We start from the raw sequence: 60,948 nt of genomic DNA on the forward strand, positions 1-60,948 counted from the left end.
TATTTAGAATCATTTACTTCCCTTTCATTCTAGTTGTTTCAAAGCATATTCTCTTTGCCCAAGTGGATTTATCACCTACGCAGATGCTCAGTGAGGCTGGTCTCGTAACCCTGCCAGAGAGGATTAGTGTTCGAGCAACTGGGGCTCTGATTGCCTGTCTCTTGTGACCTGGTGAGTGTGACTTCTTCCTTCTCACTTATGCTGACCACATGCTGATTAAAAGAAAAGAAAAATTAGGAGGCTGGTCTTACAAAGCTGACAGCAGTCAACAGATCAAGGACTTGTCCTCCTTTGAGCTTCTGTAAGAAGCAGCCCTGCCCCAGCCTTTCTGTTGCTCACACTGGCCTCATCGTTTCCTCTGCCTCAGACTTGTCCCCAGCTGTGCTGCACTGCAGTTTGCTAACTCAGAATACATCACTGGGTCAGGGGAAAACCACTTCCCTTCTTTCATATTGATGACATTGAGACTTACTCTTGTTTTCTTGTTGCCCACAAAAAAACTGCAATTTTACTTTCTAGAAAAGTTGCAAAGAGAAACAAAAAAAATCTAACGTCTTGAAAGTGATAGAGATGCAGCCCCTCTGGCTTTCTTTACTTCCCTTTGTTGTTCTCACGTCATCATGAATTGCAGCCACAACAGGAACAATGAGACAAATCTTGTCCAATAAGTCAGTCAGTACAGTTCAGTTCAGTCGCCTAGTCGTGTCCAACTCTTTGCAGCCCCATGAACTGCAGCACGCCAGGCCTCCCTGTCCATCGCCAACTCCCAGCTGCTGCTAAGTCGCTTCAGTCGTGTCCGACTCTGTGTGACCCCATAGACAGCAGCCAGCCCACCAGGCTCCCCTGTCCCTAGGATTCTCCAGGCAAGAACACTGGAGTGTGTTGCCATTTCCTTCTCCAATGCATGAAAGTGAAATGTGAAAGTGAATTCACTCAGTCATGTCCGACCCTCAGCAACCCCATGGCCTGCAGCCTTCCAGGCTCCACCATCCATGGGATTTTCCAGACAAGAGTACTAGAGTGGGGTGCCATTGCCTTCTCCTGCCAACTCCCAGAGCCTACCCAAAAGAAGTCACTAAGTGAATATAAAAAGTTTAAATGAAAGATTACACTCAAGGAAAGAAGACTATTTCTCCTGATCTAGTAGGCAGGGTCTCACTGCCTTGCATTGTCAGAGGAACTGAGATGCCTGGTGGAATCAACTGCCTGAATGAACAACTGTAACTCACTAGATTCTGTGACATAAGCTTCCAGTAAGAGACAACACCAATACTGAATCTCCATCCTCCAGCTCAGAAAGTTTGAGCAGAACAAGTGTCAAACAGTTTAAGTAAAAGAGTTGAATAATAAAAACTATACTTAGCAGGGTAGATATTATTTATCTACTAAAAGCAGAATAATTGCAGTTGGAAATTCCTCCACCAACTTGCACAAATGCACTTTTGCTCTCAAGGACTGAGCTTTGCTGACACTTTGGACACCTGGGGAAACGGGTCAGAGAAGAGGAGGTCACCACTGAGAACTAGGGTCCTTCACACAAACACTGCAGGTGAGAGGTGATGGTTCAGGAAGATGATTTATTTTCACAAGTAAATGAGCCCTCCACAGAAAGGAGATTTTTGAGTCCTCAGGATGTGGTGAGGCTGCCCTGAGGGTGGGAGCCCAGCAGGTGAGCAAGGGGACTCTGTCAATCCAGAGGACAGGGGGTGGCTCCATGTGATCTCTCCCATGTGAGTGAGGTGCTGCTGGGGAAATACAATTATCCTGGAATTAGAGTCTCCCCACCCATATCATCTGAGAAGAACCAGAATTCTTGGTAGGGGTAATGGCCGGGCCAGCAATGGACAATAGGTCTCCAGTATGAAAATGGTGGAAAGAAAGCGTGATGTCTGTAATAGTCCTGACTTCGTGGTTCCCTGAAGCACAACCACACGGACCTGCAGGAACATGTTCTAGAAGGAAAAGAAACATGGGAGGAGTTCATGGACTCACAATAATCAGCCTCTTCTCTAAATCGAACACTAAAGAAAACCCATCCTTTGTTTCAAACAGTTTCTTTGCTAGAGTGACCTGGTAAATGCCTGATAAACACAGAGCCTGCCTTTCTAAGTTAAGTAAGAAACAGAAATTGAGCCTAGGATCAGGGCCAAAAATGTGTTCATGGAACAGAGAAGAGCCACATTTACACATGAAAGAGAAAGAGTGGTAATGTTTGTACTTAGAAACCTACATCATTTCTGATGTAAGACAAAAACCTTTCTCATTTGATTGATAAATATCCATTTGGATGGGTACATTTGAAGTTATTGGGAAATAGATAAAATTAATAGTTTAGACTGATGACAATTTCTTTGACCATATTCAGAATACATAAATGAAAATCAAAAAAGGAAGTAAGTGTATAGAAATGACTAGAAAATGAAAATTACCATGTTCCCTATTTAATGGCCTTGCTTAGAAAGCATGGCATCAGAGAACCTACCTCGAGGTTCCACCAGACGCTGCCTCAGCCAGCCCAGCGGCAGCCTCATCTTCCCCATGGCCTTCGTGCTCTCTCTATTGATGGCCCTGGTGCTGGTCAGCTACAGCCCGGGAGGATCCCTGGGCTGTGACCTGTCTCAGAACCACATGCTGGTTGGCAGGCAGAACCTCAGGCTCCTGGGCCAAATGAGGAGACTCTCCCCTCGCTTCTGTCTGCAGGACAGAAAAGACTTCGCTTTCCCCCAGGAGATGGTGGAGGGCGGCCAGCTCCAGGAGGCCCAGGCTTTCTCTGTGCTCCATGAGATGCTCCAGCAGACCTTCAACCTCTTCCACACAGAGCATTCCTCTGCTGCCTGGGACACCACCCACCTGGAGCAGCTCCGCACTGGACTCCATCAGCAGCTGGACGACCTGGACGCCTGCCTGGGGCAGGTGACGGGAGAGGAAAACTCTGCCCTGGGAAGGACGGGCCCCACACTGGCCGTGAAGAGGTACTTCCAGGGCATCCATGTCTACCTGAAAGAGAAGGAATACAGCGACTGTGCCTGGGAAATCGTCAGACTGGAAATCATGAGATCCTTGTCTTCCTCAACCAGCTTGCAAGAAAGGTTAAGAATGATGGATGGAGACCTGAACTCACCTTGACATGACTCTCACTGACTAAGATGCCCCATCATCTTTGCACACTCATCTTCGGCCGTTTCAGAAGACTGTGATTTCTGCTGTAGCCACAAAATTTATTGAATTACTTCAGCCAATACTTTGTCAGTAGTAAATGAATATATATAAATTTTTTTGGCTGCAGGTGCATCAGTCCCGAAGGGAAGACTGCCCTGATTGTATTGTTTGTTTGCTTATTTATTTTGTTATATTTATTCTTTTATCTCCTCATATTTATTTTTCCATATAAAATATTTTTGTTTACATTGTATTAAAATTTAACAAATACATTCACATTTTTATTTCATTATATTTGTAATTTGTTTTATTTATTAAATATTATCAAGGTGAACTTCTTGAATTTTTTACCATTTTATGTTTAGTTGCCAGGTAAAGTCCGACTCTTTTGTGACCCCATAGACTGTAGCCCACCAGGCTCCTCTGTCCATGGGATGATCCAGGCAAGACTACTGGAGTATGTTGCCATTTACAGGGGATCTTCCCAACCAAGGATGGAATCTGGAATCTGCATTTTAGGCAGATTCTTTACCATCTGAGCCACAAAGGAAGACCCTTGGTTGAAAGAAATGAGAGAAAAAGGGATTTTGTAAACTGAAATTAATAATTTACGATAGGTACTGGGTCATCAGTTCAGTTCAGTTCAGTCCCTCAGTCGTGTCCGACTCTTTGCGACCCCACGAACTGCAGCATGCCAGGCCTCCCTGTCCATCACCAACACCCAGAGTCCATTCAAACTAATGTCCATGGAGTCGGTGATGCCATCCAGCTATCTCATCCTCTGTCGTCTCCTTCTCCTCCTGCCCTCAATCTTTCCCAGCATCAGGGTCTTTTCAAATGAGTCAGCTTTTCCCATCAGGTAGCCAAATACTGGAGTTTCAGCTTTAGCATCAGTTCCTTCAATGAACACCCAGGACTGATCTCCTTTAGGATGGACTGGTTGGATCTCCCTGTAGTCCAAGGGACTCTCAAGAGTTTTCTCCAACACCACAATTCAAAAGCATCAACTCTTCGGTGCTCAGCTTTCTTTACAGTCTCACATCCATACATGACCACTGGAAAAATCATAGTCTTGTCTAGATGGACCTCATTTGACAAAGTAACGTCTCTACTTTTTAATATGCTGTCTAGGTTCGTCATAACTTTCCTTCAAAGGAGTATGCTTCTTTCAATTTCATGGCTGCAGTCACCATCTGCAGTGATTTTGGAGCCCAGAAAAATAAAGTCAGCCACTGTTTCCACTGTTTCCCCATCTATTTGCCATGAAGTGATGGGAACAGATGCCATGATCTTCGTTTTCTGAATGTTGAGCTTTAAGCCAACTTTTTCACTCTCCACTTTCACTTTCATCAAGAGGCTCTTTAGTTCTTCTTCACTTTCTGCCATAAGGCTGGTGTCAACTGCATATCTGAGGGCATTGATATTTCTCCCCACAATCTTGATTCCAACTTGTGCTTCCTCCAGCCCAGTGTTTCTCATGATGTACTCTGCATATAAGTTAAATAAACAGGGTGACAATATACAGCCTTGACATACTCCTTTTCCTTTTTGGAACCATTCTGTTGTTCCATGTCCAGTTGTAACTGTTGCTTCCTGACCTGCATACAGATTTCTCAAAGGCAGGTAGGTGGTCTGGTATTCCCATCTCTTTCAGAATTTTCCAGTTTATTGTGATCCACACAGTCAAAGGCTTTGGTATAGTCAATAAAGCAGAAATAGATGTTTTTCTGGAACTCTCTTCTTTTTCGATGATCTAGCAGATGTTGGCAATTTGATCTCTGGTTCCTCTGCCTTTTCTAAAACCAGCTTGAACATCTGGAAGTTCACAGTTCACGTATTGCTGAAGCATGTTTTGGACAATTTTGAGCATTACTTTACTAGCCTGTGAGGTGAGTGCAATTGTGAGGTAGTTTTAGCATCCTTTGGCTTGTTAGTCAAATACGGCATTCATGCAATGAAGTGAGATAAACTGGGAAGCAATTTTGCAAACATTACTGATGTCTTGTTTCCACTGAAGCCAAGAACTTAAAATTTTGTTTGGTCTTAGAGAAAATATCTTAACTTGATATTTAGGACTTATAAGGTTTAAGTTATTTATATTTACTATGCCAAAGCCTTTGACTGTGTGGATCACAATTAACTGTGGAAAATTCTGAAAGAGATGGGAATACCAGACCACCTGATCTGCCTCTTGAGAAATTTGTATGCAGGTCAGGAAGCAACAGTTACAACTGGACATGGAACAACAGACTGGTTCCAAATAGGAAAAGGAGTTCGTCAAGGCTGTATATTGTCACCCTGTTTATTTAACTTATATGCAGAGTACACCATGAGAAACGCTGGACTGGAAGAAACACAAACTGGAATCAAGATTGCCGGGAGAAATATCAATAACCTCAGATATGCAGATGACACCACCCTTATGGCAGAAAGTAAAGAGGAACTAAAAAGCCTCTTGATGAAAGTGAAAGTGGAGAGTGAAAAAGTTGGCTTAAAGCTCAACATGCAGAAAAAGAAGATCATGGCATCTGGTCCCATCACTTCATGGGAAATAGATGGACAAACAGTGGAAAAAGTGTCAGACTTTATTTTTCTGGGCTCCAAAATCACTACAGATGGTGATTGCAGCCATGAAATTAAAAGACGCTTACTCCTTGGAAGGAAAGTTATGACCAACCTAGATAGCATATTCAAAAGCAGAGACATTACTTTGCCAACAAAGGTCCATCTAGTCAAGGCTATGGTTTTTCCAGTGGTCATGTATGGATGTGAGAGTTGGACTGTGAAGAAGGCTGAGCACCGAAGAATTGATGCTTTTTTTTTTTTTTTTTAGAATTGATGCTTTTGAACTGTGGTGTTGGAGAAGACTCTTGAGAGTCCCTTGGACTGCAACCAGTCCATTCTGAAGGACATCAGCCCTGGGATTTCTTTGGAAGGAATGATGCTAAAGCTAAAACTCCAGTACTTTGGCCACCTCATGCGAAGAGTTGACTCATTGGAAAAGACTCTGATGCTGGGAGGGATTGGGGGCAGGAGGAGAAGGGGACGACAGAGGATGAGATGGCTGGATGGCATTGCTGACTCGATGGACGTGAGTCTCAGTGAACTCTGGGAATTGGTGATGGACAGGGAGGCCTGGCCTGCTTCGATTCATGGGATTGCAAAGAGTCGGACACGACTGAGCGACTGATATGATTTGATCTGATAAATTATAAGAATCCGCCTGCAATGCAGGGGTCCACGGGACGATGACTGGGTCAGGAAGACTCCTTTGGAGAAGGAATAGGCTACCCACTCCAATATTCTTGGGCTTCCCAAATGGCTCATCTGGTAAAGAATCTGCCTGCAATGTGGGAGACCTGGGTTCGATCCCTGGGTTGAGAAGTTCCCCTGGAGAAGGGAATGTCTACCCACTCTAGTATTGTGGCCTGGAGAATTCCATGGACTGTATAATCCATGGGGTGACAAAGAGACATGACTGATTGAATTTCACTATAAATTTTGAAATATTTTTTAACCAGTTAACATTGCACGAGAAATTAACCATTTATATTAATATTAAATGAAATAATTTTCAGTCTCAGTCTTGTCCCCAAGTCTTCCCACTGGAGGGTCCAAGTATCTCGTAGATACCTGTCCAGACTTCAGGTGCCTTTCCCTTTGCCCTGAAACCCTGAAAGAATTAGTCTTTCTCCCCAGAAACAATCCTGAATTTGAAAATACTTCACAACTTGCTCTGATTTCCAGCCATCAATCGCAGCATAAATGGCCAGGTGTAAACCGCTCTGGCCGAAATCTCCTCCTAGGAAGGGAAGGGAGGACATGGGGGCAGGTGCAGAAATCTAAGGATCTGAGCAAAGTAGCATTAAAGCTCCCCTGGGCAGTGGGACCCAAGAGGAAGTTTCCTCACTGCTCCCTCAGCCCTTCGGGCTCCCTGGGCTGTGGCGGCGCCTCGAAGGGATTAAGGCTCTAGTCCACGGGGACTCCTCGGTTCTCCCCTGGATCCTGGGGGGGAGTTCGTGGCACTGGACCTCGAGGCGTGTCCTGTCCATTACTGAGAGTTCAGGTGTACAACCCGGCCGCTGGGGCACAGTGAAGGGAGCTTGGAGGACTTAGCTTAGTGCAGGACCTGAGCTGTTTCACTGAGACCTAGATGAAGTGCCGAATTTCTGAAACTCTGGTCTCCCTGCTGATGGCAACGGGGATGCTCTGCTCCATCCCTAACATTTCACCTGTTAGCATATGTCGTCTTCTATTCTTCCAGTCCTTTCCCATATTCATGTAATTTGGTAGCATTAAGTATTTCTAACCTAAATCCACAAGAGCCCTGTCAGCTTGGTGTTTTCTACAGTTCTCATTGTTTAGTAGCTAAGTCTTATTCAACTCTTTGTGACCCCATGGACTGTAGCCTCCCAGGGTTCTCTGTATGGGATTTCCCATACAATACTGGAGTATGTTGCCATTTCCTCCTCCAGAGGACCTTCCCAATCCAGGATCTAACACCCCTCTCCTGCATGGAAACGTGGATTCTTTAATCCACTGAAAGATTCTTTCCCACCAGGGAAGCCTGTTTCTTACAGAGACTCACTGAAATGTTTGTAATCCAATCTCTTGCAATGGCGATAATTCTCAAGGGTCTTATCTATCATGCATCTCAGGTTTATGGTGACGGTTAATTGAGCAATCTATATGAATCATCTTGGACAGTTAAATATGATATTTTATAATTATTAGAATCATTAATTTTGTCAATCACATTTAGACTCTCAGAAAGAATTAACAGTTGATAATTTCATTTTGCTTATTACATAAAATAATCAGGATACTTTGTCAATTGCTCAATTCATCTAGAAATTTGTGGTAGATGATAAACTAATGAAAATATAGAGTAGTGTAACAGCAAGGTATGGAAAACAAAGGCACAATGTGTGTTAGTGAAATAGGAAAATAAACAATGGTTCAATAAGTACAATTTGCACAGTGTTTATGGTATGGATAGGGAGGTGGAGTTTGGAATTTGACATAATAGGTTTTGAAACCTGGACTTGCCATTTTCTTATTAGATTGTTTTATTCAAATAAAGTCTTAGCAGGTGGCTCCTGGAAATGAGAATATTTACAACTCAGGTTCCACTATATTGGAAGGATTAAGTGTCCCTTTTAAGAGTTAAGGAATTTATAGTTGCTGTTAACATCATTTTTTAAGATTGAAAGTCTGTGGAATTTGTTTGGCAAGTTCTTGGTAATCATGTTCACAGTAGCATTGTAACATTTAATAAGTAATATATTCAGGATGAATGAGCCATAATAAAGGATGACAGGATCAAGGAATGTTTTCAGTTCAGTTCAGTCACGCAGTCGTGTCGACTTTTTGTGAGCCCATGAATCGCAGCACGCCAGGCCTCCCTGTCCATCACCAACTCCCAGAGTTCACCCAAACTCATGTGCATCAAGTTAGTGATGCCATTCAGCCATCTCATCCTCTGTCATCCCCTTCTTCTCCTGCCCCTAATCCCTCCCAGCATCAGGGTCTTTTCCAACGAGTCAACTCTTCGCATGAGGTGGCCAAAGTATTGGAGTTTCAGCCTCAGCATCAGTCCTTCCAATGAACACCCAGGACTGATCTCCTTTAGAATGGACTGGTTGGATCTCCTTGCAGTCCAAGGGACTCTCAAGAGTCTTCCAACACCACAGTTCAAAAGCACCAATTCTTCGGTGCTCAGCCTTCTCCACAGTCCAACTCTCACATCCATACATGACCACAGGAAAAACCATAGCCTTGACTAGACGAACCTTTGTTGGCAAAGTAATGTCTCTGCTTTTGATTACGCTATCTAGGTTGGTCATAACTTTCCTTCCAAGGAGTAAGCATCTTTTAATTGCATGGCTGCAGTCACCATCTGCAGTGATTTTGGACCCCAGAAAAATAAAGTCTGACACTGTTTCCACTGTTTCCCCATCTATTTGCCATGAAGTGATGGGACCGGATGCCATGATCTTCGTTTTCTGAATGTTGAGCTTTAAGCCAACCATTTCACTCTCCTCTTTCACTTTCATCAAGAGGCTTTTTAGTTCCTCTTCATTTTCTGCCATAAGGGTGGTGTCATCTGCATATCTGAGGTTATTCATATTTCTCCCAACAACCTTGATTCCAGCTTGTGCTTCTTCCAGCCCAGCGTTTCTCATGATGTACTCTGCATAGAAGTTAAATAAACAGGGTGACAATATACAGCCTTGACGAACTCCTTTTCCTATTTGGAACCAGTCGTTGTTCCATGTCCAGTTGTAACTGTTGCTTCCTGACCTGCATACAAATTTCTCAAGAGGCAGATCAGGTGGTCTGGTATTCCCATCTCTTTCAGAATTTTCCACAGTTGATTGTGATCCTCACAGTCAAAGGCTTTGGCATAGTCAATAAAGCAGAAACAGATGCTTTTCTGGAACTCTCTTCTTTTTCGATGATCCAGTGGATGTTGACAATTTGATCTCTGGTTCCTCTGCCTTTTCTAAAACTAACTTGAACATCAGGAAGTTCACGGTTCACATATTGCTGAAGCCTGGCTTGGAGAATTTTGAGCATTACTTTACTAGCGTGGGAGATGAGTGAAATTGTGCAGTAGTTTGAGCATTCTTTGGCATTGCCTTTCTTTGGGATTGGAATGAAAACTGAGCTTTTCCAGTCCTGTGGCCACTGCTGAGTTTTCCAAATTTGCTGGCATATTGAGTGCAGCACTTTCACAGCATCATCTTTCAGGATTTGGAATAGCTCAACTAGAATTCCATCACCTCCACTAGCTTTGTTCATAGTGATGCTTTCTAAGGCCCACTTGACTTCACATTCCAGGATGTCTGGCTCTAGGTCAGTGATCATACCATCGTGATTATCTGGGTCGTGAAGATCTTTTTTGTACAGTTCTTCTGTGTATTCTTGCCATCTCTTCTTAATATCTTCTGCTTCTGTTAAGTCCATACCATTTCTGTCCTTTATCGAGCCCATCTTTGCATGAAATGTTCCTTTGGTATCTCTGATTTTCTTGAAGAGATCTCTAGTCCTTCCCATTCTGTTGTTTTCCTCTATTTCTTTGCATTGCTCACTGAAGAAGGCTTTCTTATCTTTTCTTGCTATTCTTTGGAACTCTGCGTTCAGATGCTTATATCTTTCCTTTTCTCCTTTGCTTTTCACTTCTCTTCTTTTCACAGCTATTTGTAAGGCCTCCCCAGACAGCCATTTTGCTTTTTTGCATTTCTTTTCCATGGGGATGGTCTTGATCCCTGTCTCCTGTACAATGTCACGAACCTCATTCCATAGTTCATCAGGCACTCTATCTATCAGATCTGGGCCATTAAATCTATTTCTCACTTCCACTGTATAATCATAAGGGATTTGATTTAGGTCATACCTGAATGGTCTAGTGGTTTTCCTTACTTTCTTCAATTTAAGTCTCAATTTGGCAATAAGGAGTTCATGGTCTGAGCCACAGTCAGCTCCTGGTCTTGTTTTTGCTGACTGTATAGAGCTTCTCCATCTTTGGCTGCAAAGAATATAATCAATCTGATTTCGGTGTTGACCATCTGGTGATGTCCATGTATAGAGTCTTCTCTTGTGTTGTTAGAAGAGGGTGTTTGTTATGACCAGTGCATTTTCTTGGCAAAACCCTGTTAGTCTTTGCCCTGCTTCATTCCGTATTCCAAGGCCAAATTTGCTTGTTACTCCAGGTGTTTCTTGACTTCCTACTTTTGCATTCCAGTCCTCTATAATGAAAAGGACATCTTTTTTGGGTGTTAGTTCTAAAAGGTCTTGTAGGTCTTCATAGAACCATTCAACTTCAGCTTCTTCAGTGTTACTGGTTGGGGCATAGACTTGGATTACTGTGATATTGAATGGTTTGCCTTGGAAACGAACAGAATGTGGTCCACTGGAGAAGGGAATGGCAAACCACTTCAGGATTCTTGCCTTGAGAACCCCATGAACAGTATGAAAAGGCAAAATGATAGGATACTGAAAGAGAAACTCCCCAGGTCAGTAGGTACCCAATATGCTACTGGAGATCAGTGGAGAAATAACTCCAGAAAGAATGAAGGGATGGAGCCAAAGTAAAAACAATACCCAGCTGTGGATGTGACTGGTGATACAAGGTCCGATGCTGTAAAGAGCAATATTGCATAGGAACCTGGAATGTCAGGTCCATGAATCAAGGCAAATTGGAAGTGGTCAAACAAGAGATGGCAAGAGTGAATGTCGACATTCTAAGAATCAACGAACTCAAATGGACTGGAATGGGTGAATTTAACTCAGATGACCGTTATATCTACTACTGTGGGCAGGAATACCTCAGAAGAAATGGAGTGGCCATCATGGTCAACAAAAGAGTATGAAATGCAGTACTTGGATGCAATCTCAAAAATGACAGAATGATCTCTGTTCGTTTCCAAGGAAACACCATAGCTTTGACTATACAGACGTTTGATGTCAAAGTGATGTTTATACTTCTTAACATGCTGTCTAGTTCTGTCATAGCTTTTCTCCCAAGGAGCAAGTGTCTTTTAATTTTGTAGCTGCATTCAACATCCACAGTGACTTTGGAGACCAAGAAAAGAAAATTTGTCAGTTTCCACTCTTTCCCCATCTATTTGCCATAGATGTCAGGAGCTTAGGTTTTTAAATGTTGAGTGTTATGCCAGCTTTTTCAGTCTCCTCTTTCACCCTCATCAAGAGACTCTTTAGTTCCTCTTTGCTTTCCTCCGTTGGGTTGGTATCATGGTATTTTATTATTTATTCCTATCAAAGTTGTTAAGAACATCCAAAAGTATGTGAAGAGCTAAACAGAAAGAAATGTTGATAAAATTGAGATGAATATTCAGCAGACAGAGAATTAAAAATTGGTTTCTGATATGAAACAAAGTTAAAAGTGCCTCAAAATAAATATGAGGAAAATAATGTAAGATTTTCAATGATTTTTAGTTTTGAAAATTTTTTAAGTCTATCTATACTGTGGTATTATTATATATTTTTATATGAATTTCATATGAATATTCAATTTGGTACATTACTATTTATATAAGTAAGTATCCTCCATCAAAAGTCATTCTTCAAATTCATTCATAAAGTTAAATAAAACTCAACAGCTTTTACATTTAATGTACACCTTTCATTTTATGGCACTGTTAACCCTAGGGTGAATACAACAAGGAAGCTTTGCACTTTCTTTTTCTATGTATAAAGATATGCATGGAGTACAAAGATGGATCCACAGCATAAACGTGTTGTCACAATTTCACGGTGGGGGTAATTAGTAAAAAAAAAAATTTCAGAAGACTCTGTCAATAGGGGAAGGGGGGTCAATAATGAAAACAACGTTTGCAAAATGCTGTCCTAAACCCATTTGGAGAGTGCAAACTGAAAAACAAAAACAAAAGTAGAAAGCAAGAGGGAACTTTCAGAAAATGGAAACCATGGGCTCCTATTTAAGACACAGGCCTGAAGGAAGGTCTTCAGAGAACCTAGAAAGCAGGTTCACAGAGTCGCCCACCTCCCCAGGCCACAAGCATCTTCAAGGTCCCCAATGGCCCCAGCCTGGTCCTTCCTCCTGGCCCTGCTGCTGCTCAGCTGCAACGCCGTCTGCTCTCCGGGCTGCCACCTGCCTCACACCCACAGCCTGGCCAACAGGAGGGTCCTGATGCTCCTGCGACAACTGAGGAGGGTCTCCCCTTCCTCCTGCCTGCAGGACAGAAATGACTTCGCATTCCCCCAGGAGGCGCTGGATGGCAGCCAGTTGCAGAAGGCTCAAGCCATCTCTGTGCTCCACGAGGTGACCCAGCACACCTTCCAGCTCTTCAGCACAGAGGGCTCGGCCACCACGTGGGACAAGAGCCTCCTGGACAAGCTTCGCACTGCACTAGATCAGCAGCTCACTGACCTGCAAGCCTGTCTGAGGCAGGAGGAGGGGCTGCCAGGGGCTCCCCTGCTCAAGGAGGACTCCAGCCTGGCTGTAAGGAAATACTTCCACAGACTCACTCTCTATCTGCAAGAGAAGAGACACAGCCCTTGTGCCTGGGAGGTTGTCAGAGCACAAGTCATGAGAGCCTTCTCTTCCTCAACAAACTTGCAGGAGAGTTTCAGGAGAAAGGACTGACACACACCTGGGTCAACATGGAAATGATTCTCATGGACCAACAGACAACACTTCCTCCTGCGCTGCCGTGTGGAAGACTCATTTCTGCTGTCATCAGGCACTGAACTGAATCAATTTGTTAAATGATTTCAGGTATATTAAGCGACATCATGATCTACTCTACAGGCACTACTCTGTCCCAGATACTCAAGCTAATCCATCTACTTATTTATCTATTTGGATATTTATTTATCTAATTTAATATTTATTTATCTATATATAAAGAATTAAATTATTTTGTTCATATAATTATGTATGTATACTTAAGGGAAAAATATATTTTGTATTTAGTCAATTTATGAGTTTTCTTCATTCATTAAACCTTACTATAAAAATCTTCCTTTGTTTTTCTTTAAAAAAGAAACATGAAGACTGAATACGCAACTTGATTAAAGAATGCATTTTACAATTCCTTCACCCATGTTTGTGATTTGCACATTACAAGTGTTGGGGATTTTCTCCTCGGGACTTGGAAGCGATGAACCTGAAAGAAGGACGGACAGTCTCTTGCAAGGACTGACAAGTTTATTTCTGCAGTCAAGCCTTTTTATAGAAGTAGGAACAAAGAGCGTAGAGTATACAGCCAGCAGAGCGCGTACGGGGTTAACACCTAATCAGTAAAAATATTCCAAGGACAGCGTGCTCTAAGTGACCCATGAGCTTATCCCATAACCCGTTTTCTCAAGCAACATCCTTAATATTTATTATTAAATCTTGGCGCCAGGCATAACCAAAGGCAGGAGATGTTTTTCTGCCCGGGCACATCAAGCCGGGGTATTTCTGGCCCTTCGCCATTTTCCCAAGGACATCCTCCAACCGGCTATTTTGTCCTGGGCTTCCCAACAACAAGTAAAAATATACTTTCTCTAGCCAGGTGGTGTGTTGCTCTCAGGACCTAGACATGAACATCATTAATCCAATCATTTTTGTAACGTTGATTTTTTTTAATGGAAAGTAACCTAAAAACAATAATGAGTTAATTTATAATAAAATTTTAACTATTTTTAAAATAGTATAATTAATAGTAGAAATGACTATCAATTAGCTTGAATGCTACAATGAGAGGGAGAAAAGTGGGATTCCCCCAGTAGAAGGTGGATCAAGCTGTGAGAGGATGTGAAAATAAAAGTTAACTACTTTTCATTTCAGTGCAAATTTCGTTTCAGTGCAAATGTTCAGTGGATATTGGAGATGGCAATTTACAAGCAATTTCATAAAGCATAAGGTGTAACAGAAGTACTGACCAAATAGGAGGAGAGTGTAGAATGAGAAAAGGAGTTAAAACTGAGTCCCATGACCTCAGTCTTAAAAGGGAGGGAATGCCACAAAGGAAGCAGAGATGGAATGGCCATGTGTTAACTGCACAAGAGAGAATGGTGAGAAGACAGAGATGCAAAGGCGGCAACCACTTAAGACTCAATGCATTCCTGAACATGTAGATGGAAAGTGCTTCCTACTTGGAAAAGAGATGGCATGGGCCACCTTAATGAGAGCTTGCTTGGTAGAATTAATCAACAGACACCATAGTGGACAAAGTGGAAGGATGGAGAAGAGAAGGTAATAGTAATATGTATAGAAAATGGTTTTGAGATATTTGCTGTCTCATTTGAGGAGAGAATAGGGTGGGACTTAGAGTCGAAGGTGGGTTTTTTTGTTTTTTTCCTGCTCTACAGTGTTTTCCCTTTTTGGAATATTTTGCTTATGAAGAGATTTCATGCATTTGATGCATTGAAAACACATATCACTGTTAAAGATCTGATTTACTTTAAATCATGAGATTTAGTGACACAGTGATAAAGTATCATTCTTTTGATTGCGTTACAGAGTGTTGAATGTCAGGAAGCTGCTCTGTGGTTGAAAGCATTCACTGCACAGGAAACAGACGGAACTGACCTTAGTAAGAGCTGATCGGGTGGAATTAACCACCAGGAACTATACTGGGTTACGTGGCATTTAATAAGAAACAAAGTCCCAATGTCACTGTTTCCTCTGGGGATTCTCTTTAGTTCTTTCACTCTCACCAGAGTTAGAATAGCATTTGTTTTCCTTTTGCCTCAATGCTTCCAACACAGTGACAGCTTTCCAAGAAAGCTGAATGGAGAAGAAAATCAATGATGAATTGAACATTATGGAAAATCATGGTACAGGCCCTTTTATGTTTCCATTTTTACTTTCTTATTAAGCTACAACCTCAAAATGATACAGAAAGTAATTCAGAAGTAGCAAGACAACCCCTGCCCAAAAAAATACTAAATGAAATAGAACATATAAAATTACAAAGACTCTGAAATCAGGAAAGCATGAGGGCTGATTACCTAGCATCACAGACCCTACAGCTCCACTGTGAGATGAAAATGATGATCCAAGAGGCTCAGTAGAAATGTACTCAGTCAGCTAATGATGCCTATTAGCTACTTCTCTTAAGAAGGCCAATAAGTGAAGTCAATAGAAGATTCTGATGGGAGGTCTGATGGAAACTCTAAGAATACTTTTTGTGAATTCAGTGTAATTATTATGAACTCTGTGCTCATGACAGAATGGTGAACAAGACATACACATTTCTCCTGTGGTGGTTACTTGTCAAACACGTCTAATAAATCTGTTTTCAAGAAGACCAATCCAGTACCATAAGCCAGTGTAGTTGATGTACAAAATCAAGAGGGCAGAAACAAAGGCAGAACTAGAAGCAGACACAGCCCAACTCCTCCCAAAATGAATGCTAATGATCACTGTCAAGGCCAATTTACCTCCGTTCCTTTTCTCCAGTCCATCATCATCAACTTTTAACAGACATTTACCGTACTAAAAGCTGAAGAACGCAGTTTGAGGACACAGCAAGTATCCCAACTAGTCTCAGATACACTAGAGGTTTAGGAATGATCAGATCAAGAGTCAAAATAACAGCGATTAGAGTGCAAAGGGCTCTAATCCCTGTACTTTACCTCAGTCATACCATGTATGGTATTTAGAATAGTTTTGTTTATATAATATCATGTTCAAATTTATAATGTATTCAAATAGAAGAAAAGATACTTACCTTTATTGTTTTTCAAATTATTTTCTCCTTTAATTTACGAAACTCTTCCCCAGAAGACAGCTTGGAATTGTTACTCTTATAAAAAGAAATAGCTTAAATTCACAATGCATACTGAAACATGGATGAAGAATTCTACTCATTACTCACTTCTTTCAGCAGGTTATAACTTAAAACTGCATATTTCTATATCAGATATCTGATTTAAAATTGTTTATTTCTATATCAGATATATTTTCAGTTCTGAAAACACAGAGGTGGAAAAACCAAATGTGAAACCTCTTCTTTTGGAGGGTTTCGTTTGGAAGAGAAAGGTATAAAAGCAATAATCATGCTTAATTATTTAAGTTTCCTGTTACAATGAGAGCTAGACAAAAGGGGATTCTCCCACCAGAATCTGGTTGAGGCCTCTCGGGAAGGGGAGAGAGCTGATTAGTCTATAGAGTGCCCAAGAAACACCTAAAGACAGATTTCCCATTTCCCATTGGTAGAAGCTTGTGTGGATGTCGTGCTTTAGGATTAGCGTGTAGAATGAGAAGATGACCTAAAGCTCACGAGGACCTGCCGCTCTGAAGGTTGAGAAAGTGAAGGAGGGTCTGCAAAGGGCCCAGAGGTGGAGCATCCAGTGCACTTGGGAGCCAACCTGGAGAAATGATCTCCGCAAAGCACTGGAGAAGAAAACAAAGGGCTGAGAATCAAACGGGCTGAAAGTTAAAAAATGATTTCTATGTGATATGAGATCCTGCATCAAGTCTAGACTCTGTCAGGACATACGGGTAATCAAGGAAATCACTAAACTTCCCTGAGCCTCAGTCTCCTCAAATATAAAGTGAGTGAAAATGTTCCTAGTGTTTGGAGTGTCAGAAAAAGCAGAATATTTAAGAGCACTTAGCCAAGTATCACCCACTGAGTGAGGGCTAAACAGGTAGAGCATGTTTTCTTTTCTTTGATATAAATCTAAATGGAAATAGTGAATTCTCCTACCCTCCCTCTTTCACTGACTGCAAAACAATAATAACCCAAATAAAAGTATTGAGGGAAAGTGTTTCATTGATTGTATGTAATTATATACATGATAAAATAATAATATATACATGTGTGAAAACGAAGTAATAAAGCATACTACATATATAACATACCATGCACCTATCTGCTGATTCTGATACATGGCACCACTCTGCTCCATCTCTGCTCCCCTGGGTCTCATTCGTACACTCAAATATCACAATCATTCACCGCTCCCAGTGTAGAAATCCCCAGCGTGCTCTCCTCATTCACTCTGCATGAAGGTGTCCTCTCCACTCATACAGCTGTGTCCTTCTCTATTACACTTGCTGCTGCTGCTGCTAAGTCGCTTCAGTCGTGTCCAACTCTGTGCAACCCCATAGACAGTAGCCAGCCTACCAGGCTCCCCCGTCCCTGGGATTCTCCAGGCAAGAACACTGGAGTGGGGTGCCATTTCCTTCTCCAATGCATGAAAGTGAAAAGTGAAAGTGAAGTCGCTCTGTCGTGTCCGACTCCTAGCAACCCCATGGACTGCAGCCTACCAGATTCCTCCATCCATGGGATTTTCCAGGCAAGAGTACTGGAGTGGGGTGCCTTTGCCTCCTCCACTCTATTACGCTTTCTGGTTGTGAATTTACCCTTAAGACAGCAAAGCCACCAACCAAAAAGCAGAACCTGAGTTAATGTTCTAGGTCTGTCAGACACTCTCTTATGACTTCACCCACTCTGCCTGAAAAGCACTGCAGGTCCAGACTGTCCAGCCTCCCAAAGAAACACAGTAAATAAAGGGAACTGCACCACAGTGAACAATGGTGGAGACACCAGGGGCTCCTCTGTGCCTCTATCTGGGCACTTTCATGTGCTGATTATACTAGGAGGAGCTTGCCTGGGTTAGGAGTCTCATTTGCTCAAAAAGCCCAAAGCGCAGGAAACATGGAGCTGAAAGTCAGCAGCAGCTTGAGAACTTGGAAGGACAACAGAGAAGTTTAAAGTGTTTGTGGAGCAGCGGCAGGGCCTCAGGATATGGAACAACACAGATGAGCTGCACTGAGGCAAGTGCTTCTCCACAACATTCCTTTTCAGAGACTGAGAAGACTGGGCGGATGCTGAGAGCACAGAGACAGAGCACGAATGCCTGGCCACCAGCTGTGTTCCCAGCATGGATGACGTTCATACCACAGCAGCCTGCAGAGTCCTGGAAGGGGCGACGGTCACTCCCATCACAACTGCAGACTTGTTTCTTCCTTAGGACCCAGCAAGTTATCACACAGCAGGACAAGAGGTACCTGGGGACAATGCAATCCAAGGAAGCTCTTAAATTCCATCATGGTGTCTTTGCCTTTTTGAGAGACAAACAAGATCAAACAAGCTTGCGTAGAAGGGACACAGGCAGGGCTTTAATACATTTAGCAACAGTGGGACAGAGCCTTCCCTGCAGGACATATGACAGTAATGTGCACACTGGAAGATCACGTTTTCTAAAAGTAACAACGATTTTTGTGGAAATTCATGTATTTAATGTGGGCAGTTGGGAAAGAAGACATTGATGGATTGATCCTCTCTCTTCTCTCCAGTTGGTACATATAGCACTGAGTAGATACTTTTAAAGATAGAGGACATTTAAAGTACATTTTAGGTTTGGAACCCTTCCAGAGGATTAGGGCCCTAACACAAGCAAAAACCATTCCTATATTACTGCTAAAAATATCATTTTGTTAACAAATGATTTCCTAAGTAATATTTTTATTTCAACCCTATAGTATTATTTTTGATGTTTAAAAGATCGAGGCTAGAAATTTAAACAAACACAACCATGTAAGATCATAAGGCTGACTCTGGAGTTCATTCCAGACCCTCCCTGATAAGGAGCCCCTCAAAACCTGTGCTGCTGTGCTCACTTCGGCAGCACATACACTAAACCTGCGCTGCTTCTGTCCAGGAAGCCTGTGTGCTCTTCCTTCTTGGTCACACATGAGGTCTCTTCAGTGTCCATGACTAGTGGCTGGAAAAATAAAGAGCAGAGGGTCTTCACTGGACTCAGTGGACCACAGGATGAGCCATCTGGACTGGAGGTGGGAAATGAAAGAGAATGAGAGCGAGAGCAACAGGCTGACCTGAGGAGGTCTCCTGGGAGAGGTCCTTGTCGACTGAAAAATATCCAGCAGTGTCAGAGCCAGGAGTTCAGTTTTGCGGGAAGACTTCCTGAGGACTACAGGCTGGAAGACAGCCTCTCCTCAGCTCTGAGGATCTGCTCAAGGCCTTAGCGGGAGGTCAGTGTACACGTGTCTGTAGTAAAGGGGTTACATGGCATCAAGCTCACATCTTGGTAGAAGGAGGCTGAAGGTCAGGAGGAACAGATGTCTCTATAAACGATGTCCATGCTTTTCTAAGTATGAGAAGTTGCAAAAACTGGGTTCAAAAATTTTCTCTGGGAATTATCTAACTCTCTGCTGGCCTGTTGTGTCAGTTTTCCCAGCCTCATTCCTGATCTCCACCCTTAACTCCTATCAGGGAGTGTTGGAGGTCAGGGACTGCAGTGGGTATAGTGACTTCATTCGTGTAGAACAAGATGGCAAATGACATTTTAATTGTCATCCTGAAGGAGAAACATCAGAGCTAAAATGGGTAGGTGCTTTTTCTTTGTTCTTAAAACTCACTGGAAAAGTCAAGAGTTAAAACGACAAAGATTTCAGGAGTCAGTCAGCTCCTGTAGGTTTAATAACATTTCACTAACTTTCATTGATGAAATAACTCATAAAATCTTAAGAGTTCTTGCTGTGTGGCTTGTGGGATCTCAGTTCCCCAGTCAGGGATTGAACCCGGCCTGTAGCAGTGAAAGTATAGGATCCTGATGACTAGACCTCTAGGAAACTCTAGGAAATGCTTTCTTTTTCTTCTTCATTTGGCAGAAATATCTAGTCTACTCTAACTACACAATAGTGATTTTGCGTTTTTGATTAGAACTTAGTTCTGTTCACTCAGACCACACCTGAATCACCCCACAAAACCATAGACTAGTACCCTTTGGCATTTGAGGTGGATTAGGGCCCTCTGTCGGAGAAGGCAATGGCACCCCACTCCAGTACTCTTGCCTAGAAAATCCCGTGGACGGAGGAGCCTGGAAGGCTGCGGTCCATGGAGTCCTTGAGGGTCGGACATGACTGAGCGACTTCACTTTCACTTTTCACTTTCATGCCTTGGAGAAGGAAATGGCAACCCACCCCAGCGTTCTTGCCTGGAGAATCCCAGGGACGGCAGAGCCTGGTGGGCTGCCATCTCTGGGGTCACACAAAGTCGGACACGACTGAAGCAACTTAGTAGCAGCAGCAGCAGAAGGGTCCTCTGTTGTCTCACTCTCCTGGATCTACTTATTTCGTTCATTCCTAAATATCATCTTCAATTGAACTCTTGACTTTTTTGATGGGTTCTTTAAGAAAAATCATTGTAGAGCCACCAAGGTGTTCCCTTGTATCTTTGGTACATTAGGAATAGTTCAGTTGTCAAGATTTATGTTTCTCTCTAGTTGCATGACTGACTATAACCTAATAGTGTTAATGAGAGGACTGAGTTAAAATTTGAAAGAACTTAGAAAAGTGGTTAGTCCATTAGTAGCAAGCAATAAAATTCAGTTATTATTTTTTAATATCACAATTACTATTATCTAGAATAAGATCAGAATCTTTAAAATCATCTAATTCCTTCCTTTTAATTCCAGCTTTCCCAAACATCTTCTCAGTGCCCAGGTGTATTTATCACCTACACAAATGCTCAGCAAAGCTAGATTCCATGATCTTGCCAGAGAGGGTTATTGTTCTAACAACTGGGTTCTGCTTGTCAGTCTCTTGTGAGCTGGTGGGTGTGTCTTATTCCTTCTTTCCTTATTACTGATCACATGTGGATTATATGAAGGAAACATCAAATGACTATTATACAAAGCTGAAAGCAGTCAATGGAGCCAGGGCTTGGCCTTTATTGAGCTTCTGTCAGAAGCAGCTGTGTCCCAGCCTTTCCTTGTTCACACTGGCCTCATCCTCCCCTCTGCCACAGCCCTGTCCCCAGCTGTGCTGCACTGAAGTTTGCTAGCTCAGAATACGTCACTGTGTCAAGGGAAAACCACTTCCCTTCTTCCACATTCATGACATTGAAGACTTACACTTGCTTTTTGTCCACAAAACACATCTCCAACTGCACTTTCTAGGCAACTTGCAAAGAGAAACAAAATCTAAAGTCTTGAAAGTGATAGAGATGCAGCCCCTATGCCTTTCTTTACTTTCCTTTATCTCATCATGAATTAGAACTAGATCAGGAGCACTGAGACAAATCTTGTCCAGTAAGTCACTAAGGGAATATAGGGTATTAAAAACTAAATGAAATATTACACTCAAGTAAAGGGGAAAAGGGTATTTCTCCTGACCTACTAGCCTGGTCCTCACTGCCCTGAATTCTCAGAGGAACAGAAATGCCCATGGAATTCAGCTGGCTTAATTCAGTTAGAACTGGACATGGATCAACAGACTGGTTTCAAATCGGGAAAGGAGTACGTCAAAGCTGTATACTGTCACTCTGCTTATTTAACTTATATACAGAGTACATCATGAGAAATTCTGGGAGGATGAAGCATAAGCTGGAATCAAGATTGCCAGGAGAACTATCAATAACCTCGATATACAGGTGACACCACCCTTATGGCAGAAAGTGAAGAAGAAGAACTAAAGAGTCTCTTGATGAAAGTGGAAGAGGAGAGTGAAAAAGTTGGCTTAAAGCTCAACATTCAGAAAACGAAGATCATGGCATCTGGTCCCACAACTTAATGGCACATAGATGGGGAAACAATGGAAACAGTGGCAGACTTTATTTTGGGGGGTTCCAAAATTGCTGCAGATGGTGAGTGCAGCCATGAAATAAAAAGACACTTGCTCCTTGGAAGAAAAGTTATGACCAACCTAGACAGCATATTAAAAAGCAGAGACATTACTTTACCAACAAAGGTCCATCTAGTCAAACAAAGCTATGGTTTTTCCAGTAGTCATGTATGGATGTGAGAGTTGGACTATAAAGAAAGCTGAGCACCAAAGAATTGATGCTCTTGAACTGTGGTGTTGGAGAAGACTCTTGAGAGTCTCTTGGACAGCAAGGAGATCGAACCAGTTCATCCTAAAGGAAATCAGTTCTGAATATTCATCGGAAGGACTGATGCTGAAGCTGAAACTCCAATACTTTGGCCACCTGATATGAAGAACTGACTTATTGGAAAAGACCCTGATGCTGGGAAAGATTGAAGGCAGGAGGAGAGGGGGATGACAGAGGATGAGATGGTTGGATGGCATCACTGACTCAATGGACATGAGTTTGAATAAGCTCCGGGAGTTGGTGATGGACAGGGAAGCCTGGTGTGCTGCAGTCCATGGGGTTGCAAAGATTCAGACACAACTAAGTGACTGAACTGAACTGAATGAACAAATGAAGCTCAACCCTTGGTTCTGTGAAATAGCTTCTAATCAGAAACAACATCATCATTGAATCTCCTACCTCAAGCTCAGAAAATTTCAGTAGAACAAGTGCTCAATAGTAAAAGGGTTGAATAATTAAATCTATACTTGGTCAAATAAAAATTATTTGTCTACTAAGGCTAGGACTTCCCTGGTAGCTCAGATGGCCAAGACTTGTTCTGTGAGGCAGGACACCCGGGTTCGATACCTGGGTCCTTTTTATTTTTATTAAGGTTAAGGGAGTGCAGTTGGATTAATTCCTCCACTTACTTGCACGAATACACATTTGCTCTTAGCGTCTGAGGGCTGCTGACACTATGGACACCTGAGGACACGGACCAGGAGAAGAGGAAGTCACCACAGAGTAACAGGGTCCTTCACACAAAGGGGAGGTCCTTCACTGCAGGGGAGAGGGAAGGGTTCTGGAAGATGAGTTTTTTCCCAACAAGTAAACAGGCCCTCCACAGAAAGGAGATTTTCAAGCCCTCAGGATTCTGAGGATTGAGCCTGCTCTCAGGGAGGGTATCCAGCAGGTTTGCAAGCAGACTCTGTCATTCTAGAGGACAGGATGAGGCTCCATGTCATCTCTCCCTTACGAGGTGCTGCTGGGAAAATACCATTGTCCTGGATTTAGAGTCTCCTCATCCATGTTCCCTGAGAAGAACCAGGATTCTGGTGGAATTATTGGCTCAGTATTGGAGGATGACAGGTCTCCAGCAAGAAAATGGTGGAAAGAAAACGTAATGTCTGTAACAGTCCTGACCTCATGGTCCCCTGAAGCACAACCACAGGGACCTGCAGGAAATTGTTCTAGAAAGAACAGAAAGATGGAAAAAGATCTTGGACTCGTAATAATCAGCCTCTTCTGTAAATCAAACACTGAAGAAAACCCATCATTTGTTTTAAAGAGCTTAAATGCCAGAGTGATCTGGGAAATTCCTAATAAATACAGAAACCACAGAGCTGAGAGACACTAGATTCCCATGTAAAGTAAAAGGGGAAAATGGAGCCTAAGATAAGGGCTACAAATGTGTTCCTGGATAAGAGGAGAGCAACATTTATGCATTAGAGACAGTGAGCAATAATGTGTGTAATTACAAAAGTACATCTGACTTAAGACAAAGACTCTTCTTATTTCATTGATACATATTCATTTGGCTGAGAACATTTGAAGTTATTGGGAAATAGATAAAATTAATAGTTTAGATTCTTTTATTTGATCATATTGTGAATACTACTACTACTAAGTCACTTCAGTCCTGTCTGACTCTGTGCGACCACAGAGACGGCAGCCCACCAGGCTCCCCCGTCCCTGGGATTCTCCAGGCAAGAACACTGGAGTGGGTTGCCATTTCCTTCTCCAGTGCATGAAAGTGAAAAGTGAAAAGTGAAAGTGAAGTTGCTCAGTTGTGTCCAACCCTCAACGACCCCATGGACTGCAGCCTTCCAGGCTCCTCCGTCCATGGGATTTTCCAGACAAGAGTACTGGAGTGGGGTGCCATTGCCTGTGAATATATACATGTAAATCAAAAAAAGGAAGTAAAAGTATATAGAAATGATTAGAAAATGAAAACTACCATGTTCCCTATTTAATGGCCTTGCTTAGAAAGAGTGGCATCAGAGAACCTACCTCAAGGTTCCACCAGACCCCGTCTCAGCCAGCCCAGCAGCAACCTCATCTTCTCCATGGCCTTCGTGCTCTCTCTACTGATGGCCCTGGTGCTGGTCAGCTACGGCCCGGGAGGATCCCTGGGCTGTGACCTGTCTCAGAACCACGTGCTGGTTGGCAGGGAGAACCTCAGGTTCCTGGGCCAAATGAGGAGACTCTCCCCTCGCTTCTGTCTGCAGGACAGAAAAGACTTCGCTTTCCCCCAGGAGATGGTGGAAGGTGGCCAGCTCCAGGAGGCCCAGGCCTTCTCTGTGCTCCACGAGATGCTGCAGCAGACCTTCAACCTTTTCAACACAGAGCGCTCCTCTGCTGCCTGGGACACCACCCTCCTGGAGCAGCTCCGCACTGGACTCCATCAGCAGCTGGACGACCTGTACGCCTGCCTGGGCACAGTGACGGGAGAGGAAGACTCTGCCCTAGGAAGGACGGGCCCCACACTGGCCGTGAAGAGGTACTTCCAGGGCATCCATGTCTACCTGAAAGAGAAGGAATACAGCGACTGTGCCTGGGAAATTGTCAGAGTGGAAATCATGAGATCCTTGTCTTCATCAACCAACTTGCAAGAAAGGTTAAGAGTGATGGATGGAGACCTGAACTCACCTTGAGATGACTCTCACTGACTAAGATGCCACATCACCCTTGTATACTCACCTGGGGTCATTTCAGAGGACTCTGAATTCTGCTTTAGCCTCCAAATTTATTGAATTAACTCAGCCAATACATGTCAGTAGTAATAAGCAAGATATATTACTTTTATATCCATAAAAGTAATCAAGTACAGGGATATCAATCCATAAGCGATGATGGCCCTGATGTTATTTATTTATTCTTTATTTAGTTAATGTAATATTTTATCTCATCATATTTATATTTTCATATAAATATGTGTATGTTTACATTGTAGTAACATTTAGAAAATATATTTCCCTATTTCATTAAAATTGTTGTTTTACTTATTAAATAGTTATCAAGATAAATTTTTTGAGTTTTTATTTTGAAAACCTAAATCCTTATTTTGTCTACATATACCTATCACAAAATAGTATTTGTTCACTTTATACTGTGGAACATTTCTATTATTTTCTGGGAAATGTTTGTCAAAAGGTGAAATTCTGAGAATTTTCTGTGGGTGCCATTGTTAGGATCCTGAGTTTTTCCTCAGGGAGCCTTGGGTAAGGAATTAAGATCCTCTAAGCTGTGGAGGGTGCCAAAAAAAGAGTTAGAAAGGAAATTATGAAATTGTAGAAAAAGGTTAGTCTTGCTGTCATAGGCATAACTAATCTATACCCACTCATTACAGAATGGTTGATAGACATATCTGAGGGAAGCAGTCACCTCCTGCAGGAAAGCTGATGCCATACGGTGTGGACTGGCTGCTCCTGACTCCATTACTCTGCCTCCCACCTTCTCCTCAGCACTGCCTTACTGAGCAATTCACTCCCTTCCACAATACCTTCACTGCCTCCACACAGGAGCTCTGTTCTGTGCTGGTTTCTTCTAGCTGCATGGTGTATTAAGGGTGGGAGCCACAGGAAGAGAGCCCAAGTGAAAGGAGAGTTCTAGAAATTCCAAAACCTCTGAATCCCAGCTCTGCTATTCACCAAGAGTGTGACCCTGAAAAATCTCACAAACACAACAGGTCAGTTTCCTCATCTTTCATTTGAGGACAATAAGAGTAGTTTTCACAGGCTTACAGTTTGGATTCAATGAGTCCATATCACACAAGAGGCATCAAGCACTCCTGGCAGAAATCATCAGGACCGTGAGAATCACGGAGTGGCTGCCCTCAGGGAGGAGACAGGACAGCCGCCCTGAGACAGCGACTGGAGGGCAGCATGGAAAGGTGCTGGCCCTTTGGCAAAGGTATTTTCTTTTCCACTTGGGTGCTAGTTTCACAGTGCTCTCAGTGTGAGAATATTCCTTTGCTGTATGCTGAAGAGCATTCCAGTTTCTGGGTTTCATACTTTTAAAAGCATTCCTAAGAGTTCATAAAAAACTCTTTGAGAATGATGAATTAGTAGAAAATACTTGATCTAACATAAATACGATACTGGGCAAAGAATAGAGATCGCATATCAGTGCAGATAATCAAACATAGGCAGAGGAAGGAAGGAAAGAGCAGGGGCTGTGAAGTGTGTGGTTCTGCTCTCCAGTTCTGGGCTGTCCCAGGTTGGATCCTAGTTCTCCTTTCCATAAAATCCCTTGTCCATACTTGCTGGCAATGTCACCTCCTGGAGCCTCTGTTTTACTACTGAAAGAACAAAACCCAACAAATGGTTCAGAAGCCAGTTTTACCTCTTCTCATACTAAAGAAGTGAGAAACATGATTAATGAATGAGGTGCTTGATTTTCGGCAACCTCCAAGGAGACTCACACCAAGGGCCACCTTCCAGGATTGCTGCTGCTAGTCCCCTTGTCCCCAGGGCAAGCCACTGCTGACCCACACTTCCCTAGGAGACTCCAACCTTAGGAGGGGGGTCTGGTTCAGTCTCCTGTGGGGTCACTGCTCCCTTCCCCTGGGTCTTGGTGCATGCAAGATTATGTTTGTCCCCTGCAAGAAGAGTCTCTCCCACAGTCCTGTGGAAGTCCTATAATCAAATCCCATTGGCCTTCAGAGTCAGATTGCCTGGGGATTCCCAGTGCCTTTGCAGGCTTGCAAGCATGGCATGAGGCTCAGAACCTTCACACCAGTGGGAGAACTTTTCTGGTATTATTGTTTTCCGGTTTGTTGGTTTCCAATCTGGCAGGTATGGGATTTATTTTTATTGTGCTTGAGTGCATCCTGGATCTCGTTGTAGTTTCTTCTTTGTGTTTGGACGTGGGGCATCCTTTTTCGGCAGGTCCAGAATCCTCCTCTGGATGGTTGTTCAACAGCTAGTTGCGATTTCGTTGCTCTTGCGTGAGGAGAGAAGTGTATGTCCTTCTACTCTGCCATCTTGAACCAGAAGCTAAGCCAAAACTTTGATATTTGACCAGTTGAAATACGCTAAACTATCTCATTCACACCCACCATATATTTATTCACCACCATGGATGTATGTGTGGCTGAGATTTGAACAGGGTGTTAATTACTGGAAATAGGTATGTTGTCTGTCTTCAAATAGTATGATTTTCTAAGAAAGATTTTAAAAATCAGTATGTCAATCTGCTGCACAGAAAATATTGTTATTGAGGTATATCCAAGTTCCTGCAGTAACAAGCCAGGGTTCATTTATAAAAATTGATCAACAAAGATCCCACCAATTTACACATTTCATTCACCATATTTCAACCTTTATTATTTTAAGAATTTCCTATAATCTGTACTTTTCAAGATCAAAGTCTTTCTTTTCATTTTAAACTCCCCTCCCCCACACACATCCTCCATCAGGACCTTCTAACTGAGAGTCCCTTAAATGGGGAGGAATTGACTCCCCAGAGCAGGAGCAAGTCTCCATTTCCTATTCCCACCCAGCATCGTGCACAATGGTAGGATACTACTGGTCCTCAGGGCTGTCAATAAAAGTGTAAGTGTAATAATGATAATAATAATAATGATAAGCTTAAAAGAATTTTACCAGTTAAACTGTTTGAAAATGACAATCTTGCTGCATTTTTTTGTTTTTATTTTTTGTGGGTTACTCTTGTCTTCTCAGGTGACCAGTATCTTTGTTATCTGGGCATCTCTTTAGTTTTCCCTCAAGTTTAGTCCAGTCAATTTTTCTGTCCTATGCTACTGTTTTCTCAGCTTTAAAATAAGGATATGGGAGTGGATATATGTGTCTTATAGCTGGTTTACATTGTTGTACAGCAGAAACCAGCACAACATTGTAAAGCAATTATTCTCCAATTAAAAACAAAATAAGGATAATGAGAATATTATACTCCATTCAATATACCATCTCATGTTATGTACTCTATATGATGTTAATATAACAACTTACAGAATTATCTTAAATGAGTAGATTATATAAAGCATCAGGGCCACATTAAACATGTGAGAGTTGTTACTGTGACAACAGTGTATATAAAGGTGTATACAAAGTTTTCGCCATTATTTCATGTCTACCCTAAAGATGATTATGCCTTATCTGTGCCTTGCTCAACTCTAATTTTTAAAGCAAAAGCTCTACCTCTGCAAATTAGAATAAGTTAATCTTTTCTGCTGCTGCTGCTAAGTCGCTTCAGTCGTGTCCAATTCTGTGCAACCCCATAGACGGCAGCCCACTAGGCTCCTCTGTCCCTGGGATTCTCCAGGCAAGAACACTGGAGTGGGTTGCCATTTCCTTCTCCAATGCATGAAGGTAAAAAGTGAAAGTGAAGTTGCTCAGTTTTGCCTGACTCTTAGTATTGTACAAAACATATCTACACATATTGAAATTTTACTAGCAAATAAAATAATCACATGACTGTACCAAGCACACCATGATATTTAGTGGGCATCAAATGAATATGCAATCAGTGCATTTGGCATATAAGATGCTTATTAGGTAGGAAATGGTATATTAAGTGTAAACCTACATTATGCTGACATAAAAACATCTTGATTATGAATTTTAAAGCACTTATCTGTATGAAATGACATTTTTAAAAAGTTAATAAAACTCTCCAATGCAAAATTATGTATAGATTTGAAGCTTAACATAAATCCTTAGTTAAATGAAATGAGAAGAAAAAAAGATATTGCAAGTTGAGATGAATTATTTACGGTAGCTACTGGGTCATAAGTTTCTCAAATATGGCTTTCCCTCAATTGAACTGAGATGAACAAAGAAGTAATTTTTAAAACATTATAGATGATTTTGCTTCCACTGAATCCAGGAACTTAAAGTTTTGTTTTAGCATAAGGAATATTTAGACTTGGTGTAAGTTTTAGACCTCTTTATACATTTTAAATATTTTCAACTCTTGAACGTTGCAGGAGAAATTAACCATTTATATTAAGTAAAATCATTTCCCTTTCCCCAGGGCCGCCTGTAAGTCTCAGTCTTGTCCTCAAGTCTTTCCACTGGATGGTCCCAATATCTAGATTACTGTCCAGAATGTAGATGCCTTTCCCCTTTCCCCAAATTAGTTTTTTTTTTTTTTCCCGAGAAACAACCTGGAATCTGAAAATGTGCCACAACATGCTGAGATTTCCAGCCATCAGTCAAGGCATAAATGGGCACCCGTGTAAACTGCTCTGGCTAAAATCTCCCCCCAGGAAGGGGAGGATGGACTCAGGGGCAGGTGCAGAAATCAAGTTCTAAGCCAAACCCCTGCAAAGCTCCCCTGGGCCACCTGGCCCAAAAAGGAAGTTTCCTCACTGCTTCCGAGGCCCCAGGCTCTCCCTGGGGCCCAGAAGCACCTAGCTCAGATGCAGGCTCCTACCTAAACGGACTCCCCGGTTCTCCCAGTGGATGTGGAGTTGGAGTTCGAGGCACTGGACCTGGAGACAGGTCTACTGAGCGAGAAAGTCCAGTTGCTCTGTTACAGGGAGTTCTGTGGTGCCCTCTCGGTCGCTGCTGCTAAGTTGCTTCAGTCGTGTCGGACTCTGTGCGACTCCATAGACGGCAGCCCACAAGGCTCCCCTGTCCCTGAGATTCTCCAGGCAAGAACACTGGAGTGGGTTGCCATTGCCTCCGGTCACTGGGGCACAGGAAAGGCAGATTTGAGCATCTTGTTGAGCTGGAGCCGTGGGACTGAATTTCACTGAAGTGCTGATTTTGGGGGATTCCTGGTCTCTCAGAAGGAAGCAGTGGTGATGATCACCATTCTCCAGGGCTGGAGAACATCACCCTCCGTGCCATCAGGGAAGGGGTTGGCATCTGGTGAGCTTGGTGATGCTGCAGGTGTTGGGCTGTGCCAGCCTTTATCAAGCTGTTCCCAGCCCCTTCCCACAAATAAGATCTTTAAATAGGTCAGAATTGTCACTTTCTGCACTTTTCTCAATTTTGTCTCCACTGAAAAACTTTTCCCTTCTATTCTGGGCATCAGAGAATGTCACAGCTTCGATGCTTCCTTTGTGTTATTACACTGGAAATGAAATATACTCATGGAAATGTCTCAATCCAAAAGGAAATATTTATCTATATGAGTCAACTCAGCTTGAAAGAAAAACCTGAGCCTCAATCTCTCTTCTTTAGTCTAAAAGAAAATTTAGAGGTGTGATTCCATACTCTATTGTGAAATTTTTTAAATTGCACCAATTTTTAAATTGCCATATCTCTCTGCATTTCCTTTTGAAGTGTCTAATACATAAGGTTTGAATTCTTCAGTTATTTACAGGGCTATAGCTCCTGTTTTCTGGTGGTCTAGAGATAATAGTGGCATAAAAATGAACATGAGTTAATTCATAGAGTTCTCTTCATTCTCTCACCAAAGTGTGCTGACCACACACACACATATGACAATGTGCTTGTCGATGTGGATTCCAGGAGGGGATGATGACTGCTCTCCTGGGAGCAGGGGAGAAGACTTTGGAGGCAGGACGAGGAGGAAGGAGGCAGCACGTGCGCTGAGGGCCGGTACTCACAGCTGATGAAGAGGAGGGACTGGGAGCAGCAGGAAGCTCTACTCTCACACAATCTGGGGCTCCTGAGTGTAGCCCACACCGGAGGTTCATTTCGTCTTCTAAAACATCCAGACGACTTTAGTAGCAGTCACAGAGGACAGTCCTTTATTTATAATACAAAGTTTGCAAATTAGCCTGAGAATGTGGAACTTAGGCAATGATAGCAATCTTTCATATCAATATAAGCAATAGTAACCTCTTTACTCCGCCCTCAGTCCAAGCAAGAGCAGCTTTGACTGCAAGTTCCTTAACACAGTCAAGGGTCTGCATGTTGAATCCCTAAGTGTTCATTCTAGGAGAGGGAAAGCCCGCAGGACTGTGAAGAGCCCAGGAGCCCAACTTCCCTCCCTTTTGAGCAGGGCCTTGTACATAGTGGAGAGAAATCCTACAGCACTTGAAGTTCTTTGCTGAGGAAGAGATTCTAGAAAAGTTTTCCACTCTCCTAGAATACTGACGTCTTGTTCCTGGTCAGGGAACTAGAGCCTACAGTCTACAACCAAGACTTCCCATGCCACAAGTAAAGATCCTATCTGACGCAAGGAATATGGTAGATCCAGCATGCCGCAACTAAGACCTGGCACAGCCTAATAAATACATAAAATAAATGCATTTAAAATTCTTAAAAAACCCAAAGAAACCCAACCCATCAATGTGATCATAACACAAGGTGAGATATTAGGGAGATTAGGGTTACAATCAATAAAATTGTTATCATTTTTAATATCATAATTATTGTTACCTAGATTAAGATCAGGATCTTTTGGAATCATTTCATTCCCTTTCATTCTAGTTTTTTCAAAGCAACTTCTCATTGCCCAGGTGGATTTGTCATAGATGCACAGCAAGGCTGGTCTCCTTGACCCTGTGAGAGAGGGTTAGTGTTCTAGCAATGGGAGTTCTGATTGCTGTCTCCCATAATCTAGTGTGTGTGACTTCTTCCTTCTCCCCTTATACACACCACATACGGATTAAAGGAAAGAACAATCAGGTGGCTGGTCTTACAAAGCTGAGGGCAGTCCAGGGACTCAGGACTTGGCCTTCGTTGAGCTTCTCTTAGAGGCAGCCATGTCTCAGCCTTCCTGTTGTTCATATTGACCTGATCCTTCCCCTCTGCCTCAGCCTAGGCCCCAGCTATGCGGGACTGAAGTTTGCTAATCCAGAATACATCACTGTGTCAGGGAAGCCACTTCCTTTCTTTCATATTCATGACATTGAGACTTACGCTTGTTTCCTAGTTGCCCACAAAACAACTGTGGAATTTTACTTTCTAGTAAAATTGCAAAGAGAAACAAAAAAATCTAACCTCTTGAAAGTGATGCAGCTCCTCGGGCTTTCTTTAGTTCCCTTTCTTGTTCTCACCTCATCCTGAATTACAACCAGAGAAGGAGCAGTGAGATGAATCTTGTCCAATAAGTCACTAAGTGAATATAAAAAGTTTAAATTAAAAATTACACTCAAGGAAAGAAGGCTATTTCTCCTGATCTAATATATTGGGTCTCAATGCCTGAATTCTCAGAGGAGACAGAGAGAGAGGAACAGAGATGCCGGGTAGAATCAACTGCCTGAACAAACAACTGTAACTCACTAGATTCTGTGACATAAGCTTCCACAAGAGACAACACCAGCACTGAACCTCCTTCCTCCAGCTCAGAAACTCTGAGCAGAACAAGTGTTGAACATTTTAATTAAAAGAGTTGAATAATAGAAACTATACTTGGCATAGTAGATATTATTTATCTGGGAAAAGCAAAATGACTGTGGTTGGAAATTCCTTCACCAGCTTACACAAACACACTTTTGCCCTCAGCATCTGAGCACTGCTGATATTTTGGACATTGGGGGAAACGGGTCAGAAGAGGAAGTCAACACCGAGAACTTGGCTCCTTCAAAGAAACACTCCAGGGGAGAGATGGGTTCAGGAAGAGATTTATTTTCCCAACAAATAAACAAGCCCTCCACAGAAGGAGATTTTGAGGCCACAGGATGTGGTGAGCCTGTGCGCAGGGAGGGAGTCCAGCAGGTGAGAAAGGGACTCTGTCACTCCAGAGGACAGGGGGTGGCTCCATGTGATCTCTCCCTTGGGAGTGAGGTGCTGCTGGAAAATACAATTATCCTGGATGTAGAGACTCCTCACCCATGTTCCCTGAGTAGAACCAGGATTCTGGTGGGGGTGTTGGCCCAGTCTGTGGAGGACGACAGGTCTCCAGCAAGAAAATGGTGGAAAGAAAGGGTGATGTCTGTAATGGCCCTGATTTGTGGTTCCCTAAAACAGAACCACATGGACCTGCAGGAACGTGTTCTAGAAGGAAGAAAACCTCATGGACTGATAATAATCAGCCTCTTCTCAAACACTAAGGAAAACCCATCATTTGTTTCAAAGAGATCAAAAGCCACAGTGATCTGGTAAACCCCTAAATAAATACAGAAACCATAGGGCTGAGGGAGCCTGGCTTCCTAGGTAAAGTGAGAGGGGAAAATGGAGCCTAAGATGAGGGCTACAAATGTGTTCCTGGACAAGAGGAGAGGAACATTTATGCATGAGAGACAGGGAGCAATATGTGTGTAATTACAAATGTACTTCAATTCTAACATAAGACGAAGACCTTCTCATTTGATGATAAATATTCATTTGGATAAGCATGTCTGAAGTTACTGGGAAAAGGTAAAATTAATAGTTTAAATTGATGACAATTTCTTTGACCATATTCAGAATACATAACAGAAAACCAAAATAGGAAGTAAAAGTGTATAGAAATGATTAGAAAATGAAAATTACTGTGTTCCCTATTTAATGGCCTTGCTTAAAAGAGTGGCATCAGAGAACCTACCTCAAGGTTCCACCAGACCCCGTCTCAGCCAGCCCAGCAGCAGCCTCATCTTCTCCATGGCCTTCGTGCTCTCTCTACTGATGGCCCTGGTGCTGGTCAGCTACGGCCCGGGAGGATCCCTGGGCTGTGACCTGTCTCAGAACCACGTGCTGGTTGGCAGGGAGAACCTCAGGCTCCTGGGCCAAATGAGGAGACTCTCCCCTCGCTTCTGTCTGCAGGACAGAAAAGACTTCGCTTTCCCACACGAGATGGTGGAGGGTGGCCAGCTCCAGGAGGCCCAGGCCTTTTCTGTGCTCCACGAGATGCTGCAGCAGACCTTCAACCTTTTCAACACAGAGCGCTCCTCTGCTGCCTGGGATACCACCCTCCTGGAGCAGCTCCGCACTGGACTCCATCAGCAGCTGGATGACCTGGACGCCTGCCTGGGGCAGGTGATGGGAGAGGAAGACTCTGCCCTGGGAAGGATGGGCCCCATACTGGCCATGAAGAGGTACTTCCAGGGCATCCATGTCTACCTGCAAGAGAAGGAATACAGCGACTGCGCCTGGGAAATCGTCAGACTAGAAATCATGAGATCCTTGTCTTCATCAACCAGCTTGCAAGAAAGGTTAAGAATGATGGATGGAGACCTGAACTCACCTTGACTGATTCTCACTGACTAATCCACATCACCCTTGCACACTCTGGTGTTGTCATTTCAGAAGACTCTGGTTTCTTCTTTAGCCACCAGATTTATTGAATTAGTTCAGCCAATACATAATAATACTGTATTAGTAAGCAAGTAGATAGATATAAAAGGGGTAGCAGTCCATAAGCAATGACTTTTTGATGTTATTTATTTATATTTTATTTATTTAATGTATTCCTTTATCTCAATATTTTATATTTTCATATAAAATATATATATATGCTTACATTGTATTAAAATTTGGAAAATATATTCCCCTTTCTATTTCATTAAAATTGTAATTTGTTTTATTTATTAAATACTTATCAAGGTAAACTTCTTGAGTTTTTTTTATTTTGAAAATCTAAATCCTTATTTTGTCTATATATACCTATCACAAAACGGTGTTTGTTCCCTTTATACTGTGGAACAGTTCTATCACTTTCAACAAATGTCCGTCAAAAGGTGGAGTTCTTCAAGTTTTCTGGTGGTACAGTTTTTAGGACTCTGAGTTTTCCCTCCAGGGAGCCTTGGTGGGGAATTAAGTTCCTACAAGCTGTCGAGGGTGCCAAAGAGAAAACAGGTAGAAAGGAGATTATGAAATTGTAGAAAATGGTTAGTCTTGATGTCATAGGCGTAACTAATTTATACCCACTCATTAAAGAATGGCTGATAGACATATCTGAGGGAAGCAGTCACCTCCTGCAGGAAAGCTGATGCCATACGGTGTGGACTGGCTGCTCCTGACTCCTATTCCTCTGCCTCCCACCTTCTCCTCAGCACTGCCTTACTGAGCAATTCACTCCCTTCCACAATACCTTCACTGCCTCCACACAGGAGCTCTGTTCTGTGCTGGTTTCTTCTAGCTGCATGGTGTAGTCAGAGTGGAAGCCCAAGTGAAAGGAGAGTCCTAGAAATTCCAAAACCTCTGAATCCCAGCTCTGCTATTTACCAACAGTGTGACCCTGAAAAATCTCACAAACACAACAGGTCAGTTTCCTCATCTTTCATTTGAGGACAATAAGAGTAGTTTTCACAGACTTACGGTTTGGATTCAATGAGTCCATATCACACAAGATGCATCAAGCGCTCCTGGCAGAAATCATCAGGACAGTGAGAATCACGGAGTGGCTGCCCTCAGCGGGGAGACAGGACAGCCGCCCTGAGACAGCGACTGGAGGGCAGCATGGAAAGGTGCTGGCCCTTTGGCAAAGGTATTTTCTTTCAACTTTGGTGGTTTCATAGTGTTTTCAGTGTGAGAACTTTCCTTGCTGTATGCTGAAGAGAATTCCAATTTCTGGGTTTCATATCTCCAAAAGCACTCCTATGAGTTCATAAAAAGCTCTTTGAGAAAGATGAATTAGCAGAAAATGCTTTGATGTACTACAAAGACGAATAATAGGGAAAGAACAGAGATCTCATATCAATCCAGAAAATCAAACACATGCAGAGGCAGGAAGGAAAGAGCAGGCGCTCTGAAATGTATTTCTGCCCTCCAGTCCTCCGCTGTAAGGGTTGGATCCTAGGTCTCTTTTCTATAAAGTCCCTTGTCCATACTTGCTGGCAATGTCACCTCCAAAAGCCTCTGCATTGCTGCTGCTGCTAAGTCTCTTCAGTCATGTCCAACTCTGTGCAAACCCATAGATGGCAGCCCATTAGGCTCCTCTGTCCCTGGGACTCTCCAGGCAAGAACACTGGAGTGAGTTGCCATTTCCTTCTCCAATGCATGAAAGTAAAAAGTGAAAGTGAAGTCACTGGGTCGTGCCTGACTCTTAGCGACCCCATGGAACGTAGCCCACAGGCTTTTCCGTCCATGGGATTTTCCAGGCAAGAGTACTGGTGTGGGGTGCCATTGCATTCTCCGCATTGCTACTGAAAGGCAAAACCCAACAAAGAGTTCAGAAACCAATTGTTACCCTTCTCATACTAAAGAAGTGGGAAACATTATTAATGACTGAAGTGTGATTTTCTGAAACCCCCAGGGACTCATGCCAGGTGGCACCTTCCAGGATTGCTGCAGCTAGTGCCCTTGCCCCCAGGGCAAGCCCCTGCTGACCCACCTCCACAGGAGACTCCACCTTTAGCAGGTAGGTCTGGTTCAGTCTCCTTCGGGGTCACTGCTGCTCAGTTCCCCTGGGTCTTGGTGCTCGCAAGATTTTGTTTGTCCCCTTTGAGAATGGAGTCTCTCTTCCACACAGTCCTGTGGAAGACTTGTAATCATATATTGCTGACCTTTAAAGTCAGATTTCCTGGGGATTTCTAGGCCCTTTGCTGGATTCGCAGACCTGGAAGCCTGACGTGAGTCTTAGATCCTTCACAACAGTGAGAGAACTTTTTTGGTTGTATTGTTTTCCAGTTTGTTGGTTTCCCAACTGGCAGGTATGCAGTTTATTTTTATTGTGCTTGAGTGCCTCCTACCATCTCATTATAATTCCTTTTTTGTCTTTGGACATGGGGTATCTTTTCTGGGTGGGCTCCAGAGTCCTCCTGTGGATGGTTTTTAACAGCTCCTTGAGAATTCAGTGCTCTTGCAGGAGATGAGTGCATGTCCTTCTACTCTGCCATCTTGAACCAGAAGCTAAGCCAAAACTTTGATATTTGACCATCTGAAATATGTTGAAGCATCTCATGCACACCCACCATATCTTTTATTCAGCACCATGGACCTACGTTTGGCTGAGATTTGAACAGGAGGTTAATTACTGGAAATAGGTATGTTCTTTATCTTCAAACAGTAAGATTTTCTAAGAAGGAGTTTAATAATCAATATGTCAACATGCTGAACAGAAAATATTATTATTGAGGTATACCCAAGTACCTGCAGTAACAAGCTAGGGTTCATTTATAAAATTGATAAACAAAGATCCCAGCAATTTATACATTTCATTCACCATATTTCAACTTTTATTATTTTAAGAATTTCTTATAGTCTGTAGTTTCCAAGATCAAAGTCTTTCTTTTCATTTTAAACACCTGTCCCCTACACACATCCTCCATCAGGACCTTCTAACTGAGAGTTCCTTAAATGGGGAGGAATTGACTCCACAGATCAGGAGCAAGTCTCCATTTCTTATGCCCACCCAGCATCCTGCACAATGGTAGGATACTACTGGTCCTCAGGGTTGTCAATAAAAGTGTAAGTGTAATAATGATAACAATAATGATGATAAGCTTAAAAGAGTTTTACCAATTAAACTGTTTGAAAACGACAATCTTGCTACATTTTTTGTCTTTATTTTTTGTGGGTTACTCTTGTCTTCTCAGGTGACCAGTATATTTGTTATCTGGGCATCTCTTTAGTTCTCCCTCAATTTTCTCCATCATTTCGTCCAGTCGATTTTTCTGTCCTATGCTACAGTTTTCTCAGCTTTAAAATAGGGAAATGGGAGTGGATACATATGTGCTTGGAGAAGGCAATGGCACCCCACTCCAGTACTCTTGCCTGGAAAATCCCATGGATGGAGGAGCCTGGTGGGCTGCAGTCCATGGGGTCGCTAGGAGTCGGACACGACTGAGCGACTTCACTTTCATGCATTGGAGAAGGAACTGCAACCCACTCCAGTGTTCCTGCCTGGAGAACCCCAGGGGCGGGGGAGCCTGTGGGCCGCCGTCTGTGGGGTCACAGAGTCGGACGCGACTGACGCGACTCGGCAGCAGCACATATGTACTTATAGTTGGTTTACATTGTTGTGCAGCAGAAACCAACACAACAGTGTAAAGCAATTATTCTCCAACTAAAAGCAAAATAGGGATAATGAGAATACTGTACTCCATTCAATATAGCATCTCATGTTATTTACTCTATATGATGATGATATAACAACTTACAAAATTATCATATATGAGTAGATTATATAAAGCATCCGGGACACATTAAACATAGCTGTGAGAGTTCTTACAGTGACAGGTGTATACGAAGCTTTCACCATTATTTCATATCTACCTTAAATAGGATTATGCCATATCTGTGTTTGTTCAACTCTAATTTTTAATGCAAAACTTCTACCTCTGTAAGTTAGAATAGGTTAACCTTTTCTAGTATTGTACAAAGAATATCTATACATTTTTAAATTTTACTAGCAAATGAAATGATCTCATAGCTGTAGCAAGCACACTGAGATATTTACTGGGCATCAAGTCAACATGCAATCAGAACATTTGGCATATAAGGTGCCTATTAAGTAGCTAATGGTATATTAAGTGGAAACCTACATTATGCTTAATACAAAACCATCTTGATTATGAATTTTAAAGCAGCTTATGTGTATGAAATGACAGTTTTAAAAAGTGAATAAAACTCTCCAATGCAAAGCTATGTATAAATTTGAAAGTTTAACATAAGATCCTAGGCTAAAAGAGACGAGAAGAAAGAAAGATTTTGAAAATTGAGATGAATTATTTATGGTAGTTACTGGGTCATAAGTTTGTCAACTACAGCTTTCGCTCAATTGAACTGAGATGAACAAAGAAGTCATTTTGAAAACACTTGCAGATGATCTTGTTTGGCATAAGGAAAATATTTAAATGTGCTGTGAATTTCAGACTTATTTATACATTTAAAAATATTTTTCAACTAGTTGAACACTGAAGGAGAAAGTAACCATTTATATTAAATGAAATCATTTTCCCTTTCCCAGGGGCTCCTGTCTCATTCTTGTCCTCATGTCTTCCCACAGAAGGGCCCCAACATCTAGAAGATGCCAGTCCAGACTGTATGTGCCTTTCCCCTTTCCCTGAATCAGTCCTTTCCCCAAAACAGCCCTGAATCTGAAAACACACCACAACATGCTCTGATTTCCAACCATCAATCGTTGCATAAAGGGGCACTGGTGTAAAGCGCTCTGGCTAAAATCTCCCAGGAAGGGGAGAATGGAAGCAGAGGCAGGGGCAGAAACCATAGGCTCCAGGCAAAGTGGCTGCCAAGCTCCCCTGGGCCGTTGGGCAGGAAAAGGAAGTTTCCTCACTGCTCCCGAGGTTCCACGAGATCCCTGGGCCCCAGCAGCGCCTTGCCCGAGCCCGGGGCTCCTGCCGACTGGGACTCCTCGGTTTTCCTTGGTGGATCCCACACTAGAGCTCAAGGCGCTTTACCTGGAGTTGGTGCCCACTGGGCGGGCAGGGCCATTGGTCTGTTACAGGGAGATCTGCGGTGCCCATCCCAGCCACAGAGGTGTCAGGAAGGCGGCCTTGAGCTCCTTGTAGAGCTGTAGCCCTGGGACTCAGTTTTGCTGAAGTGCTGAGTTTGGCGATTCCTGGTCTCTAGGAGGATGGCAATGGTGATGATCATGATTCTTCCGGGCTGGAGAACATCACCCTCCGTGTCATCAGGGAAGGGGCTGGCATCTGGTGAGCTTGGTGATGCTGCAGTTATTGGGCTGTGCCAGCCTTTATCCAGCTGTTCCCAACACCTTCCCCCAAATAAGGTCTTTAAATAGGTCAGAATTGTCACTTTCTACACTTTTATCAGTTTTGTTTTCATGGAGAAACTTTTCCCTTCTATCCTGGGCATCAGAGAATGTCACAGCTTCGAAGCTTCTTTTGTGTTATTACACTGGAAATGAAATATACTCATGGAAAAGTCTCAATCCAAAAGCAGATACTCATCTATATGAGTCAACTCAGCTTAAAATAAAACCCGAAGCTCAATCTAACTCTCTTCTTTAGTCTAAAAGAGAACTCAGAGGTGTGACTACATAGTCTATTCTGACAGTTTAAATTGCAGCAAAATAAATCTAGCCACAACTCTGCATTTCCTTTTTAAGGTCTAATACATAAGGTTTGAATTCTTCCACAATGATTTACAGGCCCATAGTTCTCATTTTCTGATGGTCTACAGATAACAGTGGCATAATACTGAACATGGGTTAATTCACAGTTTCTTTATTCTGTCACCAAAGTGTGCTGACAGCACACACATGTGACAATATGCTTGATGATGTGCATTCCAGAACAGTCAGGCACGAATGGTGACTGCCCTCCTGGGAGCAGGGCAGAGGACACCGAGTCAGGATGAGGAGGAAGGAGGCAACAAGTGCTCAGAGCAGCTGAGGGCCAGTACTCACAGTTGATGAAGAGGAGGGACTGGGAGCAGCAGGAAGCTCTACTCTCACACAATCTGGGGCTCCTGAGTGTAGCCGTTCCAGACTTTTACTTCCTCCTCTAAAAGATGAAGACAACTTTAGTAGCAGCCATAGAGGACATTCTTTACTTCAAATAATACAAGTTTGCAAATTAGGCTGAGAATGTGAAACTTAGTGAATGATAACAGTCTTTCATATCAATATAACCAATTCAGTTCAGTTCAGTTCAGTCGCTCTGTCATATCCGACCCTTTGTGACGCCATGAACTCCAGCACGGCAGGCCTCCCTGTCCATCACCAACTCCCAGAGTCCACACAAACCCATGTCCATTGTGTCAGTGATGCCATCCAACCATCTCATCCTCTGTTGTCCCCTACTCCTCCTGCCCTCAATCTTTCCCAGCATCAGGGTCTTTTCCAATGAGTCAGCTCTCGGCATCAGGTGGCCAAAGTGTTAGAGTTTCAGCTTCAACGTCAGTCCCTCCAATGAACACCCAGGACTGATCTCCTTTAGGATGGACTGGTTGGAGCTCCTGGTACTCCAAGGGACTCTCAAGAGTCTTCTCCAACACCAGAGTTCAAAAGCATCAATTCTTCCGCACTCAGCTTTCTTTATAGTCCAACTCTCACATCCATACATGACCACAGGAAAAACCATAGCCTTGACTAGACAGACCTTTGTTGGTAAAGTAATGTCTCTGCTTTTTAATATGCTGTCTAGGTTGGTCATAACTTTCCTTCAAGGAGCAAGTGTCTTTTAATTTCATGGCTGCAATCACCATCTGCAGTGATTTTGGAGCCCAGAAAAATAAAGTCAGCCACTGTTTCCACTGTTTCCCCATCTATTTGCCATGAAGGGATGGGAACGGATGCCATGATCTTCGTTTTCTGAATGTTGAGCTTTAAGCCAACTTTTTCACTCTCCTCTTTCACTTTCATGAAGAGGCTCTTTAGTTCTTCTTCACTTTCTACCATAAGGGTGGTGTCAACTGCATATCTGAGGTTATTGATTTTTCTCCCCACAATCTTGATTCCAGCTTGTGCTTCTTCCAGCCCAGCATTTCTCATGATGTACTTTGCATATAACCAATAGTAACCTCTTTACTCCACCCTCAGTCCAACCAAGAGAAGTTTTGCCTGCAAGTCTGTTAACACTGTCAAAGGTCTGCATGTTGAGGCCCTAGGAGAGGGACTAGATTCTAGGAGAGGGACTGCCTGCACAACTCTGAAGGAGCCCAGGAACCCACGTTTCCTCCCTTTTGATCAGTGCCTGGTACATTATGGAGAGAAATACCCAGTAGTTTAAGTTCTTTGCAGAGAAACAGATTCTAGGAAAGTTGTCTAATAAAACACACTTGCTCTGCTAATAAATGAGATAATAAGCAGTCCCTTTCCTCAACCTCAGTAAGTTTTAGACCACCTCTGATGCTACTTTTTAAGCTACAGATTATGTTATACTTCAAAATCACACTGAGAGAAAAAGAAATCAGATTTCTGGTTAGGAAATTTTTTAAAGGATATTTTTTGTAAAGGAAATTTTTGTTCTAAAAGAACAAAATGACAGTTTTTTTAAAAAAAGATGTGGAGAGAAGGAAAATGGCTAAAATGCTGTGTTTTGAGGCCCACCAAAACCAAAGTCTGTGAGAGGGGGTTGCCCAAAGGATTGTGAAGGAGCAGATCCCAAGATTCCGTGCTTACAGCAGTCCTAGAACATTATGAAAAGATATCTTACAGCACTTGAATCCTTTTGCTTGGGACCAGCATCTTGAAAAATTGTCTTATAAAATAATAGCTGCTCTGTGAAGAGTATAAATGAGGTAAACAGTCCCTAACATCATCCTCAGTTAGTCTCAGACCACCTCTGGTGATATTATTTTAAGACAGAGATTTTTTTAATGGTTATGAGACCAGGAAATCAGTTATAAAATGTGACAGAGGAGAGGATGACAAGAAATGGGACATCCCTACACTTTCCCTGCCACCAGAGAAGATGGCAACAGTACTTCTAAAGCTATTTCTTGGGTTAGTATTTGGCGTGAAGTAAGAAAGGACTTCTCTTGAGTATGAAATGTTAAAAGGCACCAAGTCTAAGCCATCAAGATAAATAACACTGTAACTCAATATTAAAAAATGAAAATACCAAAATACATGCGCTGAACAAAACATCAAAATTCTCAAGAAAGACAGGAAATGCCCTTTTATTTTCAAGACCATATGTGTCTTACAAAGAAAGGCTTCACATTGCCAATGAAATCTGGGCAATTTTCATTTCACCTATAAAATTCTTCCCAAAGAAAATGAAAAGATCAGACGTGGTAAATGCCCTCAATGCTTTGTACAGCACACTGCCTCTTCTTCCTCTGGTTCCTCTCTCCTTCTCTCTCTTCCATCTTCTTCCTTTCTTTTTGACTGCACAGCACAGCTTGTGGGATCTTAATTCCCAGACCAGGCATCAAATTCGCACCTCCTGCACTGAAAGCACAGTCTTACTCATTGAACCAGGGACATCTGCACTAATCCTTTTTTCTACACTACACTCAAGGTGGGGTGCTGGCAGTGGTGTTTCAGAAACTCAGCTTAAATAAAAATTACTTAAGACTGTCACAGAGTCACAAGAAATTGTCAAACAAATATAGAAGTGAGCTTGAATATATTAATGAGTTGGCTTCCATTTTAATGGAAGTAAAGTAAAATCATATTAAATTCTTGTTTCAGTATAAATAAAACATAGCTTTAAAAGAATTTAATAAAATACTAATAAATATTAAATTATTTTAATACTCATATTTTAATATATTATCTAACATTTAAATATTTTCATAAAATGAATATTTCAATACTCACATATTTAATATCATATATTTAATATTTAAAGAATATTTCAAAATAAAAATTTAAATATTTAATGATACATATATAATTAAATATAAATTTAAATGCATAAAAATACAGCGCTGTGAGTTTGAATATTCTTACTTTCAGCTGTTCAATACTGTTTAATATTGAACAGTATTCAATATTGAACAGCTGAACTGTTCAACTGTTCAGCTGTTTAATACTTCCCTACTTCAAGGCCAGTTCCTTGAACGACACCCTGAGAGTCCCAGGGCATCTCCAGGGGCGCACAGCACCCCTGTCCTCGGGTGGCCGCGCTCCGACTCACCCGCAGGGCGTCCCCAACACCGTCCAGTCGTCCCATGGCCGCCGCCAAGTTCCCCTTTCCGTGAGCTGTCCTTTCATCGGGCCAGAAAGGAGCCCGAATCTGTAAAATCGGCCCCAACTCGCTCTGATTCTCCGCTTCAAACGCCTCCCAAAACGCCTTTTCTTTGTAGAAGTGGCCTCGCTCAAGTTTCTGTGCGAAAAGAAAGCACAACACTCAGGGGAAAGCAGAAAACGCAAGGTTCCAGGCTTGCTACCACACAAAATGTCTCTGGCTAGGGCTCAGATTGAAGATTTCTTAGTGCACTACTCAAGGAGCACCAACTTAGTCTCTGAGCAGCGACGCCTTTCCTGCTGAAACGGCTGCCACACCCGCTGAAACGGTCTCAGAACTCGCAAACTCACTAATAAAACCGATAAGAAGACATCATCCGCCCTGTTGTGAACGCCCAGAGAAGAGCACTGTGCCAGGACCAGGGGAAGAAACGTTTCGCTCATTGATTAGCGGTGTCCGCGCGCCGCCTGTTGGCCTTTCAGTGAATCGCGGAAACTATAGCCAACATCTATTTGCTAGTGGCAGGAGTGGTGCTCTGCTCCATCTCTGTTTGTTCTCTTGACAACAAATTCTTCATACATTTGAAACAGATGAAAACGATCCCCTCTCAGTCATGCCTAGAGCACAAACACCACTTCAAGTTTCCTTGGAGAAGAGAGAATATCACCCCAATCCAGATGACTCAAGGCACCTGTTATCACCAACGGATGCTCCAGCAGATCTCAGCCTCTTCACCACGGAGAGCAGCTGTGCTGCTTGGAACAGCGCCCTCCTCAACAAACTACTCCAGCCTGAATGAGAGCCTGGAACAGCTGGAAGAAGTGGCTCTGGATTGTCCCCATTTGGGAATTGCTGTCCGGAAGTATTTCCAAGGAATCCATCTCTACCTGAAGGGAAAGGAATACAGCCCCTGTGCCTGGGAGGTTGTCAGAGTGCAAATTGAAAAGTGCCTTTCCCTCATGTAAGAATCCTCAAAATAATTCAACAGATACAATGAAAATTACACTTGTGACAACTTTTCATTCAATCAGACTGTTGTTTGCTTAAGCCTCCAAAGTGATCATCTGTTTGCTTACAAGCTGAAAAATGTCTGAAATGAAAATCACAATTTTACAAAAATATTTAGACAGAGAATCGCAATCTCTTTTCTTAAATAAATAATTTTATAACATAATTTAAAAGATTTTTTTATGTGTTTTAAGGGTATTTGTTATTTTCAACATATGAAATTTATTTTTTTATGGAAACGTTAAGAGAGTATGTTGTTAAAGGTATTTGTCAGTTAACCTAATGCTTAGCTTCTTTAACGTGTAAACAGCAAAGTGTAAGGAATTTGATCTACTGGACACTTTTCTTTCCTTCTTTGAAGAACACAATGCAGGCCTTGATCAGGTGAATCTTCTAGTTTGCCCTCCTCCAAAGAGTGAGTTGAGAACATTGGTGCCATTGTTTTGAGATTTTTTCCATCATCAACCTGTGATTCCAAATTTGTCGGTCACACTTGAGTCTATTCTCCTTGAAGGCAAAGAGAAAAGTCTGGTGGATCACATGGGATGCTTCCAAGGAGCAGGACCAGATGGGGTAATAGCACTTCTCACATCACACGGCCTTGACTTATCCTCATGGGAGTCTCATGGCAAGGAACTTGGGAAATAATTGGATGATTAAGAGAGGAGAAGACAAGTTCAGTGCACAAGACCATTTTTTCATTTTTGCACTATTTGTCCTAATGGAGCTCTGGGTGGGTGTGCAAGGGGAAAACCAATGTTCTTGTTGCACACACTCTGACAAACTCTTATATCACAGTTTCAGCTTGGGGAAGATGACAGAGCTGTCAGTCAGAGTTCACAGCATTATAGACTATTTGAAGGAAGCATTCAGGTTGAGTCCCAAAGGCATAGGCCAATGAGGAAAACATCTACAAGTGTAGACAAGGTGTTTCCTTATTACCTGAGGGAGACAAGGAAAGAGTGATCAGGCAGCTCCTTGCAAGTACTTGAGAATCACTGAACGAAAGTGCACAGTGGGTCTTCCACTCACCACACCTTCCAAATATTGAAAATGCAAACTTGAAGAAAATATTTCTGCAAATGATCTTTAAAATTCTCTCACACATTATTTCATCATACGCTCCCTGGTAGACCATGAAGAATATTTAAATTATTGTGTTATCACATCATATCTATTAACAGATGTTGGTATTATTGTTTCTCCTAACATTACCATCCTTGTGAATTGATGTTACATGAATATTGATTGAACTCAAGAAATGTTACAGCCTAGAAGAAATGTCTAGGAAACGGGGTTGAGGAAGTTGATTTCTCTTTTCAGGTATTTTACAGACTCCTGGAGGTATTCTTAGGATAAAATATGGCATGTTATATCTTAGTATTCAAGCTTCTTCAACAAAAGAGCATAGACGGGGTATTTGACAAGATCAGAAATGTATTGCTGCAAGTTAGTTCTCGAGTCTGGATATCCGAGAACCGGATGTCAGTGTGGTCCAGTTGTGGTGAGAGCCTGCTTCAGGTCTCACACTGCAGAGTTCTCCTTGTATGATCACAGGGCAGGAGAGGGAGTAGTTTATATCCACCTCTTTTATAAGGGCACTATTTTCTTTTGTGAGATCTCCATCCCCACACCCTAAGAATATCCCCAAAGGTCTGTCACATGATATAATTAGTTTGGGGTTTAGGACTTCCAAGATATGAATTTTGTGGGGTGCTAACCATTCAGAAAAGATCTTCACAACCAATATAATCATGATGGGGTGGTCACTCACCTAGAGCCAGACATCCTGGAATGTGAAGTCATGTAGGCCTTGGAAAGCATCACTACGAACAAAGCTAGTGGAGGCGATGGAATTCCAGTTGAGCTATTTCAAGTCCTGAAAGATGATGCTGTGAAAGTGTTGTACTCTATATGTCAGCAAATTTGGAAAACTCAGCAATGGCCACAGGACTGGAAAAGTCAGTTTTCATTCCAATCCCAAAGAAAGGCAATGCCAAAGAATGCTCAAACTACCACACAATTGCACTCGTCTCACACACTAGTAAAGTAATGCTCAAAATTCTCCAAGCCAGGCCTCAGCAATATGTGAACTGTGAACTTCCAGATATTCAAGCTGGTTTCAGAAAAGGCAGAGGAACCAGAGATCAAACTGCCAACATCCACTGCATCATCAAAAAAGCAAGAGAGTTCCAGAAAAACATCTATTTCTACTTTATTGACTATGCCAAAGCCTTTGTTTGTGTGGATCACAATGAACTGTGGAAAATTCTGAAAGAGATGGGAACACCTGACCTGCCTCTTGAGAAACCTATATGCAGGTCTGGAAGCAACAGTTAGAACTGGACATGGAACAACAGACTGGTTCCAAATAGGAAAAGGAGTACGTCAAGACTGTATATTGTCACCCTGCTTGTTTAACTTGTATGCAGAGTACATCATGAGAAACACTGGGCTGGAGAAAGCACAAGCTGGAATCAAGATTGCAGGAGAAACATCAATAATCTCAGATATGCAGATGACACCACCCTTATGGCAGAAAGTGAAGAGGAACTCAAAAGCCTCTTGATGGAAGTGAAAGTGGAGAGTGAAAAAGTTGGCTTAAAGCTCAACATTCAGAAAACGAAGATCATGGCATCTGGTCCCATCACTTCAAGGGAAATAGATGGGGAAACAGTGGAAACAGTTGTCAGACCTTATTTTTTCGGCTCCAATATCACTGCAAGTGGTGACTGCAGCCATGAAATTAAAAGATGCTTACTCCTTAGCAGGAAAGTTATGACCAACCTAGATAGCATATTCAAAAGCAGAGACATTACTTTGCCAACAAAGGTCCGTCTAGTCAAGGCTATGGTTTTTCCAGTGGTCATATATGGATGTGAGAGTTGGACTGTGAAGAAAGCTGAGTGCCTAAAAATTGATGCTTTTGAACTATGGCGAAGACTCTTGAGAGTGTCTTGGACTGCAAGAGATCCAACCAGTCCATCCTTAAGGAGATCAGTTCTGGGTGTTCATTGGAGGGACTGATGTTGAAGCTGAAACTCCAATACTTTGGCCACCTGATGTGGAGAGCTGACTCATTGGAAAAGACTCTGATGCTGGGAGGGATTAGGGGCAGGAGGAGAAAGAGAGACAGGATGAGATGGCTGGATGGGATCACCGACTCAATGGACATGAGTCTGGGTGCAATCCGGGAGTTGGTGATGGACAGGGAGGCCTGGCATGCTGCGATTCATGGGGTCGCAAAGAGTCGAACACGACTGAGCAACTAAACTGAATTGAACTGTCTGAACCATTCAGAACATAAAGGGCTTTAAAGTCTACATGCTTGTAAGAATATAGTCACCCTGAGCCAAAAAAAAAAAAAAGAGCAGGTTAGCAGACAAAAAAAAGGAAATCAGGGATTTATATCCAAAATCTAGATTTTCAACCTGTCATAAGGCTTTAATTATTATGTGTCAAATACTGTAAAACATATTGAAATGGAACTCAACAGCCAATGCAGTGGAATAAAATGGAGCATGAAAATGATCATTCATCATTCTTTGTGAGGATTATCTGAAGTATCTGGATCAGTGTAGTACTAATTGCCATGTTGGTAAAGATACACCAAGAGTATTGTGGTAAACTGCCTTGTTGCTCTCAGCTATGAGCCTCAGGGAGAGTTTGAGTTCAGATACATGGCTCTGTATATCACACCGGGCATGTTCTTTCCTGTCATGACCTCAGTTGAATTCAGTCCTGCAATCGTGTCCAAATCTTTGCAACCCCATGCACTTCAGCATGCCAGGCTTCCCTGCCCTTCACCAACTCCCAGAGCTTGTTCAAACTCATGTCCATCGAGTCAGTGATGCCATCCAATCATATCATCCTCTGTCATCCCCTTCTCCTCCTGCCTTCAATCATTTCCAGCATCAGGATCTTTTCTAATAAGTCGGTTCTTCACATCAGGTGGTAAAAGTATTGGAGTTTTAGCCTCAGCATCAGTCCTTTCAATGAATATTCAGGACTAATTTTCTTTAGGATGGACTCGTTGGATCTCCTTGCAGTCCAAGGGACTCTCAAGAGTCTTCTCCAACACCACAGTTCAAAAGCATCAATTCTTTGGTGCTCAGCTTCCTTTGTAGTCCAACACTCACATCCATACATGACTACTGGAAAAAACATGGCTTTAACTAGACGGACCTTTGTCAGGAAAGTAATGTCTCTGCTTTTGAATATGCTGTCTAGGTTTGTCATAACTTTTCTTCCAAGGAACAAGTGTCTTTTAATTTCATGGCTGCAGTCACCATCTGCAGTGATTTTGGAGCCCAAGAAAATAAAGTCTGTCTCTCTTTCCATTCTTTCCCCTAGTGATGGGACCAGATGCCATGATCTTCATTTTCTGAATGTTTTAAGTGTTAAACCAGCTTTTTTACTCTCCTCTTTCACTTTCATCTTTACAGAAAGTGTTCCTTTAGTTCCTCTTTGCTTTCTGCCATAAGAGTGGTGTCATCTGCATGTCTGAGGTTATTGATATTTCTCCCAGCAATCTTGATTCCAGCTTGTGCTTCATCCAGCCGGCATTTCACATGATGTACTCTGGATATAAGTTAAATAAGCAGACTGGCAGTATACAGTCTTGATGTACTCTTTTCCCAGTTTGGAACCAGTCTTTTGTTCCATGTCCAGTGCTAACTATTCCTTCTTGACCTGCATACAGATTTCTCAGGAGGCAGGTAAGGTGGCCTGGTATTCCTTTCTCTTGAAGAGCTTTTCACAGTTTGTTGTGATCTACACAGTCAAAGGCTTTGGTGTCGTCAATGCAGTAGAAGTAGATGTTTTCTGGAATCATGACCTAGTTGAGGACAATTAGGGGTGAGGCATCCTCCTGAGTTTAACATAGTGCTGGGCAAAGGCTGCAAAGCGTGTTGCACTTGCTACTTGAATCCCCAGACCACACGTGCCTTCAAGGAAGGAGAGGCCCAGTGGTTTTAGCAACAAACTCAGTATGACTGGTACCAGCAGGAATAGAGTGGAAATACCAGCCGTGGTCTATTATAATTCCAGGAAATAGGTCCCAGATGAAGCAAAATAGCTTGGTCATTTGTAAACACCTTCCAGTAGTAGGAGGAAATCTGAGAAACTGCTTTAGCTACAATTACTTGTTGAGGACTTCCCTGATGGTGCAGTGAAGAAGAATCTTTCCTCAGGAGATACAGATTCGATCCCTGGTCCAGGAAGTGTCCACCTGCCACAGAACAACTAAGACAGTGCTCCCCTGTTACTGAGACCCTGCTCTAGAGCCCACACGCTGCAACTCCTGAAGCCTGCATGCTAGAGCCTGAGGAGGACCGCACAGCAAGTAAAGCGGGTACTGCGAGGAAGAGCGATCCCCACTTGCCACAACTGACGAAAGTCCAGGCAAGCAGTGAAGACCCAGTGCATCCAGAAGTGAATAAGTAAATAAATAACCAGAAAACAACTTGTTGAGCGATTACACTGGGCCTGGTACAGAGGATACCACAGAGAAGAAGACAGAGTTCAGTCACTACAGGTCTGATTTGCCAAAGATGATCACATATCTCTTATTTGAAGTTTGGAACATAAGGGGACAAGACAACATAAAATCCACTGTAAAATAAAAGAATTCAGGAGCAGAGCCAAAAGTTAAGTCTTCCCATGAAATAATCAATTTTTTCCACATTCTGAATTAATTACAAAGATGGTTTCCTTTTATTTAAAAGAATAGACTTGGATTGTAACTTGAAAGTCATTTGGAAAATATGAAATTTAATGCAAATGTACAGAGACAGAGATTCACATGAATGGTGATTCCTAAATCATGCTTTCTCACTGGGGATGATATGCTTCCACACATGCAGACATTAGTTTTCTGAAACATGAACAAAGCTTGTCATACAATGATTTATTATTACACTTCAAAACCCAATCTGATACAACAAAATCGGACTCCTTAGTATTTATTTCTCTCTTTGGCATTTCTTGTGTATCATATGTAAGAGGAGCATTGAGATTGAGTTTATGGAATATAAACAAATTGTATACAAGGTCAGTGGTGCAACCTAAGGCGACTTCATGGTTCACTGGAGGACTTTCTCTCCTTCCTTTGCTTCATCTCAAAGTCATCTTGTGAGAGGTGGCCTTTCCATACTTATGAGCAACCATTGGATGTCTTGGGCATGTTGCTTATGTTTGAACCTCAGTGTGATTTGGGCTCCAGAAATTAAATAAAAATGGAAAATTTTATATTTGTAAATAAAATACAAAAATATATATTTTTATGTAATTCTACTGTAGCTGTTCAATATATCCAAGTGTTGAACAGAAAAAAAAAGTTGATAATATCCAGATGAATATCTATCATGAAGTAAAATGAAAAATTACTTTCTGATATGAAAAAAATTCAATGTTAAGTACCTAAAATAAATATTAAAGAACTATTTTAAGTTATTCAACGATTTGAGCAGCTGTGAATGACTTTTAAGAGTGCCTATACCTTGGTTTTATTATAAAATATTTATGTAAGTTCTATTTGAGTATGTAATTTGATACATTCTTACTCATATAAGTAAACATATGACATGAAAAGTCACTCGGAATACTTTTTTATAAAGTTGAAGTATAATTCAGTAGCTTTCTTAGTGTTGTTCTGGTAGATACACTTTTTGGTTCCCTTTGTGTGCTGGGTCAGTCTATAGTACTTTGTTTTTGGTGGACTGTTCTGATTTTGCTTATGGATGTATACATATGCATGTATATTCGGTCACACTTTTTATTGGTAGAGGCCTCTGCATCTACGCTAGGCTTTTTGCAGTTCTGCAGAGTTATCCTTTTGTTTTCTTCTCCTGTTTTCTTTATTTTTCTGTTTTTTTCTCTTTTCTCTTTTTTATAATTTTAACTTTTAATTTTTTAAACATATTATATTATTTCTACACTCATTCCTTTGTGTGCCTTTCCTTCTGCTCTTTTCCCCTTGCAGTTAATTTTTAATGTATATAAATCTTCTTCACCTACCTCTATTTAACTTTGCATATCTATTCTTTCTTTCACTTCTTTCTTTCTTTCCTTTTCTCTCAACATATTTCTTAGTTTTGTTTTCATTGCTTTATTCCCTACTTGGCACCTTGCTTTAGCTTTGTTTTTCAGTCTGTGCTTTAGTTAGTTTTGGATTAACTGGTAAATATAATTTTTGATTTCCTTTGTTCACCGGGTCAGTCTATTGTACTTTAGTTTTGTTGGACTGTTTTGACATTGCTCATGGGTGTATCTGTATATGTGCATATTCCATTATTTTAATTATTATTTACCTGATTTTGTAACTTCCAATGTCTGGGATTCATCTTTGGTTTCTCATTTTTGGATATTTGTTTTAATCTCACTTAATGCCATAACAAACCACTTGCGGAATCTTTGTTCCTGACCAGAAGTCAAGCCCTGAGCCTTTGGAGTGGGAGCACTGATTCCAAGACCCTAGACTACCAGAGAACTAACCCTAGGGGCTATCAAATAGTGAGAACTCACACAAAGGAAACCACCAGCAGCAACCTGTGCAGGATACCTCATCTAAACAACAAATGAAACAAAAATACAAACCCAACCATCAGCAAACAGGACAACCACCTCACTCAGCCTTGCCCATTAGAGGAAGAACAAAGAAACAAAAACTCAGCACAAATTTCACCTATAAGAAACTTACACAAACCACTGGACCAAACTTAGGAGGGCAGAAACAAAAAGGAAGAATGAATTCAACCTTGAAACCTGGGAAAACGAGACCTCAGACAAAATAAGTTAAAAAAAAATAGTAATGAAGAGGCGGAAAAATACTACACAAATGAAAGAACAAACTAGAAACACAGAAGTCAAATAAATGAAGAGGAAATAGGCAAACAACCTGAAAAACAATTCAGAATAATGATAGTAAAGACCATCAAAAGTCTTGAAAGGGAAATGGGGAGAAAACAAGAATCCATTAACAAAGAGCTAGAAGAATTAAAGAATAAGCATACAGAGACAAACAACATAATTACTGAAATTAAAAATACTCTTAGAAGGAATCAATGGCAGAATATCTGAAGCAGAAGAACAAATCAGTGAGCTGGAAGGTAAAATGGTGGAAATAACTTCTGAACAGAAGAATAAAGTAAAAAGAATTAAAAGAACTGAGGAGAGTCTCAGAGACCTCTGGACCATACTAAATTCACCAACATTTGAATTATAGGGGTCCCAGAAGAAGAACGGGGAAGGCAATGGCAACCCACTCCAGGATTTTTGCCTGGAAAATCCCATGGGCAGAGGAGCCTGGTAGGCTGCAGTCCATGGTGTTGCAAAGAGTTGGACATGACTGAGCGATTCACTTTTACTTTTCACTTTAATGCATTGGAGAAGGAAATGGCAGCCCTCTCCAGTGTTCTTGCCTGGAGAATCCCAGGGACGGGGGAGCCTGGTGGGCTGCCATCTATGGGGTTGCAAAGAGTTGGACACGACTGAAGCAACTTAGCAGCAGCAGCTGCAGCAGCAGAAGAAGAAGAGAGAGAGAAAGAAAGGGTATGAGAAAAATTTTGAAGAGATTATAGTTGAAAATTTCCCCAACATGGAAAAGGAACTAGTCAATCAAGTCCAAGACGCACGAAGAGTCCCATACAGGATAAATCCAAGGAGAAACACACCAAGACACATACTAACCTAACTGCTGCTGCTGCTGCTGCTAAGTCACTTCAGTCGTGTCCGACTCTGTGTGACCCCATAGACAGCAGCCCACCAGGCTCCCCCGTCCCTGGGATTCTCCAGGCAAGAACACTGGGGTGGGTTGCCATTTCCTTCTCCAATGCATGAAAGTGAAAAGTGAAAGTGAAGTTGCTCCGTCGTGTCCAACCCTCAGCGACCCCATGGACTGCAGCCTTCCAGCCTCCTCCGTGCATAGGATTTTCCAGGCAAGAGTACTGGAGTGGGATGCCATTGCCTTCTCTGACTAACCTAACAAAGACTAAACACAAAGAAAGAATATTAAAAGCAGCAAGGGAGAAAGAAAAAGTAACATACAAGGCAAACCCCATTGCTTAACAGCTGATCTTTCAACAGAAACTCTGCAGGCCAGAAGGGAATGGCAGGATATATTTAAAGGACTGAAAGGGAAATTTTTACAACCAAGACTACTGCCCCTGGCAAGGATCTCATTCAAAATTGATGGAGAAATAAAAAGCTTTTCAGACAAGCAAAAGTTAAGAGAATTCAGTACCACCAAACCAGTTTTACAGCAAATGTTAAACGGATTTATATAGTCAAGAAATACAACAGAGGAAAGAGGATCTACAAAGTCAACCCCCAACAATTAAGAAAATGGCAATAGGAACATATATATCAATAATTACTTTTAATGTAAATGGATTAAATGCTCCAGCCAAAAGACACAGCCTGGCTGAATGGATACAAAAACAATACCCATATATATGCTGTCTACAAGAGACCCACTTCAGACCTCAAGACACATATAGACTGAAAGTGAGAGGATGCAAAAATACATCCCATGCACATGGGAAGCAAAAGAAAGCTGGAGTAGCAATCCTCGTATCAGACAAAACTGACCTTAAAGAAGATTACAAGAGATAAGGAAGGACACTACATAAAGATCAACAGATCAATCCAAGAGGAAGACATAACAATTGTAAATATCTATGCACCCAACATAGGGGCACCTCAATACATAAGACAAACACTAACAGACATAAAAGAGAAATCAACAGTAACACAATAACAGTAGGAGACTTAAACACCCCACTCACACCAATGGACAGATCATCAAAACAGAAAATTACTAAGGAAACACAAGTCTTAAAATGATACATTAGATGAGATGGATCTCATTGATATCTTCAGGACATTCCATCCAAATGCAGAAGAATACACCTTCTCAAGTGCACATGGAACATCCTCCAGGATAGACCACATCTTGGGTCAAAATCAACCCTCGGTAAATTCAAGAAAATTGAAATCATATCAGGCTTCTTCTCTGACCGCAACACTATGAGACTAGATATTAATTCCAAGAAAAAAATTGTAAGAAACACAAACACATGAAAATTATATAACACGTTTCTAAATAATCAACAGATTACTGAAGAAATCAAAAGGGAAATAAATTTCTAGAAGCAAATAACAATGAAAATACAACAACTCAAAACCTATGGGATGCAGCAAAAGCAGTCCAAAGACGCAAGTTTATAACAATATGATCCTACATCAAGAAACAAGAAAATCATCTAATAGACAACCTAACTTTACACCTACAAGAGCTGGAATAAGAAGTACAAAAATCCCCCAAAACTAGTAGAAGGAAAGAAATCATAAAGATCTGAGCAGAAATCAATGAAAAAGAAATGAAAGAAACAATAGTAAAAATTAATACTAACTAAAAGCTGGTTCTTTGAGAAAATAAACAAAATTGCAGTCTTTAGCTGGACTCAGTATATTGAAAAGCAGAGATATTACTTTGCCAACAAAGGTCCATCTAGTCAAGGCTCTGGTTTTTCCAGTGGTCATGTATGCATGTGAGAGTTGGACTGTGAAGAAAGCTGAGCGCCGAAGAATTGATTCTTTTGAACTATGGTATTGGAGAGTCCCTTGGACTGTAAGGAGATCCAACCAGTCCACTCTAAAGGAGATCAGTCCTGGGTGTTCATTGGAAGGACTAATGATGAAGCTGGAACTCCAATACTTTGGCCACCTCATGGGAAGAGTTGACTCATTGGAAAAAACTCTGATGCTGGGAGGGATTGGAGGAGAAGGGGACGACAGAGGATGAGATGGCTGGATGGCATCACCCACTCGATGGACATGAGTTTGAGTGAACTCTGGGAGTTGGTGATGGACAGGGAGGCCTGGCGTGCCATGATCATGGGGTCACAGAGAGTCGGACACGACTGAGTGACTGAACTGAACTGAACTGAAATGAGCTGGACTCATCAAGGAAAAAAGAGAGAAGAATCAATTCAACAAAATTAGAAATGAAAAAGGAGAGGTTACAACAGACAATGAAGAAATACAAAGGATTTTAAGATACTATTATGAACAACTATATGGCAATAAAATGGATAACCTGGAAGACATGGACAGGTTCTTAGAAAAGTTCAATCTTTGAAGACTGGACCAGGAAGAAATAGAAATAATGAACAACCCAATTACAAGCACTGATATTGAAGCTCTGATAAAAAAAAATCTCCCCCCCACCAAAAAAAAAACCCAGGACCAGATGGTTTCACAGAATTCTATCAAACATTTAGAGAAGAGCTAATGCCTATCCTTCTAAAACTCTTTCAAAAAATTGCAGGGGAAGGAACACTTCCAAACTCATTCTACGAGGCCACCATCACCCGGATACCAAAACCAGACAAAGACAACACAAAATAAGAAAACTACAGGTCAATATCACTGATGAACATAGATGCAAAAATCCTCCAAAAATTTTAGCAAACAGAATTCAGCAACACATCAAAAAGCTCATACACCATGATCAAGTTGGGTTTATTCCAGGAATGCAAGGATTCTTCTATATATGCAAATCAATCAATGTGATATACCATATTAACAAATTGAAAGATAAAAACCACATAATCATCTCAATAGACACAGAAAAAGACTTTGACAAAATTCAGCACCCATTTATGATTAAATCTCTTCAAAAAATGGGCATAGAAGGAACCTACCTCAACATAGTGAAGGCCATGTATGATAAGCCTACAGCAAACATTATTCTCAATGGTGAAAAGCTAAAAGCATGCCTGCTAAGATCAGGAACAAGACAAGGGTGTCCACTTTCACCACCATTATTCAACATAGTTCTGGAAGTCCTAGCCTCAGCAATCAGAGAAGAAAAGGAAATAAAAAGAATCTATATTGAAAAAGATGAAGTAAAGCTCTCACTATTTGCAGATGACATGATACTGTACATAGAAAACCCTAAAGATAGTATTAGAAAATTACTAGAGCTAATCAGTGAATTTAGTAAGGTTTCAGGATACAAACTCAATACACAGAAATCACTTGCATTTCTATATACTAACAACGAAAAATCAGGAAGAGAAATTAAGGAATCAATCTCATTCACCATTGCAACCAAAAGAATTAAATATCTAGGAATAAACTTACCTAAGGAGACAAAAGAACTTTACACAGAAAATTATGAGACATGTGAAAGAAATCAAAGATGACATAAACAGATAGAGAGATTTTCCATGTTCCTGGGTAGAAAGAATCAATATTTTCAAAATGACTATATTAGCAAATGCAGTCTACAAATTCAATGTGATCCCTATCAAATTACCAATGGCATTTTTCACAGAACTAGAACAAAAAATTTCACAGTTTTTGTGGAAACGCAAAAGACCCCAAATAGCCAACGCAGTCTTGAGAAAGAAGAATGCAGTTACAGTGCTTCTAGTTGGGTTGTTCATAATTTCTATTTCTTCCTGACTTCAGATTATACTGTGATGCTACAGTCATCAAAACAGTATGTTACTGCACAAAAACAGAAATATAGACCCATGGAACAAGATAGAAAGCCCAGAAATAAACCCATGCACCTATGGGTACCTTATTTTTACAAAGGAGGCAGGAATATACAATGGGGCAAAGACAGCCTCTTCAATGAATGGTGCTAGGAAAACTGGACAGCTACATATAAAAGAATGAAATTAGAACACTTCCCAAACACATACACAAAGACAAACTGAAAATGGATTAAAGACCTAAATATAAGACCAGAAACTATAAAACTCTTAGAGGAAAACACTCGATGTTCTTAGAGACAGAACACTCGATGACATAAATCAAAGCAAGATCCTCTGTGACCCACTTCCAAAAGTAATGGAAATAAAACCAAAAGTAAACAAGTGGGACCTGATTAAACTTAAAAGCTTTTGCACAGCAAAGGAAATTATAAGCAAGGTGAAACGACAACCCTCAGAATGGGAGAAAATAATAGCAAATTAAAGAACTGACAAAGGGTTAATTTCCAAAATATACAAGCAGCTCATACAACTCAATGCCAGTAAAACAAACAACCCAATCAAAGAGTGGGTAAAAGACCTAAACAGTCATTTCTCCAGAGAAGACATACAGGTGGCTAAGAAACACATGAAAAGATGCTCAATATCACTCATTATTAGAGAAATGCAAATTAAAACCACAATGAGATATCACCTCACACAGGTCTGAATGGCCATCATCCAAAAGTCTACAAATAATAAATGCTGGAGAGGATGTGTATAAAAGGGAAAGCTCTTGCACTGTTGGTGGGAATGTAAATTGATACAGCCACTAGGGAAGATGGTATGGAGATTCCTTAAAAATTAGGACTAAAACTACCATATGACCCAGCAATCCCCTTCCTAGACATACACCCTGAGGAAACCAGGGTTGAAAAAAGACACATGTATCCCAGTGTTCGTTGTGGCACTATTTACAACAGCTAGAACATGGAAGCAGGAGAAGGCAATGGCAACCCACTCCAGTACTCTTGCCTGGAGAATCCCGTGGATGGAGGAGCCTGGTGGACTGCAGTCCATGGGGTTGCTGGGAGTCAGACACGACTGAGCGACTTCACTTTCACTTTTCATTTTCATGCATTGGAGAAGGAAATGGCAACCCACTCCAGTGTTCTTGCCTGGAGCATCCCAGGGACGGGGGAGCCTGGTGGGCTGCTGTCTCTGGGGTCGCACAGAGTCGGACACAACTGAAGTGACTTAGCAGAACATGGAAGCAACCCAGATGTCCATTGACAGATGAATGGATAAAGAAGTTGTGGTACATATACACAATGGAATATTACTCAACCATAAAAGGAATGCATTTGAGTCAGTTCTGATGAGGTGGATGAAATCTAGAACCTGTTATACAGACTGAAGTGAGTCAGAAAGAGAAAGATAAATATCATATTCGAACACACATATATGGAATACAGAAAAATGGTACTGAAGAATTTATTTGCAGGGCAGCAATTAAGAAACAGACATAGAGAATAGACTTATGAACATGTGGAGAGGGGAGGAGAGGGTGAGATGTATGGAGAGAGTAACATGGAAACTTACATTACCATATGTAAAATAGATAGCCAACGGGAATTTGCTGAATGGCTCAGGAAACTCTAACAGGGGCTCTGTATCAACCTAGAGGGGTGGGATGGGGAGGGAGATGGGAAGGAGTTTCAAAGGGAGGGGATATAGGTATACCTGTGACTAATTAATGTTGAGGTTTGATAGAAAACAACAAAATTCTATAAAGCAATTATCCTTCAATAAAAAAATAAATTTAAAAAATCAGTAGCTTTCACATTTAAATTATAGCTTAAAATTTTATGTGATTCTTAAATCTACATTGAATGCAAAAAGTAAGATTTATACTTTCTTTTTCTATGTACAGAGAAAAGATATCCATAGAGTACATAAAAACATACACAGTTTATCTCTGCTATCAAAATTTCACAGTGGGGGCACCTAAAAAATATTTAAAAAGGCTCTGTGGTCAAAAGAAAGAAGGGAAACATGAAAAAAAAATGATTGAGAAATGCTGCTTTAACCCATTTGGAGAGTGCAAAATGAAAACAAAAACAAAAGTAGAAAGCAAGAGGGAACTTTCAGAAAATGGAAACCATGGGCTCCTACTTAAGACACAGGCCTGAAGGAAGGTCTTCAGAGAATTTAGAGAGCAGGTTCACAGTCACCCACCTCACCAGGCCACAAGCATTTGCAAGGTCCCCGATGGCCCCAGCCTGGTCCTTACTTCTGGCCCTGCTGCTGCTCAGCTGCAACGCCGTCTGCTCTCTGGGTTGCCACCTGCCTCACACCCACAGCCTGGCCAACAGGAGGGTCCTGATGCTCCTGCAACAACTGAGAAGGGTCTCCCCTTCCTCCTGCCTGCAGGACAGAAATGACTTTGCATTCCCCCAGGAGGCTCTGGGTGGCAGCCAGTTGCAGAAGGCTCAAGCCATCTCTGTGCTCCATGAGGTGACCCAGCACACCTTCCAGCTCTTCAGCACAGAGGGCTCGCCCGCCACGTGGGACAAGAGCCTCCTGGACAAGCTCCATGCTGCACTGGATCAGCAGCTCACTGACCTGCAAGCCTGTCTGAGGCAGGAGGAGGGGCTGCAAGGGGCTCCCCTGCTCAAGGAGGACTCCAGCCTGGCTGTGAGGAAATACTTCCACAGACTCACTCTCTATCTGCGAGAGAAGAGACACAGCCCTTGTGCCTGGGAGGTTGTCAGAGCAGAAGTCATGAGAGCCTTCTCTTCCTCAACAAACTTGCAGGAGAGATTCAGGAGAAAGGACTAGCACACACCTGGTTCAACACGGAAATGATTCTCACGGACCAACAGACCACACTTCCTCCTGCGCTGCCATGTCAAGAACTCTCATTTCTGCTGTCATTGGGCCCTGAAATAAATCAATATGGCAAATGACTTCTGGAATATTAAGCAACATCATGTTCTACTCTATAGGCACTGGTTCCTCACAGATGCCGAAGTTGATCTATCTACGTATTTAACTACCTGGACATTTATATATCTATTTTAATATTTATTTAACTATTTATAAATATTTAAATTATTTTGTTGATAAAATATTATGTATGTATACTTATGGGGAAATGTATATTTTGTATTTAGTCAGTTTATGATTTTTCTTCCTTTATTAAATTCTTACTGTAAAAGACTTACTTTGTTTTTTCGTTAAAACAGAAACATCAATCCTGAATGGCAACTTAATTTAAAAATGCATTTTACGATTCCTTGAGCCCTCTTTAGGATTTGCACGTTAGAAGTAAAAATACTCTAGCTCTAGCTATGTTGTTTGTTTTGCTCTGAGGACCTTAAAGTGAACATAACCACTCAAGTGCTTTTTGTAACTCTGATTTTTTTCAAAAAAAGTAACCTAAAAACAACGATCAAAAAAAAAAAAATCCATCCTTCAGGATTTGATGAATCCTTGGGAAGGATTTTCTGCCTCTCGTTGGTTGTGGAATTTTCTTCCCTGGAAAAAATTGTAGGTATGCTTGAAGACGTGCTATTCAGTTGGCGAGAGGTCCGGTGCATATATTATC

The 60,948-nt window shown here is 41.8% G+C and overlaps 5 protein-coding genes across 5 annotated transcripts; all 5 read left to right on the plus strand.

Moving 5' to 3' along the window:
* Positions 1-2,459: 2,459 nt before the first annotated feature.
* Positions 2,460-3,208, plus strand: LOC133252524 (interferon omega-1-like). Its single transcript, XM_061425169.1, has one exon. The coding sequence runs from the start codon at positions 2,464-2,466 to the stop codon at positions 3,124-3,126; it is 663 nt and encodes a 220-aa protein (XP_061281153.1). The 5' UTR covers positions 2,460-2,463; the 3' UTR covers positions 3,127-3,208.
* A 9,252-nt stretch (positions 3,209-12,460) lies between these two features.
* Positions 12,461-13,302, plus strand: LOC133252530 (interferon alpha-1-like). Its single transcript, XM_061425175.1, has one exon. It carries the CDS (start codon positions 12,722-12,724, stop codon positions 13,289-13,291), a length of 570 nt encoding a protein of 189 aa, XP_061281159.1. The 5' UTR covers positions 12,461-12,721; the 3' UTR covers positions 13,292-13,302.
* An 11,068-nt stretch (positions 13,303-24,370) lies between these two features.
* On the plus strand, positions 24,371-25,206 carry LOC133252527 (interferon omega-1-like). Its single transcript, XM_061425172.1, has one exon. The coding sequence runs from the start codon at positions 24,545-24,547 to the stop codon at positions 25,130-25,132; it is 588 nt and encodes a 195-aa protein (XP_061281156.1). The 5' UTR covers positions 24,371-24,544; the 3' UTR covers positions 25,133-25,206.
* An 8,514-nt stretch (positions 25,207-33,720) lies between these two features.
* LOC133252521 (interferon omega-1-like) lies at positions 33,721-34,659 on the plus strand. Its single transcript, XM_061425165.1, has one exon. It carries the CDS (start codon positions 33,851-33,853, stop codon positions 34,529-34,531), a length of 681 nt encoding a protein of 226 aa, XP_061281149.1. The 5' UTR covers positions 33,721-33,850; the 3' UTR covers positions 34,532-34,659.
* A 24,675-nt stretch (positions 34,660-59,334) lies between these two features.
* Positions 59,335-60,282, plus strand: LOC133252520 (interferon alpha-A). The gene has a single exon (XM_061425164.1). It carries the CDS (start codon positions 59,493-59,495, stop codon positions 60,177-60,179), a length of 687 nt encoding a protein of 228 aa, XP_061281148.1. The 5' UTR covers positions 59,335-59,492; the 3' UTR covers positions 60,180-60,282.
* Positions 60,283-60,948: the final 666 nt, after the last annotated feature.

Source organism: Bos javanicus, chromosome 8 (genome assembly GCF_032452875.1).
Source record: "Bos javanicus breed banteng chromosome 8, ARS-OSU_banteng_1.0, whole genome shotgun sequence".
NCBI lineage: Eukaryota > Metazoa > Chordata > Mammalia > Artiodactyla > Bovidae > Bos > Bos javanicus.

What these genes read in the sequence shown, in the direction of transcription:
- LOC133252524 (XM_061425169.1), top strand. Translation starts at nt 2,464, where the DNA reads ATGGCATCAGAGAACCTACCTCGAGGTTCCACCAGACGCTGCCTCAGC.
- LOC133252530 (XM_061425175.1), top strand. Translation starts at nt 12,722, where the DNA reads ATGGCCCCAGCCTGGTCCTTCCTCCTGGCCCTGCTGCTGCTCAGCTGC.
- LOC133252527 (XM_061425172.1), top strand. Translation starts at nt 24,545, where the DNA reads ATGGCCTTCGTGCTCTCTCTACTGATGGCCCTGGTGCTGGTCAGCTAC.
- LOC133252521 (XM_061425165.1), top strand. Translation starts at nt 33,851, where the DNA reads ATGGCCTTGCTTAAAAGAGTGGCATCAGAGAACCTACCTCAAGGTTCC.
- LOC133252520 (XM_061425164.1), top strand. Translation starts at nt 59,493, where the DNA reads ATGGAAACCATGGGCTCCTACTTAAGACACAGGCCTGAAGGAAGGTCT.